The sequence below is a fragment of the Papaver somniferum genome, chromosome 11 (assembly GCF_003573695.1).
Source record: "Papaver somniferum cultivar HN1 chromosome 11, ASM357369v1, whole genome shotgun sequence".
NCBI lineage: Eukaryota > Viridiplantae > Streptophyta > Magnoliopsida > Ranunculales > Papaveraceae > Papaver > Papaver somniferum.
In genome coordinates, this window is record NC_039368.1 from 2367127 (window position 1) to 2439215 (window position 72089).

General features: G+C 37.8%; 2 protein-coding genes, 1 long non-coding RNA gene and 1 pseudogene across 3 annotated transcripts; all 4 read left to right on the forward strand.

The window, feature by feature from the left end:
• The first annotated feature begins 4058 nt into the window (after window positions 1-4058).
• Window positions 4059-4821, forward strand: LOC113321511. The gene is made up of 3 exons (XR_003346715.1): window positions 4059-4205; window positions 4319-4435; window positions 4693-4821. It is a non-coding gene; the product is annotated as an uncharacterized LOC113321511 (long non-coding RNA).
• A 12444-nt stretch (window positions 4822-17265) lies between these two features.
• Window positions 17266-27355, forward strand: LOC113320981 (annotated as a pseudogene).
• Window positions 27356-28551: 1196 nt separating this feature from the next.
• On the forward strand, window positions 28552-29205 carry LOC113323917. Its single transcript, XM_026572267.1, has one exon. It carries the CDS (start codon window positions 28552-28554, stop codon window positions 29203-29205), a length of 654 nt encoding a protein of 217 aa, XP_026428052.1.
• Window positions 29206-34446: 5241 nt separating this feature from the next.
• On the forward strand, window positions 34447-38672 carry LOC113322153. The gene is made up of 2 exons (XM_026570191.1): window positions 34447-35162; window positions 35367-38672. The coding sequence occupies exon 2, from the start codon at window positions 35371-35373 to the stop codon at window positions 36712-36714; it is 1344 nt and encodes a 447-aa protein (XP_026425976.1). The 5' UTR covers window positions 34447-35162; window positions 35367-35370; the 3' UTR covers window positions 36715-38672.
• The last annotated feature ends 33417 nt before the right edge of the window (window positions 38673-72089 follow it).

Genomic DNA, 72089 nt, shown 5'->3' on the forward strand with positions numbered 1-72089 from the left:
TTGGATTGTTTCAGTTAATATATGTTTTGTTTGTGTTATATGATCTTTTCTGGTCTCTTTTTATTTTAGCATCGAATTAAGTTCTTCTCTCTCAAAAAAATAAAATAAATTTTATTTCTCAAACATGCTTCTGTTTTGATTTGAATAAATTACTTCTGTTTTATATTTTGTGTATTGTTTTAGACTTCTCGAGTGAAGGGGCGGGGGTTCGGCTCTGTTGGATGGGTTGAAATCCAACCCATTGGAAGGGATAATTTACCGGTCCGTTACAGTTTTTCTGAAGAATGAAGTGTAAAAATTTCACATCGTGTAAGAATGATGTTTAGATCCTCACATCTCTAGGATTCTTAGTATTCGTATTATCTCAATAGTTTACTTTACTTTGGGTAGAACTATCTTGTTAAATATGTTCATACTTCTGAAATGAGAAATAATTTAGTTTCTGCTTATCTTGTTATTAACAAGATTAATTGAGATTAGAAATTTTTTGAATTTGATCATTCCATTGTTATGGATGAAATATTTGAATCTAATATTGCTATCTTACCATAACATAAACTGAATTTTGAAATTTGAAATATGAGACTTTGTCATGCTTTTAAGAAGTTAATGAGTTACATATGAATACGAGTATGTTGTGTTTTCTTCTAAACTTTCTAATATTTATTTTAGTAACATGTTTCTAAGCTTTCTTGCTAGATTGCATAAGTATGAAATGAAACAATATGTTTTGTAACCTTATAAAACATGTTTGATGCTTCAAGTAACTTATCTTGACACCAAATACGATAGTTTGAGTAGTGAGTTAGACGATATTGGATTTATAAAAAATTGTTTGAATTTTCATCCTCTATATTGTGTAAAACGTTTTTGGGTTTAAATCATTGGTTGATTAGTTTTTCACATTTTTTTGGTTCTTTGGATATTGTTTTTAAAATTCTTGATTAATTAAGTCAAAAAATATCCTATGTTTTACCAACTTTGATTTGAATTAGAGGAACTAGAAAAATGAAGGTGACAAGTTATTCATTAAAAATGAACCTAAAAATAAATAAACAGTGAGATTAAAATTTAGTTATGGATATTACGTTGCTTATAATTTGGAAGATAACTTCTCATAGAGAGTAATTTTTTTTTAAAATTGAATATTTGAAAAGAAGTTTTGTGAGCCTATTTGTTAGAGATTGCTCGGTTGAACCCATCAATCGTTGGTATGTCAAGGCTGGTTGTCATATTTTAGTTTCAAAACTCAAAGTCGCTTGATTAGATTACTGGAATCAACTTCGTTAGGTAATTAGACTAGGAAGTATATAAATGTCGAGACATACAAGTATTACTCTGATAACTTGAAAATTATGAAGACATATAGACGTCAACAAACACATCATCATTCTACTTAGGTCAGTAATGCAAGACTTCACTTGTTTTCATTTCTATCTACGTTACTTTCAATTCGTTAAGAGACTTGATCATCTTATTGTGATCAAAGTATCAAGAATATACAAGTTATATCAAAACTTTGGTATATTGAAATACGAAGTATAATTGCGACATAGGCACTATCTTTGTAACTTGTTATACTAGATTGTGTAATTAACTTAGGATTGATTTCATGCATAGCAAACTATGTTTGAGTACATCATGAGTTTAAGGAAGAAGACATACAAAACTTGTTTCGTATAGTTGAAAGAAATCAATGGATTGGTGGTCCGGTTCCTATAAGGGATCTATAGCAGAACCGATCCCTATTGGGGGTCTCTCCCCACCTATTTGGGATCTATAGTAGGACCGATCCCCATGGAAAAATCGATTTCTGATATAACGTATACTTTAGGGTTTGTATGATTTTGGAAGTACGGTTTGCAAAATAGGAAAGTTCAAGATGTCGACATTGTGAGTAATTTGAACATATGTACAAATATTACATTTTATTGTTCAAATATATTCCTTGATACTCAAGGTGAGATCCAAACTGAAGTGTTTGAGACTTTGTTAAGATTTTCGAATGTATATGTTTTATTTTTACAGCAAGTAAACATATCTCTGAAAAATATATATTAGTGAAGTATACTTGTATGATAGCTAGCTTATGTTGAGTTGTAATCCAAGAGGGATTTATGCACTACAGTTGGATATTAGTTGGAACTATACAAAACCGAAAACGGGAATATGTTACATATCTTAAGAATATTTTCGGTTATGAAAATTCCTTGGTGTCCTAACTACCTTAGTCTACAAATATTTTTCTTCTTACAAATTTATCCTCAGGCAGGCATTTCATTTTGTAGCCACTGTTGTAGTCGACTAATAGTATTACTTGTAATGTTATATTGGAGAGCAGAGTAACCTAATTTGGCGAAATTTCTTACGTCCGCTAGTTTAAAGACATATGTGGGATCATGAAGCGTCTAGATAGTAACGTCGGTGGAAACTAGAATTTGCATTGTTATTTTAGTTTTTAAATGTTGATTACATTGACTAACGGTTGTTAAACTTTGATTGTGCTTAGTTTATTTATTCTGAGAACCTTCTATTCCTATATAAGGTCACTCGAACTAGGTCAGGGATTAATGGTAGTTCAGATTTGTTTTTGGATCTAACGATAGGCTTGTGATTATTCATTGTTAACAGACTCTGTTTTGTTGTGATCAAGTTTGTTTGTGTATTTTCTTTGAAGACGTTGATAATTTGAAGACAATAATATTTTTTATTGGTTTCTTATCTTTGTGATTTTCTTCGTGCACATACTTGGTTGGCTAGTGGAAAAAAGGATTTTTAAGTCTGTTTGTGTTTTATAAAAATGACTTCCGTCGAGTTTCTTTATAATTGGAGCCTCCCGAGGTAGACGTTTTACTGAGAAATCAAAACTTAGTCCCTCTAGCAGACGTTATACTAAAAGGTAATCTAGTAAATAAAATGAGCTTCTAGAAGGAGTAAAATTAAGACTTATCTTTAACAAACCCTAAGAGAGTCCATCTTTGTTTTCATCTCTCACTATGTTGTTTCTCAGACAACAAATTTCTCAAAACGAACAATCTACAGAGAACAAAAATCGTTCAATCTTAACTCTCCATCCATGATCTCAGAAGAGAAAGACAAACCCTAAAAGGCTAGAACCCATTGAACCAAATCAATCAACTCACCTAATAGATCTATAATCGGGGCCTTCTTCTTTTTTGAAGGTTACTAATAAACGAATTTGCCGTTTCTGATATTTAGTTTATGATTGTCCCCATATAATTTTGAATTTTTTGGGTTTTATAATGAACAACATATTTCAATTTTTCGGGGGTTGAGGATAATTTTGATACTATTACTTCTGTAAGGTATTCAATCATTATTACTTTTTTTGATTTTAATTTCTCAAATTAGGGTGTCTTTAATTTATCTTTTTTTTGCCTATTTAGACTTTAGAGTTTAGATGTGTGGATCTGGATATTTTTGATTGATTTTAAGTGTTCATTCGTTTAGTAGTTATTCGATTTTTGTACGGGTGTTTTGTTTTACTCCTCTAAGTTATATGTTTTCTTGAATAGATTAAAGCTCTGCTTGTATGGGATTTCCTGTCATTTCTTTGTATGTTATTGTTATTGTGTTGGTGTTTTTGTTGGGTTTGGTTGTGGATGTATGTTTATAATCTAGTGGTGGTAAATGTTTTCATGTTCTGTTTGATGATTGTTGTTTCTTTTTCTCAAGTTTTTCTCTTTCCAAAAATATTTTAACTATCTGTATTTTGGACTTTGATTAGCCTGCAGTCTTTTTGGTTAGAACTAACGAATGACTTAGATTTTCATTGATTTTGATTCCGTATATGCTTCTAATTGTTGGGTCTCTATGTGATTCGTGTTTGCAGGGGACAATTGGTTATAAAAGGGGTTGGAAACATTTTACAAAGGACACATTTGGACCAAGACAATCCTGCACTCTACTTGCTTGATAAAAATTCAGACAGGCGATTTTTAAATTTTATCTAACCTTCCATGCACCACCGTCACCACTTCATTCGCATCATGTACACCTCTCGACCTGATAACTTCTCCTCCCCTGTTTGTGAAAATACTCAAAAACTCACAGCTGAATTCAGCTGTCACCACCATAGAGTCCACCTTCAGAGACCACCAACACCTCCACCAATCCATCACCAATTCCTTCACACCTTCACGAATAAAATTTCGTATACTTGAGGTCCTAATGTCAAATGGGTGGTATGTTATTTTCCTTAAGTTTGTTTAGAATCTTTTAGAATTGCCAGAATTTTGTTTTTTCATTTGTTTGTGGTTTGAAATTAGCTTATACAATGTTGAATGTTTATATCCAGGCCATCAAAATGTTTACCTCTACGAGGAAAATCGCTAAAGATAAGGGTGTTGATCATCTATAAAAAAGACAAATGCCTCAAGAGTTCGTCTGTCTACCACATATTTTGTTCCTCAAGGTGTTTTCTTACTACTTTTATTTACTTTACTAGCATTTCATTTATCTGTTATCATCAAATATTGCCATTAATACATACGAACCCTTCCATAAAAACAAATAGTTTATTGAGGATGTTAAATAGTTTACAAGTCATTAGCTGTGCTTCCAATCGATCAACTATCTTTGAATTTTAGTGTATTCAGGATGTCTTGTTGATCAACTGTCTTTGAATTTTTCCGAGGAATAGACACTAAAACTCATTCTGGTTTCTTGCAGGTGCATCTCAAACCAAAAAGATGACGTAATTGAGCATCCATTCGTCCAATGGATTTCAGAACCACAAGAAGGAAATTGGCTGGTGGAACTTACTCTGACTTGGAGGATTAGTTCAGCATTGCTCGAAAGGCAGAAATGATGGAAATATCGGTGAAGTCTTTCCTTCAAGTTAGTGTTGATGCTTTCTGTTTGTTGAGCTTCTAATAGGAATATAGGTTAAGCATTTTCAACTGAGTGTTGAAGTTCAGGTTTGGAACTGAAGGTAATTTAGATAGTTGAAGTTGTAAACCGAATACACTTTTTTAATATAAAATTTTGGATCCAGAGTGATTTGTATAATAATTTTGCTTCTAAGTAATTTTCTTTTTTTGAATTTCTTTTTCATTTCTATCATATTAGATTTTAATTTAAGATTTTATGATTGGTTCTAGTTTGATATTCAGCTGAATCGGCTATGGATTCAGCTGAATCTTTTTTTTTTTATGAAATATGATCCATCAATACGGCTGCTTCTATCAGCCATTTCAATGGACTGTTGATAGCAGTCCTAATCTAATAATTTTAAGGAGTCCCAGGCACAGTCTTTCAAGAAATAAGACTGCAATATTAGGGCTGCCAGAAACAGACTGGTTTAGCTGTTTTAAGTGTCTTTCTGGCAGACTTATTTTTTTGATTTTCCACTAGCATGGGATCCGTCTAAGCGTTGTTTATCTTTGATAGACAATTAATTGCTAGTCATATAGATCGACAAACTATTATTTGGTGGTATTCTTCAGTATCCGAATATGATAGTTTGTAGACCTAGATATGGTTGTCTTCATAATCTATATATAGTGGTTACCGAACAAATTAGTCGTTTGTAGACCTAGGAGTTTATAAGAATTAACGAAAAATCCCTTGTTGAACTCAACAATAATATTTTATTTACTTCTTGAGATTAATATATATATATAGTGGTTACCGAACAAATTAGTCGTTTACTGTTTCGGAAGACGATCCAAAGGAGTTTAGTGCTTGAAGTATTCACAACGATGAAGCAACTTAAGATAGTGGACTCTATCTTAAGGTTCACGTGTGTTTGACAGATTGGTTGTAGGTATATATAATGAGGAAACTAGGTAACTAGGGGTACATTACTTGGTCTCAACTATACAAAGTTGGTAGTGGTCTTTGTATAGCGGCTTAGTTCTGAGAGTATACAAAATTGGACTAGGTCCCGGGATTTTCCACATTTGTGGTTTCCTCGTTAACAAAATCTTATTGTGTGCTTTTACTTTACTTTCACATTATAATTATTATTTTTAGTTATAATATAGTAATGGTACTTGTACATTAACCAAAATACTTGGGTTCCCTATAGATAGGTCTGATTTCCATACCAATTCTATATACACCAAGTGTATACCTTGTTGTTGCCATCTTCTTGACAGTCTATGTCTATAGTATATTACACAAGGTATCAATAACATAGGTTGATAGTGAAAAGATTGTGATGTACTTGGTATCCTCGTCATTTCAATTGGTATCAGAGCAGGAAAACACGAAAAGATCTAACAATATATGTTTGGTGCGAGCCAACCTATAAGACATGAGTGAAAGTAAGATGAAGAGAAAGCGAAGAAAAGAATCAATTAATGTATCACAAGAGGTTGTTAAACCAACCTATTATCTTTAATGAGTTTAAAGGATCCAATGATGAATGAAAACTAAGTCCTATAGGCATGTCCGGTGACTCAATAGAAACCCCTTTAGAGATGATACAAGTTTTGTGGATATATATGTTAACCTCCAAGCTGAAACGGGCATGTGAGCAATTGGTTACTTGAAATAATCACCTAAGTACGTCTCTTGATAGGGAAAATAAACTTCATAGTGATTTACAATCAAATATTGTTGAATGTGAAATGCCTCGTCAAGATCTTGAAAAGTTGAAGGACAATGATTCTCAACAAATACAGAGTCTTGAAGACAAACTAACTGATACTCTTTCTCAAGAAAAATTGTTAGAGAAAGATTGTGATATTGCACATGGAAATGTCAAAAGGTTGGAAGAAGAAAATTTGGATTTCAAAAAGTTAAATAATAGATCAAACAATTTAACCTCATTGTTAGAATCAAGTTGAAATCATCGTGATACACGAGGAATTGGACTATAAGGGAATAGATGCTTCAAGTACTGGCAAAGAGGTAAAATTCGTTAAAGCTAGAAATTCTTCTCAATTAGAGGTTTCCACTGATTACAAAAATGTTGTTATTTCAATAAAGAGTAAAGTTTGTTAAGCATAATAATCATGTTCAGCCTAACTCTTCAAGTAAGGCTAACAAAGAAAGTACCTCTGCTAATGTCAAGAAAACAACGCCTTTAAAAAAAGAGGGGAAGAAAAAATCCGATAGAGCTCCAACCCATAAAAACTAACGTTAAAACTCACATTCCTTATGTTACTAATAATTGTTATTTATCATGGTTGTAAAGGACATTTGAAGAGGGGATGCAAAGTTAGAAATATGCAAGATGCACTTTATTTTGAATCAAACGAATTGGCTAAGTTTGATCCACAAAAGAACTCAAATCGCTATTGTCCAAAGTTGGGAAAAATATTTATTATAATGATAGTTAAAGTTTTATCCATCGCTTGACGATGTCATCTCATAAAATACTTAATAATAGAAAGAGAGATGACTTTGTCAATGCAAAGACAAGATCTGATGTTACAACTTAGAGAAAGGTTGTCTCATAAAGTATCCAAAAGGGAGATCAACCTGATGGTATGAGGGATAAAGAATCTAATATGAAACCCGTTTATATGGGTCCCTAAGTCTATCATACAAGCAACCAAATGGAAACCAGTAGCCTCTCATAAGAATGACAATCAAATGTTTATTGTTGATGACAATAATTTTGAATTTCTAGTTGATTGACTGAAGAAAGACCTCATATTGTCTAAAGACTCTTGTGCGGATGAACATAATGATATAATGCTCTTCTTCAAAAGTCAAGGAAGAAAAACAAGAGATGGAACAAGAAACAAAGCAAACTAAGAAAAAGGTCAAGAAAAAACAAACCAAGCAAGACAAAACAATGACAATTATTAGGTTTAGGTTTACCTTTTGGTTTTTAATTAGTTTAGGTTAGTTATTTAAGGGTAATAAGGTAATAATAATCAAACATTTTTTTTTATGAAATATGTCCCCTCATCCACATTAATTATGACATTTGAATTCATATGAGCTAGCCCTTAAAACCAGATCCTTACAGGCCTTATAATAAAATTCAAGTTTTATTGTAAGACCTTATCTGTTTAATACCAAGAGCAGAAAATTGTTGAATCCCCAAAAAAAACTAGGGGTGACATGGAGGCGAATTCGGTATGATCAGATTATTAATCGAAAATAAGGATTATAGTTGACATCAATACTCAAAAATAGACTCTACATATTAAGAAGAAAAACCTGAAAAAAGGTATGTTGAGAGTTAACAACCTCTAGGATAATAGCTGGACTTCCAGCATTAAGCATTTATACAAACATCTTGTGTGCCCATTGTTGGAGATGATGGGATGAGATTAATTTGATTCTTATGCTTTCACACAGCTCCTTCCCTGCAGAATTTCGATCAACACACGCATAAAAATTCAACCTAACATTTATAGTACCACACTTGTAGCGCATCAGTTCAATCTTCCTCATATTTTCTTTTTTGGTCTGAAAATCCCCACATGATTCTCCTACACAGACGCGAGTTAATTTGCCATGTTCCTTTTGATTCAAAATTGCTTCCACTCTCACTGATTTCTGATTTCTCGGCCTCAATTGAGTTCAAACCCTTCAATCAATCGAGCCCCTATTACTATCGAGAACACCTCCTAATTGAGCCCCTACCCAATTGATTTCTAGGAAAAGATACTCACCTATTTTTCCCTGTCTTCCTGAACTCAACTTCAACCTAAAATATGTCCTAACCCCTCAAATTAGCACCTAACAAAATCATCAATCCAACTGGCAATTCCTTCCTTGTTCATCAATACCTCTATCGGCAGCACACCAACTCCATTCTTCCTTCCCTGATTTCTCTTGTGCACAAAGTAAACTTTGTGATTTCGTTTTGATATTATTTTTTTTGTGCACAAGAAAAAAAACGATGAGAAAAAAATTGATCGCAAGAAAAACAGGAAAAAAAAGTTGCAAGATGTTTTTAATGGAAGAGAAACAAAATATATATTAGTAAGGTTTGTAGATAAATTTGATTTTTACCTTCTACTGTTAAAGCATGCATTATATCATCGAAGGGCAGGAGCTGAAGGTTTTCATGGAAGAAAAACTCTTGGTTATTCGTCTCCATTGTCACTTTTATAGCTCTTGGAGAGAAGGAAGCTCTGGTGCCGTGATAGTCAGGGTCGTCTTACAGTTTTTGGGTGCCCTAGGCGAACATGATATATGGGGCTTTTTATGGTGACTAATCAAAGCTAAAGTTGGAATTTCAGTTAAGAGGGAGACAAATTATGTATTCGAAAGGATAATTTGGATCCAATTATGTGACCGAAGGCCGGTCAATTTTTTTTCCAGCTTTTTCATCTAGATTTTGGTTTGTAAACTTATTATTTGGCATAAGATAAGCCCCTCAAAACTGGTAACTGATTTGAAAAATTAAAATATTAGTGATAATTATAGATGATACATAAAATTTAATAACAATTATATCTGTTACAATTATATTGTTGTAACAAAATATTTTCCTAACACTTATAACTGTTACAGTTATTTATTAGTTTAAAAAAAAAAGAAAATTGGGCCCCAACAATTCGGGGACCTAGGCGGACGCCTTGCTCGCATTGCCCCTAAGACAGCCCTGGCGACAGTGTATTAAACTTTAACACGTCACATTAGGTTACGGAAATTTTGGCCGGGCCGGCATAATCCACGCCGCCCAAAATTATATGCCAAGAACGGTCGAACAAATATATCCTCACCAATCATACTCCCAGCCGCGAGATCCTTCAAACCTACGAACACGAATGTCCCAAAGACAAATACAACATCTCGTGATGAGGAAGATTTTTGGTGACAAATTACGCAGAAGGTTAGGCAGGTGATATTTCATGATCGTAAGGTGCATATCGAACTAGAACAGTAGAATAAAGGAGCTTATCTCCCCCCTTTTAATAACGGAAAATGGGTCATTTGTCCAAATATTTTTAAAATCACGGTTCAAATGGACGAGTAAAAAATAGTTTGGGTGAAATGGCCAAAAAAAAAAATAGTAAGATGAAACTGGTTTCATCCTAGCTTAAATTTAAAAAATAGCAAGGTTGAAACTGGATACATCCTGCGTAAATTAAAAATAAGAAAAAATATTTGAAAATGGGCACGATGATACTGGTTACATCCTGCCTATTTTTACATTTTTGTCCATTTAAACAGTATCAAAATCTAACTGTCCATTTCACCCAGGAATTATTGATTTTGGTCTTTTTAACCAATTTTGTGTTTTAATAACAACAAGCATCTCCCAGAAACTTTAACAAGTTTTCGCCTCCCACGCGTATTTTTGGTTATATCGTAGGATTATGCCCATCTCTAACTACAGCCGTCGATCAAAAATAACTCCACAATTACAAAATTGCCTCGTTACATAAACTACAGTCTAACACCTCTCTTCTTTCTGTTCGACAATTCTTCTTCTTCTTCCTTAAATCTCTTCTTCTTCTTCACAACGAAAATTCCACTAGGATCTTCAATTGACTTTCAAACTATTAATGGCGGGGATCTACAACTGAATCCACTGTTTTTGTTTTCTTCCATTAGGTATGTACATGCATCTCCTTATATTGTCAAAACCTAGGGTTCTGTCTATTTTAGGGGTTTAATTGAATCGATTATTTTTCTTTTCTTCTGTTAGGTATGTACTCATACTATCAAATCATTCTCACGGTAATAATTCTATGATTCTGTCTATTTAGGGGTTTAATTTTATTTTTGAATTATTTAAGCTTGCAGTGTTGGTTATTCATTGGTAATGCAAATTTCAACATTTAGTGTAGCATTTTCATCTAATTTGAGGGTCAAATAAAATTAACATGGGTTATTAAGCTACATCCAAATTGTCCAATTCATTTATTGCAACAATACAGGAGAATGGCCAAAATTATTGCAGCATGGATTCATTATTTTTTGTATAATGAACGTATTATGTTAGTTGATAGGAAAAAGGCCAAAACTATCATTACCATTAGGTATACACAGGTAAATACATCAAAAGTGTAGCTGCATAAGATGAAATATATTATTCCAATATAGGTTAATAATATGAGGGGTATTATTAATACTTGGGAGATAGTTTAAAAAAGAGAAGAAGAATGTAGTGCAGTCAGTAGGAATCTAAATGCAATGGCATGGTGCAACAGAACAGAATATTTTATAAATGTGGTAAAAGGGGACATCCCGAAAGCATCATTCACAGTATTGCAAAAACTAGAAATGAGGTGGATGGATAACTTAGAAATTCTTCATGACCCAATTCGGGAATGGCAAATTTAAAATATGTTCGATGTTTCTATTGCCACAATTTAGTTGGTGTGTTTTCTATTCATGTGTAGTTAGCCTTTAGCATCTTATTAAAGCTTATTGAAAGGACTTGCATTCCATCCAGTTGAGCATCTTTTGTAACTAACACTAGTTGAAATCAGCCGTTTCGCGACCAATGAAGCAAGTCATTTAACTCGTATCTATGACTTGCTTTGTCTATCGAAGAAAGGGTCGCTGCTAAAGCGTCTTTTTCAACTATGACGTGCCTCTGGGGGTCGTTTAAAATCTTGTATCAACGACCGATTATAGCGGTCAAAACTTTATGACTGTCTGCAATCAGTCATAGATATAAATCTTAAAACAAAAAAAAAATAGATTCATATTGGTTGTCTGGCCTGACTGAATCTGAAATTAAAAAAAATGAGAATCAAATGAAACTCAAATTAGAATTCAAATGAGAATCAAATGAAACTCAAATTAGAATTCAAATGAGAATCAAATGAAGACCAATTTCAATTTAAATAAAAATGAGAAACAAATTAAACTTGCACACAAATAATTATTTAATTTAACATCCATTGATTCATTGGTTTCAAATTACACAAAGGATTAAAATCTATAGTTCTGACCAGTGTAACTTGTAGTTCTAGGATTCGATTACAAAAGGATGAACTAAAAAACTATTGATTAAACAACAAAATTATAAACTTCGATGATGATGAACTTATTCCTACTTCATAATGGCGTACCTGCACAGAAAAATCCATCAGCAAAATTGCAGAGAGGCCCCAAGATGAATAACCAAAAGAACTCAACAATTTTAAACACTGCAACCCTTTAACAGGAAGTAAGATCTGTCAATATATTGATCGAGTTTTACGAAGACAAGCAAGCGGCAGCAGCAATATAATGAGATAGACAAATTGTAATAGCAAGTCCCTTGTACTGAACTAAGAGCAAGGTAGGGGTCTCTTTAGACAACTAACAGCTCTTTTTAACATGATTAGGAGCTTCCCTCAGTAAACCCATGTTTTCATTCATTACCATTTATAAGGATAAGATCAGATTATTGGTTCCAAACAGGAGATTTGGGCAACGTTAACTATCCTACACAATTCTTGGATGATCAAGACCACTTATGAATTTTGAGAACAATTAATGGATTAAAGCACTCAGTGCAATTCTATAACTCAAAATGAGGTCACATGTTCATATCTTATCTCATAACTGCCCGATAGATATATACTAAGTCCCATCATTAAAAGAAAACGATAAAATCAGCACAGCTCAAGTTCTGCAGGCACTCCATCGTAGCCTAAATTACACTAACCATAGAGAAACATACATTAAGGTTTAACTAACACCGTCGCATATCATATTCATGGAGATTATATATTTGGAGAATCCTAACTGGATCTAATTAGTTAACAACTACACATTATGAGTATACATAAAGCATAATCATTGGATTCATTTAAGTGCTCAAACATATACACAGTAGAGGAAAATAAACCCATGGGAAAACATCTCTTCCATACGCACAACTAATATACGATTCAGACATAAAAAAATACATTGGTTGATTCCGTTAGTACACAACAAACTGAATCACATTTATGGGAATAAATAAAAAGACGTACTTGTGAAGTAATCTTCATGTATAGCAGCCTTGGTAAAGCAGGACACCAGTAACTTCAAACAAAAAAAAATCAATAAATCTTATTCCAGTTTACAAAGAATTGTTTAAACCTAGATTGCGCACCAGCATTTAAGATGAAAGGCTTCACTAACATAAGAAATAACCCATGCAAACAGAACTATAATAAAGATAATCTGTTTAAGAGTCTATCTCACTCCCACTAAGGATTTCAATTTTTTCCAAACGTCCAATCAACATAAATCTAGGAATACCACCTTTGCTTGTTCCCGTGATTGGATAATCCGAAATCCTGATGTATATCACATGAAAAATCACAAGCCATCAGTATAGAACATAGTTGGAGGATGCCGACTAGAGTGGAAAAAACATAATTTAGGCATGTAGATACAGTTTGATAAGAATAAGTTTGAGAATCCACCAACCAATTAAAGATGATTATGACAAACAAAAATCAAGCTTACTTTTCATCCCGAAAGCAAGTTCCCAGTCAAATCGAGCTCATTCAGATGTGCGATAAACAAAAACGTAGGTGCTCAGAAAGCAATTTGTATGAAGACCTCTATAAGATTTATCAAAATCGAATGATTGTCCTGTTTAAACATTGGTGGCAAACATTGGGCGCATTAGTATGTATATTTCTAACTAAAGATGCTTAGAAAAAACGAAAAAATTGTTAGAAACATAGGTTCCAAGGGGGGAATTAAAAGAACATTAGAATGACACATGCACTTACCATGTCGAACATGGACGCAAATAAAATCTGCTTTGTGTCCTTCAAATTTTTATATCGGGGCTGCAACAACATTAGCAATGAGATTTCAAGGTCTAACACGCAAACATAATTATCAGCCGACCTGATGCAATAACACAAAAAATATTATAAGATTTGTCATCAACTATTATCTATGACTACGTAAAAATGATATTTAAAGAATGTCACCAAGCTTCCTTAATACAGAACATGTGAGAAAGAACTCGTGGAGTTTTCAGGATTCCCATCCCTGCCTGCTACTTCAACAGTTACCTAACATCACCAAATGGTATTCCCATACCTCACATAGTACTTCCATTTTACACAAACATAAAAGAAAAACAATCAACATGACCTGTCAGATCCCATACCAAATTATAAACATAAGCGAGGAAGGTTGGATCTATGAATCCAGTAGATAAGTACCAAATAATCAGAGACCAACACTAAAAGACATCAAACCAAAATGGTCATAGTTAAGTAGTAAATCTAACAAATCCAAAGGTCATGACACTCTCTACTGATGTCTCTCGAGTACCAACCATCTGATTACATGGTAGTTTATAAATTTGAGACCAACTAACCCTGATGCAGTAAAAAACTCTGCACTAGACAAGATAAAAAAGAATTGAAATTACTCGAAAATTTCTCCTATTACTAACTGAAGATGACAAGATCTCATGGGATAGTTATTCATACCCCTCCAGTGCTAGTAGCCTTTGTAGGAGTAATAAGAACATTAGCTTTCATCACATCCACTGCTTCGGGAGTACAAGTCAACGTTTAGCCTGCGAACCAAATCATAATGCACAATTATAAGAGATGTGAGTATCTGTTGTATATCTAAAGCAAGCCAAACCTACCAAAAATAAAATTAACTAATTAAGATAAAATACATAAAACATCCCATGAAAAACTATGATCTTGTCTGCCTAAAACCATAAGATAGAAGTAATAATGGCCACTCATTAACTTAAGCTCACATCTTCTCTCCATATGAAGTAACAAACATAGACTCCAGTAATATAGTCTAAAATTCATCTTCTATTTGGATCCAGAAATGTCCTTAACGGCACAAATCTGCTCCTTTCCCATGGTAGACATAACCGGCAACACAAGGTTTTTTTCCTCTGCAACACTGAAACTACATTATCTGAAGGTCATTTGAAGATGCAACTTTCTGAGAACCAATTAACTGATTCTGGATATCTAATCAGATCACTGGAAGAAGCAAAAACAAAATTAAGTTAGAGAGTTGTTAGCTGGATATAGGTTACATGATAAATTAAATGTTGAAACTTAAAATCAGAAAAATGAGAGCAAGAACGAGATCATGCCTGCTGTTGGTGCTGTTGATTATCCGAGACTGCCATAGCCTCGGTAAGAATACATGTTAGGATCTTGAGCGGCCAAACACATACATAGGCTTTATAACCTCCATTGTATCTATACATATTGCAGCATGCCACTGGTTTGGATCCACATGTTGCTGAACCATACACCGGATAGGTCCTAAATTTAGGCAGATTAGTTTGTTAGCCATGCATATAACACTTAAATAGAGCAATATTTAAGAAGAGGGACATAAATCATCTTTCACTATCATCCCTAAGCTAAAATTGCATTCCCACCAATGATGCATTTCCAACAATTCCAAACCTAGGCTTAACACAACCAATTTACAAACTCAATTTGAGCATCAACCCCAGAATTTGACTACCACAACTCCATTTGAGCAACAATCCCAGAATTTAACTACAAGAATCATATGCATAGGTCATTCTTGAGTATTAAAACCCATTATCTCAGTCTAACACAACATACAATCATACTCATTTTGAAACGCCAAACTAAAACCCTCTTCAAACACTAAGAATTCTTAATCAAAATCAAATCACATCAAATCCTCTAATTCGGTCAAATCAGGATATCAAAAATCAAGAAAACAAAAACCCTAACCAGAAAAACCCTCCCAAATCAACCCTAGTTTACTAATCATACCAACATTGATAACTAAAAATCAAGAAAAAGCCGAAGAACATGAAAATAGCCCAAAATTATTAAAAACAAATGGCGTAAATAGAGATATTGGTAGAAGGAGAAGACGTATCATCACCAGGATTTCACTGCGTGAAAAATTCTTCCACATATATAACCACACAAAACACAAACAAATTAAAACCAAAACTCATAAACCCTAAAATTAAAACAAAAATCAAAATTAAATAAAAAATTGAAGATTGGTAGAAGAAACTGAATACTAACCAAAAGTAAGAGCTTTAATATCTTTAATCAGGGGATTCAAAGACATTAACCTCCATAATCTCATCATCTGCAGCATACAACAATAAATATTCTTCAATCTTCTTTTCTGAAAATCGAGAAAGACCTTTTCGAATCTGATTCAGCAAGAGCACACTTTCAAATCAAGAACAAATAACATAAAACATTCAAACTCATCCAACAATGGAGCCCTAAAAATTGCAAAATCAAAACCCTAACCCCAAAATTAAAATACAAGAAAAAAACCAAATTAAAAAACTTGCCATGTATGATATTCCTTAAAATAAGATACTGTGAATCTCTAATCAACAACAACACTGTGAGATTCACTGGTTTCAGATTCAACCCAATGTCTTCTTCTACTTCCTGATTAACCACCTTCACTTCTCTTTCTATTAGCACGGGTAGACATGATTATCAAACCCTAAGAGAAATGAGTTAGAGAAGCGTTTGAGGTGCGGCTGTGAGAGGATGAAAGAGAACTGAGCTTCGTTCTCTTTTAACAGGGAAGATATGAAACATAAAGAAGATATGGGTGAGGTAAGAAATATGTTTAGCTTATCCATTCACTTCAGTTTGGTTAATCGTGACCGTCAAAGGATGGGGCCCAAAAAATCCTAACTATAGGAAAATCTAGGATCATCGGTCGTGGTGTGGGTTAATGAATCGGGACACAAGCGTAATTAATTTTTTAATGCAATGACTGTTTTTAGCGCTCTGGGATGTGCTCCCGAAATTTATCACAGCAATGACCGTCTTGACCGGTCCACGGTCCGTTGACCGTCAATGAGGGTCGAATCTGTGGGTCCTTTTAACCCCCATTTCCACTACTGTAAAGTGGGAGGGTTTTCTTTGACGACATCATATCTTTAACTAAAAATTGTGTACTTTGAATAGAAAAATGACTGGAATTTACTGTTTAATTTTAACTAGAACGTTGGTTGGTTGTTTAGTTTGTTGTATGAAATACAAAATTACTTTAACCTTTTATTAGTTATCTTTACTAAATTCTGGATGTGTAGAATTATGATTTCTTTGCATAGTGCCAAAATTGGAAGGTAGGAGAGAAAAACTAGCATTTGCCGACGTGGAACGCGCATGCACTCTGCTTGTAAGGAACGGCTGTACAAATCCGACCCTACCCGTTGGCCCGATCTACACCCGCCTGTTTTAACCCGTACCCAACCCTATCCGCTGATGGTATGGGTTGACTATGACTCACACCTCTTAATACCCGCCTTTCAGCGGGTCGACTATGACTTTGCATCCCCAACCCGACCTACCCGCCCACCCGCCTAAATGTCTCGTGACCCTTGAATTATTTCCTAGCCGTAGAGTAGAAGTGTGTAGAAGTAGAAGTACCTTAACCTAAATTCCTAGACGGCTCAACCTTTCTCAATTTTCACTTTTCTGTTAAATCTCAGAGTCTCAGTTTCTCTTCTTAACTCTTCAATTCAGAAATCAGATTCTCTTATTCACTCTTCAAATCATCACCGGTACCATCTCCGTCAAATCACCATCACCATCACCAGCAACAGGCCAATTAGGTAAGGTCAAATTCATTATAATTAGGGTTTTGCTTTTGATTTTCATTAGGGTCTGGAATTGATACCATGAATTCGATTTTGTTTTTCTTTATTTTCTTCCCAAGATTAATCCATGAATACGATTTTGCTTTGCATGCAAGGGTTTCGTTTTTTATTTCAATTTGACTTCATGATCTCCTCCTTCACAGCAAGAAGAAAAGAAAGGGTCTGTAACAAAAACCCTTAGCTACGCTACAAGCTGCAATACCATCAACTGAGGTAGAGATTGCAAAGAGAATAAGGTAATTATCCTAATTTTGTAAGTAGGATATATCCAAGTTTAATGTAATTTCTCTTTGCTTGTGTAGCTGATTGTTGAATCTCTTGAGTGCTAACTCAGCAGAGGGTTTCTATTTAATGATTTCTCTAATGCCTTAATAAATGAAGTGAAAAACATCAGATTATGCTTACATTCACTAATTAATGTTTTTCATTTTCTGCTGAGCAATTTTATTTTGCAGTTTATGTTCTTTAATCTTTATGATTTTCAGTTTCCTTACTCAGTTAATCTGTAGTTATGAGATGTACTAGCTGTGTGTGATAGGGCTTTAGAATAATGGGGTTTTGTATAAAAAATGAACACAATCTCATAATTGGGGGTTTTGGTTGTAGAAAAGAGTCAAGGTCGCAGAAACTTGTGGGGTTGTGAATAAGCAACCCTGAACATATTTACTTGATTATTAAGGGTATATTTTCATTGATTTTATTGGGTTAAGAAATCTAAATAGCTAGTGTAAGTGTGTAACATAGAGCATATGATAATCAGTTACGAGTAGGGCAGCATACACAGGGTGTTCCTACATCCTACATCCTAGATAACACTGATGATCAGTATGAGTATTATAGATTCTTCCATATAATGCTCAATATTTAGGCGTAGTCATGATGGGATTTGAAGCTCAAGTGGCGTGTCTCTCTGAGTTAGTGAATTTCGCGTCCTTAATGTCTGTCTTCTCTCCAGTAGGCGTACAAAATTCTGCATGTATATTATTGTGTTTCTAATCGTAGTCTTATATCAGTTTGCTTAGTAGACATGAAGCTCGAGTAGGAATGTTAAATTTGATCTTTCTGTTGATAAAGTACTCATAAGTCGTATCTCATATGCATAATGAATCATTGATTGCCAGATGAATAAATTATATATTGCTTTTATTGATACATGTAAACAGTCTTTGATGAAGGCTGATTTCATTTTACTATTGCAACTTCTATTTCATTCATTCTAATTGTTCAACTCGCGGTAATGTGGGTCGGGTGAAAACTGACCCGCTGTGATGGTGCAGCCCTATAAGGAAGTAATAAAACTAATCAAAAAGCATTTTTAGTATGAATTAGGTCCCTCATCCACATTTATGACGAATTCATAAGAGCCCTCAAAACCAGATGGTCGAAGGCTTGGTTGGAGCCCCACAATAACATTCAAGTTTTACTATTAGGCCTGGTCCGTTTAATATCAACCGTGTCATCAAATTCGTAAAAACTAAAGTTCGGCCCTTTTTTTTTTATTGACATCAGGTATCTCCATAGCGGGGAATCGGGGATAGTCTCTCGAAAAACACGTCCATGGGGGCCAAAGCTAAAGCTTCACCTTTTTCATCAAAGAAGAAACTGATAAGAAGTATCAAAAAAGCAGCAGGCGATGCAGATTCATTACCATGGAAATCTTCTGTTTCTCAAGATGACGGTCCTTTAGCTCTTCCTCAAGGAGCTAATGATTTTGATGGCGGTCTCTCTCTCACCCTCTCTCTCTCTCTGTAATTAGGTTTTCATATTTTATTTTTTATTTTCTGGATTCTTAATGTTGTTTGTTTTATTTGCAGGTTTTATTTCTCTTGAAGAGATTGATGAAGTTGATTATGGTGTTTTGCATAATCCTTTTGAATCCAAGAAACGGATTCGTACTGAGGACTCTGGTGACGATGAAGAGAAACTTGACAAGAAAGTAAAGAAACCAAAGACTAAGAAGAAGAAGAAGAAAAATAAAAGTGTCAAAGTTTCTGGTCAGTAGCCATTTTCAGTTATTTAATTCTGGAACAAATTTGTAGATTTCATAATCAAATTTTATGTTAGGATTTTCTAAGCGGCTTACTATGAAAGAAAATGCGAGTGCGGTTTAGAATATTAAAAGATAATTGACATTATCAAGGGTTTTTAGGAACTTAGCACATTAGGGTTTTAGAAAATTAGATTATTGCTACAATTTTTGGCTGTAGGAGTTTGGAATAAGATGTTTTTAGTCTAGATGCTGGTTGTAATTTTTTGTGATCTACAGGAGGGGATTCTACGAGTTTGGGTGTGGTGAAAGACGATAGTGACAATGAAGTTGAGATAGGAGAGACAGTAGTGGATGAAGCTGAATTTTATGAATGGACGGCATTGAGGCTACATCCATTGTTATTGAAATCGATTTACAAGCTTGGGTTTAAAGAACCCACACCTATTCAGAAAGTTTGTATTCCTGCTGCTGCGCATCAAGGAAAGGTTGGTTACTAGCTAAAAGATTTATGATGTTAGCGTAGGTACCTTGTATTGACATCTTTTTGTGGTATTAATCTTCTAATTTGACTCTAGGATGTGATTGGTGCTGCGGAAACAGGATCTGGGAAAACACTTGCTTTTGGGCTTCCAATTTTGCACCGTCTACTTCAAGAGCGAGAAAAAGCAGGTGTATCACTTTCAGAGAGAGGAAATGATGTGGAAAAAGGAGCTCTTTGAAGTACACTTCGTGCGCTCATCATAACTCCTACAAGGGAGCTGGCACTCCAGGTACCGTGTAGTTCAACATCTGTTTTCTCTCTAAGTTTAGTAATTAATGCTCCCCAAATATACCCATATCATCTGGTTTCGGCAGCGTACAATTACTAGTTCACAAATTCAAGCTATGGTGCAAGTTAAGTGGCCCAAACGAAACTACTGTTAACTTCAACTATTAAAAATCTGAGATTGAGTACTATGGTTTTGTTTTGGTTACAGATATTGGTGCCTCAATTTGGTTTATTTTTGTTTGTTTGTTGTTAATATGCTCCTCTTTATGCATGCAGGTTACTAATCATCTCAGGTGGCTAGTTGATCAGTTTTTTTGACCCTGATATGATATAGTTATAGAAGTATCTACCAAAAGAATAAAAACACAAGTATTCTGCAGTTGAATGTTCTGATTTTATTGCTATAGCGAAGAACTTACAATGTTTACCTTTTAGGTTAATTTTCTGCCCTAGGTATTGCTTCTTCTTCTTGCTTATTTCCTGCTAGTCTTCCTCTAGTTTTCTGCCGTCCCTTTTGAAGCACTTTAGGTGCCTATTTATAGGTTTAAGACTACGCTAAAACTAGTAATAGCCATATTAGGTAATTCTCTCTATTTTTGTAACCTTCTAGGAATATAACTCTACTTTACCTTCTAGGAATAGAACTCTACTTCTAGAATTACTTGGAGAGTAATTCAGGGGTATTTTAACCTATGAATAGGGTATTCTAATGGGCCCTAAACCCTAAAAACGGATCAGACCTCCCCCATTTGGAGGCTTTTGGTCCCTCAAAAGCTTTGCGGGGAAGTTTAACTTGCAGCTGCACACTTGAGTACCACTTTGCAGGTTTTAAACTCTCCCCGTTGCGACGTTCTTGAAACAATTCTTGTTTTCCAACTCTAGTTATCTGTGTCTTCTTGCTAAGAATCGGATCTTCTTTTCTTACTTCCCTTAGAGCTAAGTCTTGCGCAACTTGTAATGACGGCGACTCATTTTGCTCTTCAAGTAGCTTGATTTCTGGTTCCACATGCTGTTTTGGTGGTACCTTCTGTGGCTGTTGCAGGGTGTCTTCAAACCCATCTAACAACTGTTGCAGATCGTTCTTTTTGGTTTTAGTGCACTTGCAAGAGATGTCTTCAAACCCATCTAACAATTGTTTGCACAAATCAATTCACCAGGTTCTTTGACAGCTTGTCGAACCGTGAGTAGACTGAACTTCTGATTAGTGTTTACCAAGTGTTGTGCAGCTAGAAGTTGTAGTTTCTTCTTTTCTTTAGAAGCTAGAATGTGAAATCTTTTTCCATCTTTTACCAGCTTCCAAATATTTTCTCTTCGTAAGTACGTTGCATCTCTGTCCCATAGGTAAGGACTACCTAAAACAATGTGACACACATCTAATGGGACAACATCGCATGTTACCTGATCCATATATTTCCCGTTAATGGAGAATTTGAAGGTACAATGAGCCGTCACTTGCATTTTTGTATCCTTCTTCAACCATCCTAACGGGTATGGCTTAGATTGTGGTGTTGTCTTCAAATTCAATTTCTTCACAAGTTGTTCAGATATCAAGTTTTGTTGTGATCCGCTATCAAGTAAAGTAAGGACCTGTGTCTTGTCGACTTGAGCATACACCCAAAATAGCTCTTCACAGATTCTGGTATCGCCAGTTCTGAACCAGTGACTTTTTCTGCTGTCGCAGTTGTGACCCTTTTTCTTGTCATCATCAGAGTTTTGTGATCAGGTTGAGGCGATCTGTCGATTACCTCATCTTCCTCTTCTTCGCTTTCTTCTTTATGGTAGATGGTTGTGGCAGTTTGCTTACGGTCTTTCCACCAAGCTGGCTTCAACTCCGGGTGCAATTTCCAACATCCTTCCTTCGAGTGTCGATCAGTTTTGCAGTTTTCACAGTATTGGTTAGTTTTGCTTGACATAACATGATATGTCGTTCCCTCTTTGTGAGCAGTGTTCACAGTCTCTCCTTCGTTTCTTGATTGTCTTGCTCCATAGGGTTGACTCTTCATCTCGATATACATAGCTTTCTTGCAGGCATCATCTATATCGGTTACTGGAAATAGTGCTAATTCTGTACGTATAGAAAAAGGTAATCCTCCTTTATACTTCTCAAGAGTTTCAGGATCTCTCATATTCACACTCAACGCGATTGCTTGCTTGCGAAAATCAGTAGTGTATTCTTGCACGTTTTGTCCTTTCACTTGTCGCAAGTACTGCCATCATTCGCGTAAACGTTCTTTGTAACCGATAGGATATAACTGATTTTGGATAGCCGTTGTAAACTGCTTCCAAGTTGTCACTGGAGCATCCAGACCTGATGTGTATGCCTCCCACCAAATCAGTGCATGACCATCAAGTCTAAGCCTTGCGAAACTGACCCTTTGCTCTTTGCTGAATCCCTTGGTGCTGAAATAAACCTCTAAGGATTTGAGCCAGCCATCCAACTCCTCCGGACTCAAATCTCCGTTGTACGCAGGAATTTCGATTCTTGCCTCCACTTTGAATGGCGAGTGATCAACAAACCCTGGTTGTCCTGTCATATTATGTGATGAATCAGAATCATCTTTTAATCTGAGTTGTTTGGGTTGTAAACCTTTTACCAACTCTGATAGAGCAGCCAGATCATCCTTCATTGATTTCATCTCTGCCAGAGCATTCTTCATGATTTTCATATCTTCCACTAATTTTTCCATGGTTTTGCCTTGTGGGTTTGAGGATGATGACTCTGATGTTCTTTTTCTTCTATCAATATCAGGATCTAATGGTAATACCTTGTTACCCTTGGATCGAAGCCCTTCCATTCATCGCCGGAAACATTGCTTAGTTACCTTCTAGCTCTAGATACAGTTTTTTTGACCCTGATATGATATAGTTATAGAAGTAGCTACCAAAAGAATAAAAACACAAGTATTCTGCAGTTGAATGTTCTGATTTTATTGCTATAGCGAAGAACATTGCAATGTTTACCTTTTAGGTTAATTTTCTGCCCTAGGTATTGCTTCTTCTTCTTGCTTGTTTCCTGCTACTCTTCCTCTAGTTTTCTGCCGTCCCTTTTTTAAGCACTTTAGGTGCCTATTTATTGGTTTAAGACTACGCTAAAACTAGTAATAGCCATATTAGGTAATTCTCTCTATTTTTATAACCTTCTAGGAATAGAACTCTACTTCTAGAATTACTTGGAGAGTAATTCAGGGGTATTTTAACCTAGGAATAGGGTATTCTAATGGGCCCTAAACCCTAAAAACGGATCAGGGTTGTCGCAATTGTTGGTGGGATGTCGTCAGAAAAGCAGGAAAGACATCTAAAAGCAAGGCCTGAGATTATTGTTGGGACTCCAGGGAGGTTATGGGAGCTTATGCAAGGAGGAGATCCACACCTTGTTGAGGTACTCTCAAATTTATCATTTGAAAATTAATTGTAAAATTACTACTTTGCTGCGGCCAGTCAGCAGTGAGAAGGTAGATGACTTTGCTGCCTATGTTTTTGTAGCGCTGTTGACTTGTTATTCCAAGATGCACCTTAGAATGTGATGCAGTTCTATTTTACAGCCTTGTAGGGATTTGGGACCCATTAGGATACTTTATAAGTTCTAACTTCTAAGTGATCTATGGTAAATGGCAATAGAACAATTTGTTTGGTTTCTTGCATTGACATGAGATACAGGGACCCTTAAGCCATAATGATATAGACGAGACACTTTATTCAGCAATTGTTCGATGAATTATAACTTGTATACATCTTAATTAGTCGACCTCCTTTTGCAGTTACATTCGCTGTCATTCTTTGTTTTAGACGAGGCTGACCGTATGATAGAGAGTGGCCATTTTCACGAGTTGCAGTCTATCATTGACATGTTACCTATGACTGCTGCACCTGATGAAGGGCAGCTTGTAAATTCACAGAGTTGTGTAACGGTTTCAAACATCCAAAGGAAGAAAAGGCAAACATTCGTCTTTTCTGCCACTATAGCATTATCTTCTGATTTTCGTAAAAAGCTAAAGGGTGGATCTCGTAAATCTACACAGTCTTTGAATGGCGAGTTGAGATCTATAGAAAAGCTTTCAGCACAAGCAGGGATGAGGGAAGATGCCGCAATTTTTGATTTGACAAATGCTGCAGTTGTGGCGGATAAATTAGAAGAGTCGTTTATTGAGTATGTGCTCCTCTTTTAGCCCTATTTTAAATATTTTGGAGCATCTTTCATATGACCTTGATGCATTTTGGATTTCTCTACCTTGTGACATCATTTGTCGTTAAGTAACTGGGCTAGTTCAATTTGTTTGTGAAGATGCAGGGAAGAAGATAAAGATGCCTATCTATATTATCTTTTGAGTGTTCACGGGCAAGGCCGAACTATTGTTTTCTGCAGGTCAATAGCAGCTGTACGTTATATTTCTTCCCTTTTGCGCCTCCTTCGCATTAATCTGTGGCCTCTTCACTCTAAAATGCAGCAGCGAGCACGCTTGAAGGTACTTTCTCCAGCGTTAAGATATTTGATCTTTTCTGTGGCCTATTCATCCTTAGATGTTACCTCATTAATTCTTCTGATGATGGTACATAGTGAAATGCAATACCAGTTTGGTTGGTAGATGCAAACAAGGGGATAACGACAAACAGATGTCGACAAATTACCTATTGAGCTGGTGGCATTTCACCAACTCAAAGACTACCAGAGAAGTAAATAACAGTGGAAACAGTATTAGTGAAGGAAGATGCGGTAGGAAAAATTTGCTATTTTTCTTTTTATGAGAGTTTGAATTAAGTGAAATTTAGTGTTTTTCAGCTAAACCAAATCTCTCCAATGATTTTTTGTTTGTTTTTCTTCCACGGTTTACGATAAATTTTACACGAGGGATTTGGCATTTAGAAAGAAGTAACTAAATATTTTGCTTCCAGGGAAAGTAATCTCAAAGACCGAAACCTACATTTCTGTTTAATTAATCACTGTGTGTCGGTCTGAGCAATGGAAATAGACAGCTTCATCCCTTTGCATTATAATATATAATATTTCTTGAGGATGCCAATATATATTTCTCTATAAATCTCCACAACATGTGATCCATGTACACCAGCGTATATTTTTTTTTTTTTTTTTTTTTTCACTTCTTTGTGTGTCAACTAGCACTAATGATCTTCTCTTTAATCTCTTGGCTTTTCAGGCAATGGATCATTTTCGTGAAAACGACAATGGTATACTTATTGCTACTGATATGGCAGCAAGAGGTCTTGATATCCCTGGTGTTCGAACCGTTGTCCACTATCAACTTCCACTATCAGCTGACATAAGTAGATTCAAGGAATTGCTGGTAATGTTAGCTGTTATTCTGCACTTTTTTTTTGACCTCCTAACTTGAAGTTATTTGCTGTAGACTTATGTTCATAGATGTGGAAGAACTGCTAGAGCATCTGCAGACGGTTGCAGCATTGCATTAACCAATCCAAATGATAAACCAAAGTTTTCATCCTTGTGCAAAACTTTTCAAAAGGTGAATTCCCTTGAAAATGAAGTAGTTATTTGCAGGACTACTTTGTAATCGAGTATTTTGCATTTATTATCATACTATATGTGATGACAACTAGTCTTATCTGTTCTCAGGAAAGTCTTCGACGGTTTCCTTTAAATAACTCATACATGCCAGAGATTATGAAAAGATTATCTATTGGCTATTGCACGCCAGATAGATAAGATCACGCATAAGGATTCCAAGGTAACCAGATTATGTCTTGGTTGAGGATAGTGCATGGTATATTGTTTGGTTTACTTTCAAATTAAAATTACCATCAGGACACAATTTTACACTGAGTTTGCACACAATATTTAATTGTTAATTGAATTTCCAGCTTCTCATACTTCTTGTGTAGTTACGCATAACCCCTAATTTCACTTCACCCCCTAAATTATTTCGCAATCTAGTTGTAGAAATGTGATGTTCTAAAATGGTGTAGCCCAATAAGAACTTCGAGTTGTGTATGACTTGTTTGTTTCATGAGCTTCTTCATTTGTTTCACTGTTTTCCAGGAAAAGGTAAACAAAGCCTGGTTAGAACGTAATGCCAAATCTGTAGAATTGGTTGTAGACGAGGATGACAGTGAGGAAGAAAGGGTGAATTGTCATAAACAAAGAAAAGCCACCTCGTCTAGATTAATCAAGCTGCAGACGGTATCTCCTAACTTCACTCTTTACCTTATTTCTACACAAGTAGTTGATCTTACTGTTGAATGTTATTAGTACATGGTACGCCTATCTGACGGGAAGTTCGTTCTGGATAACTGATGAATTTTTATTGCACAACTTCAGGAGTTGAATAGCCTGCTTTCCAGACCTTTACAGCCAAAATCATTCTCACATCGCTTTTTGGCTGGGGTAATTTCTATTATCAAACTTTTACTAGTCTGTTGCTTTAATATCGGCAGCTGTTTCAGTCGTTTCCCTTGTTGTATGGTTTCTTGTTTTTATATCATTATTTTGTATTTCTCAGTCTGGCGTTTCGCCTCTACTCCAACACCAATTCCAAGAATTATCTGCGAAAAAGCTGGGTGATAATGGCAATGTTGGAGAAAACAGAAAAAGGAAACTAGTTGTTATTGGGCAGGATTGTTATTGATTATCAAAGGATCTTCATGTTTGTGTGGTTGTAGGATTTCCTGCAATTACAGACATTCTTGCTTCTTGCTTCTTCTCTGCTCGTAGGGAAATTAGGGTATGAAGATTTCCTATGAACGTGCAATTTGATTTTATTCCGGGGTTGACATGGTTTATATATGGTGTACATCTGCAAGAAATAGAAGTAGGGGTAAGCGTGGGTGCAACGCGCCAATCCGTCCCAATCATTCCCAATTCACGGGTAGACACCCAACCCGCTCAAGGATGGATTTGGATATGGATCCATTTTTTAATATCCATCAAATATTAGATCGGATGCGGAAGCATGTACCCATTGGACACACCCACTCGGTTAATGGTGCTTTTAGAATTACACAAAGATATTTTCCAAAGTACGACTTAGGATGTTGAGTAATATTTTATTTTTTTATAGTTTTGTTTCATTTTACTTAGACGAAATATTTAATAAAAATTCCGGATCCACCTGCATCCAACCCATCTATGGATGTTAGATCAGGGGTGAATGATCGAACACAGATGGAAATCTAGCACCAAAAATTAAATGGACCAAATATGGGTGGCATCAAATCCACGAATTTTACCGGTTGCTCACCTTCAAAGAGAAGAGACATATCTATCTAGGGCAATAATAAAAAACCAAGCCTAAGTAAGTAAAGGCAAATTACAAAATCAGAAAACCTCCAAGTCCTAGAAAAACATGCCCAGGAAGAAAATTTGGATCAATTCATACGCGCCATTTTTTCCGTAGGCATGGGCATGTTTTGTCTATAAAAATCCATGCATTACTTTATTATGTTTAGCAACCAACAACAAAAGTTCCCCTGCTTTTCTAAAAATACAAGTCATTTTCAAAGTTTTTCACAAGATTTTTTTTTAAGTGGTTATTAAATTTATTTACTAAATAAATTTTGACTTTTAAACTTAATAAGTCGTAAAATTAGTTTTGATGTAATATCCAAACACCCTCCCCTGAATCTCTTCATGGACGTGGTTTTATTTGGATCCTGAATGTCATTAGTTATTTGACTTGTTGATGACAGCTATTATTTTGACCAAAGACCGGTGCACGTAGATGTAGAATTTGTTCAGGGATGTGGTTTGATTTAGGTCCCGAATGTCATTAGTTATTTGATCCCCATTTTAAATCAAGATTTTTTTCAGTTTTGATGAAAATTATTGTCAACCGAATGCTGATGCACATAAATTTGAAACAACATGCGAGTTTCATTCAGCGAGACTAGTTTTTGATAGTCACAAAACAGGATCACAAGCTTCACAACTTTTTGAACTTTCCAAGCTCCTTCCAACTCTACCTAATTCAACATTTAAAAATCATGAATCTCCAATGTTTAGTCATCTCATTAGTCATCTCAAGAAGTCAATACTCCATTAATTCACTCAATCTCTTTCCTTATTTTCCAAAAGAAACTCAATAAATAATTTGTCATATTGACAACCGGTTACAGCCAGTAATTACCCGGACATACAGTCTAGTCCACTAAAAGTCTAAAACATTCCATAACAATGCCACAATTTCCCGGTCTTCTTTATTCATCAACCGTTTCAAGAAAAATCAATGTTCTTTTAAACTTCAAAGTTATAACCACAGTTTCATTCTAGCAACATCTCTGAGAATAGTAGTAGAAGATCATGCTTAAGAAAGTTTCTCAAAAATGAGTGATGGTTTAACAAGATTTCGTATAGGAATATCTATAGTTTTTTCTATCACGCTCTTAATATTCTTCTTTCAACTATGGTACGTTTTATGGCGTCGCAGATTACACCGGAGACAACATCTGACTACCGGTGATGAGTCAGACATCAACAGTACCATCGACACCACTGGTAGCAGTACTCCTTATTATTCCAAAGAGCTTCTTTACTTCTTTTGCTGGAAAAATCAAGCAGGAATTGATCAACCAGTGTTTCCTTCTTCAACTACTGGCGATAATACTACTACTGATCATAAGGGGGCTGACTCTAATGATCATGAGTTGGATGTATCAAAACTGCAGGAACTGTATGGGCTGTTTACGATCAAAGAAGACAAAGAAGAATTTGAGTACTTCTCTGATCATGATAATCTTGGTGATGATGAATCCATTTCTTCTATAGAAAACACCGATAACATGGAAAGGGTTTCTTCGGAGAAGAGTTCTGATGACGATGATGAGTGTGATTCAATGGTGACTATAGTGATCCATGATGAAGAAGAAGATATAGAAAGTAGTACTTCTTATTCAACTCCTTGTAATTCACCTCCTTACTACACTCCATCTCCGTCCCCTTCTCGTGATGATAATCATGATGAAATTGATCAAGCTTAGATTTGGTGAATCAGAATATTAGATATGTCGATGTCATTTTGAGTCTTTGACCACCAACTGTACTATTACTTGCCCACTAAATACATATTTTATTTTTGTAGTTTATAATAGACAATATATTATATTTAGAGATGATATATTTAGAGATATTTAGTTACCATAATATTCTGGGAGAATACCAGATTTTCTGTAATACTCAAACTCTATTTATATGAGTTTATGGAATAATAATAATTAAGGATTGACCTCCGACATGGTATCACGAGGCCAACCTCGATCCATCTTCTTCTTTCTATAAATTACCAATAATCATCCATGGCAAGTGACAAAAAATCCTTACATCCGGCTTTCGCCGTTTCTAACATCAAAGTTTTGATCCCTATTACTCTAGATATCAAACAAGATGAATATTCTTCATGGGTTTTCCTTTTCCAACTTCATCTACAAGCACACAACCTCGTTTTTCTTATTGACGATTCCGCTCCACCACCAGATCTTGATGCTGCCACCATACTACAACTTGATGCCCTCTGCCGTCAATGGATGTTCTCCACCATGGCCAAAGATTTGATGCTTACAGTTCTCAAAACTGGTAAAACTGCGAAAGAGTTATGGAATCATCTTAAAAATCTTTTCCAAGACAACAAAGGAAGCCGTGCCGCTAACCTAGAAAGTAAGTTCGTGAATCTAAGATTTGTTGATTGTAACAATGTTGATGATTATTGTGATAAGCTACAGGCACTTTCGAATCGACTAAGTGATCTTGATTTTCCAATGGATGAGAAACGTTTGGTTATACAACTTGTCAATGGACTTCCGGAGGAATACAATATTGTTGCCTCCTTCATCCAACAATCGATGCCATCTTTTGACACTGCTCGCTCTCAATTACGCACTGAGGAGATTCGCCGTGAACAGCAATCAAACTACAGCTCCCATACTACTGCCCTTGCGGCTGCCAACAACCAGCGTTCACCTGCTACTTCTACTTCTTCTTCCGTCACCAGCAGTTTTCACTCAGCGTCTGCCCACCAGCGTTCCGAGCCCAGTTCCCTGATGGGCCACCAAGCTGCTCTTCTGCCAACTCCACCAGGCCCAACGTCACCCTACTGCACCACAACTGGGCTCCCCAATGGACGTCTCCCCCAAGCCCATACCCTGCTGTACCTTACTGGAGTCAGCAGCATCATCTCTCTGGTCGTGGCCGAGGTCGTCAGTTCCGTGGGCGTGGCCGTGGTCGCGGACGCACCTTCTCAGCAGCCCGTTCACCACAAGCTTACGTCACTCCTACAACGGAATACCTTCAACCATCGGATATTGCCGAAGCATACAGCTCCATGAGCATTCGAGCGCCTGATGATGACTTCTACATGGACACTGGCGCAACATCACACATCACCTCGGATCCAGGTACTTTACATAATGTTTTTCCTTCGAGCAATGTGCGGTCTATCTTAGTGGGTAATGGCAGCAGCATTCCGGTAACTGCTAGTGGCTCTAGGTTCATAGATCTTCCATCTCACACCCTTCATCTCAAAAATACTCTTGTCGTTCCTTCCATCATCAAAAACTTAATCTCTGTTCGTAAATTTACCACTGATAATCATGTGTCTGTTGAATTTGATCCTTATGGTTTTTCTGTGAAGGATTTGAATTCGAGGAAGACTATTCTCCGATGTGATAGTTCTGGGGAGCTTTATCCCATCACCACTTCTGCCGTGCATTCCTCCCTTTCGCCACTACCTCACCAATTCTCTCTTGCTGTCTGCGCACCTGACGTTTGGCATAATCGCCTCGGCCACCCTGGCGGGGCTATCTTAGATGCTTTACGCACAAAGTCTTTTATTAAATGTAATAAGAATCTTTCCCCCAATCTTTGTCATTCTTGTCAACTTAGCAAACATGTTCGTCTTCCCTTTTATGACTCTCATTCTACTAGTGCTGCTCCTTTTGATATTATTCATAGTGATTTATGGACATCTCCGTTGAATTTAGACACGGGTTTTCGTTATTATCTTCTCTTATTGGATGATTTCACTAATTATCTATGGGTTTTTCCACTAAAACTCAAATCCCAAGTCCTCACCAAATTTTTGGAATTCCGTTCTTTTGTTCAAACTCAATTTGAACGCCAAATTAAGTCATTCCAATGCGACATGGGTCGCGAATTTGACAATTCCTCTTTTCATAATTTTGCTAGTCAAAACGGCTTAGTATTTCGCTTCTCTTGTCCTCATACATCCTCTCAAAATGGTAAGGCGGAACGCATGATTCGCCGAATCAATGATATCACCCGTACCCTAATGACCCATGCCTCCGTTCCTCATAAATATTGGGTCTATTCTCTTCTTATGGCCGTCTACTTACACAACATTCTTCCCACTAAAATTCTCCGCTTCCAATCTCCGGTGTCCGTCTTATATAGACGCCAACCCACATATGATCATCTTCGCATCTTTGGTTGTCTTTGCTACCCTAATCTTTCTTCCACAACACCACACAAACTTGCTCCTCGTTCCACTAGGTGTGTCTTTCTTGGTTTTCCATCTAATCATCGTGGTTATCGTTGTCTTGACATTTCCACAAACAAATTCATCATTTCAAGACATGTCACATTTGATGAAACCATCTTCCCTTTTTCAAGTCCCTCTCATCTAGACTCTTCCCCTTCTCAAGACCCACAAATCCATCCTCTTTACTCCTTCCTAGACTCCTCCACATATCCCCCTCCTGTAGCCTCTCCTAATACTCATCCATCTCCATCCTTCTCCGTCCCTGTTGACGGCCCAGTCGTCTCAAACCAACAGCCAAAGCTGTACTCTCCCCCTCATCGACGCCAATCGCGTCCTTCCCAACCCACTCCCACTGAGCCCACTCTTTCTTCCGAGCCCACTCATCCTTCCAAGCCAACTCGTCCTTCCCAGCCCACTTTTGCTGAGCCCACTACCCATGACTCTCCACCGTCCTCCCTTACCCAGCCCATTACCGTGCAGCCCAACACGGTCTCCTCTCCACAGCCCATCAATGCCCCGTCCAACCCCTCCAGCCCACTCCCTCCGACCTCCCCTTCCAGCCCACTTCTTCCAACAGCTACTCGCCCAACTACTAGGGCTTCCCGTGGCATTTTCCGCCCCATTCAGCGACTGAACCTTCATGTCCAGTCCAACTCTCCAATTTCCCCTCTTCCACGTTCTTATCTTTATTCTCTTCGAGACCCTAACTGGAATGCTGCCATGTGGAACGAATACCTTGCTATGATTAAGACCGGCACTTGGGTACTAGTTCCTCGCCCCAGGAACGCCCATATCATTCGGTCGATGTGGCTCTTCCGTCACAAGTTTCACGCTGATGGCACCTTGCAGCGGTACAAGGCTCGTCTAGTAGCCAATGGCAAGTCTCAACAGGTTGGAGTTGATTGTTTTGAAACGTTTAGTCCGGTTGTTAAACCAGCGACTATACGTACTGTGCTCAGTATAGCAACATCACGTTCTTGGGGTATTCGTCAGCTGGACGTTAAAAATGCTTTTCTTCATGGTGACCTAGCTGAAACGGTTTATATGCATCAACCACCGGGTTTTGTTGATTCCGCTCATCCCGATTATGTTTGCCGCCTTCGTCGATCTCTTTATGGACTTAAACAAGCACCTCGGGCATGGTTTCAACGTTTTGCACAATTTATTATTGGTTGCGGTTTTCGTGGAAGTGTTTGTGATTCCTCACTATTTGTTTATCACTCTGGTTCGGAAACTGCATACTTATTACTATATGTGGATGATATTGTTTTAACCGCTTCTACTGATTCCCTTCTAGGTCGTTTCATTGAGTTAATGAAACGTGAATTTGCTATGACTGATCTTGGTGCGTTACACCAATTTCTGGGTATCACCGTGACCCGCTCAGATTCAGGATTGTTTCTGTCACAGTCTTCATATGCACAGGATATTATTGCTCGTGCATCGATGACGAACTGCAACCCAGCCGCTACTCCAGTTGATACACAACCGAAGCTCAGTACTACATTTGGCCCTGCACTCAAGGATCCAACATTATACAGAAGTCTGGCCGGAGCTCTTCAATACCTGACTTTCACCCGGCCCGACATTTCTTATGTCGTGCAGCAGGTTTGCTTATTTATGCATGACCCTAGGGAATCACATATGCAGGCTATTAAACGCATTCTCAGGTATCTTCAGGGCACTCTTGATCACGGTTTATTTCTGTCCGCTTCCACTGTTACTGGTTTGACTGCGTACTCTGATGCTGACTGGGCGGGTTGTCCGGATTCTCGTCGGTCGACCTCTGGCTACTGCATTTTTCTTGGAGACAACCTGATATCTTGGTCATCCAAACGACAAGCTACTGTATCTCGTTCTAGTGCGGAGGCCGAATACAGAGGAGTGGCCAATGCTGTTGCTGAGACTACTTGGTTACGCAATTTACTTCTCGAGCTTCACATCCCGTTACGACGTGCCACTATTGTCTACTGTGATAACATTAGTGCCATTTACATGACTGGGGATCCTGTCCAGCACCAACGCACTAAACATGTGGAGATTGATATTCATTTTGTACGTGAGCGTGTACGTATCGGTGACATTCATGTCTTGCACATCCCTTCTGACAGTCAATATGCAGATATCTTCACCAAGGGCCTTCCTCGAGTATTGTTTGTTCGTTTCTGTTCTAGTCTTAACGTGTGCTCCTCTCCCGTTACGACTAAGGGGGTGTAATAGACAATATATTATATTTAGAGATGATATATTTAGAGATATTTAGTTACCATAATATTCTGGGAGAATACCAGATTTTCTGTAATACTCAAACTCTATTTATATGAGTTTATGGAATAATAATAATTAAAGATTGATTAACCTCCGACAGTTTACTCTTGACTCTGCTGTTTGAAATATTATTGGGACAATGTTGTTTATGTGCAGATAATATTGTTAAATTGGTTGCATCTACTAACCACCTTCCTCCGTCTGTTTTTATTCAACCAACTTTTACTTGTATGCGTATATTCGGTTATGAAAAACATTGTACCCATGAATAGTTCCTAATAAACGAACAAATTTAGAGTTTGTTCGTTTTGCTCCCATTATAAAATGAACCAACATGAAAAATGGATGTTCAAATCAACAAATTTGTTGCTTCGAACATCGAGATGCACAGCCCAGCGCGCTTGAGGAAAGGACGGGCGAGGGTGGCAGCAATGGTTGAAGAAAAATATCATGTCCCTTGGCTGTATTAGTAGTGTGTCTTGTTAAGGGCTACTCAGTTGGGGCACCCTTTATTTAGTAGAGTTAGCCGGGTCACGAGTACATACTCCCTTCTTTCTCTTTGGAGTATGTCCTTGATATATTCTAGAGTCTGTACCTGAGATGCTTAGCTAATTGAGTAATAGAACTATCTTTCCCTTTAATCATTCTTTCTCTGTAATTCCTTCTACGGCTTCTTTGTCTAATTCTTCTCCATTCTTATTCTAATTCTTCAATAACCTCTATCAACCAGAGATTCGGGTTGCTTCTGAGCATCAATTGTAGTGTAGACCACTACAAATTGATATCAGAGCAGTCGATTCTGCAACTGCTTCCGTTATGATGAAGGATTTATCAAGAAAATTGAATGAAATTGTTAAGATTCAAGATGATTCCATCAATGAGATGGATGAACTCAACGAATTACTAAAATTACCGTCAGAAGGTACCTTAAAGCTATGCGAGAAATGTTCAATGGGGTGTTGGACAATCATTATGGTTTAACATCAGTTGTTTCAAATAGAGCTGTAGGTTCCTCTCCAGCAATAGATTATTCTAATAGATCTGGTGAATCGGAGTTGAAGATTATCGAAAATAAAATGGATGTCGATTTGAAATCATTTCTACCTGATTCAAGTGAAAATGGTTCGGTAGAAGATTTATCTCAAAATTCATTCACTCTTACATCAATAGATGAAGGTAAATTTCGATCTAAACTCAAAATTGATTTCTCTACTGTTGATGGAGCTACAAATTAATTGATAGAGGAAGAGAGTTCGATGACCTTGTTTCTCAGTTAGATTCTTCTCATGGGTATTGTTTTAAACTGCTGAGTGAGAATTCTGAGATTTTATTTGCTAATTTACCTATTTTTGATTATGGTTGTATATTGTTCGATCGTAGTAAAATGTGTGAGACCATATTGGGGAATTCCTATTCGAAGATGTTAGTTGCAACAAGTTCAGATTCATCTCAGAGATCACTTAAATACATTGGAAGTAATAATTATGAGCTGGTTCTTTTGAATACAAGTAGTTACGCAATTGATGAAGCTGTAGTACTTGTGAAAACATCTCAAGGAGATGGTGAAGATTGTGACACCTTGATTGCTGGAAGGGTATTTGATCGAGGAAAAATGCCTGGGACCATCTTTTGGGATTCCTTGCCGAAGGGTTTAGATGGCTATTGTCCAAATTTTTGTCAGCATCATACCTACACAGTTGAAGTGAAGAATTACGACAATCCTTATCACTTGAAGGAGTTGTTCTATCTCCCAAACAATTTACACTCCCATGATTGTTCTTATCTTCTTATGGTCGACATCTGCTCGTTATTCGATCGAGGTAAGTATGCAATTACAGCTTGGAATTCCTATGAGAAATTGAATTTTCCAGTGTTACATATCTTAGGGTGTCAATCAGAAATTAGCTCCATACCTTCAAGTATTTTTGTGTGTGTTAATGATAATCTTATTAGTGAGGCTCAAAAGATGCTTGGTTCAATTTTAATGAATGATTATATTAAGAAAATTTCTTATGAGCCATATATTAAGCTTTGGTATAACTTGGAGTTGTTGTTTTCTTATTCAAGTGTGCTTGTAATTGTTGGAGATGGTGACAATGGATATGGTTGGCAGCTGTTTTTGAAGATGTCACAAAGGAATAGTATCACCAGTTATGGTTGTGATCTTATGTTGCTTGGTAGAGGAAGAATGGGTGAAACTATACTATGGAGTTCTCATTCGAAAAGGTTTAATGCTTCATGTTTGATCTTAATTCATAATATCTATAAGTACACTAGAATGACTGATCTGGGGTTGGTTCTTAAGTGCGCAAAAGGTGAAGAATATTATTATTGTATCCTGGTTTTTGCTGGGAGAGTAATTGATAGAGGAAGGAGGTTTGGATTGAGAATGAGATCTTCTTTTTATGGAAGCATTAACTCTGCATTTTGTGTTTTTATTCTTAATTCTCGGGCAGTCGCTCTTAGTATATTGGTTCTAAGGTATACTTATGATTGTAAATTTGTGTACGAAATTGTTCTTAAACTTGGGTACTTACTCGAATTTTTTTTCTCGAGTTTAATGGTGATTTTGAGTGCGGAAGATGGTGGTAGTGGTGCTGCTAGAAAGCTTTCTTACAAAATGCAGCTACAATGTGATAGTCTCCTGACCACTAACTTGAGTTTTCAGATGTCAAGGCAAAGTGATCGTATGCTAATGCACAAGAAATTTTTGATCGATTGCTCGTAGAGAATTTTATGTGCAAGTTTCTTCCAATTGAGATGCTGGCTATCATTCTTCGTGGGTTCTTAGATTTGAAGCATTGAGTTCTATTTTATCCTTTGTTTTTGTTTGGTGAGAGTCATGGTGCTTGGTTTAGCCGATTTGTTCCAACCTATTACACATCAGGTAGAAAAATGTCTTTTCAGGTGCTTAAGGATTTTACTTCAGAAGGTACTGCAACTGGTTCTTGTAGGGTGTTTAATGAATTTTCTCTGCACGGTAAAATTCTCTGGGCAATCTCGATTCTTCTGATGACAAAGGAAACTGATTATGACACTTCACCGAGACTGAGTGCACAAATGTTGGTGGATGATTGCAGCTCTCTTGTATATATGACAGTGGCAAGGGTGGTATTCATGAAGGTAGAGAATCTCTCAAAAGGCGATGTTATACTTCTAGTGTGGAAGCTGATCACTCTTCTAAAGTATAATCTTTTGGTTTTCTCATCTGAAAGTGGTCATTGGAGTGCCAGAAGGGATGAGCATCACCCATTACAGCCTAAGAATGGAGTTTTTGTACAGATAGAAGCACAGGGAAATCGATGTATGAGCTATTGTGGTTGTGAGGGTTCCAAGCCGAGGTTCAAAAATGTCCAGCATTATCTGCTCGTGTTGCTAGTACCTAAACAGTTTAAACTGTGAATGGTATTGCATAACAGATCCATAGGAGCTAATGAAGTTGTTTGTGGTACTGTACCCGGTGTAGACAGATTGGGACTGAAGATTTTATTCCTCCCATCATCATCACTACTGGAAACTGAAATGTCAGGTCTTGCTTCAGGTTTGACAACTAATTTTTATTTCCATTCTTAATGCTTGAGGTTTGCGAGTATTTCATATTTCAGGATTAAGTGGCAAAAAGTCACTGCTGGTAGTGTTGAGAAATTCTTGTTCCGTACGAAAAGGAGGAGTAATGACATGAATTTAGGAGTTGGTGGTGAAATATTCTTTAAGGCACTACAACTGTTTATGCACATTTCCTTAGTTCGCAATCTGCTGAGCTTAGAAGTGAAATGTCAGATGTTTACTTCCCTCACATTTATTGGCATCACCAAGGGTATAAAGCAAAGGTTAAAAACGGTGAAAATACTCCTTGTCAGGTCCACATCTCTTTACTGCAGTCAATTAATTGAACTCGTTTCTCAACACCATAGGCCCAGTAGGGAAGTTAAGGTCAATCTGAGGTCTGTTTCACCTTGGTGTGGGGATTATCATGATACTTCAGTGGTTTCTTTGGGCGGACCTATGAAGAATGCAGGGTATACTTATTGGCTACAAATGTATATGCAAGTTTTATTGCAGCTGAACAAGATCCCTAAGCTTTCAGCTACGGAAGTCGTTTTGCGACCTTGGGCCAAGAAATTCTTAAGACAAAACCAGTTGGAGTATTATAAGAAAATGACAGTTGAGAAGAAGCCGAAGCAGATTCTTTCTATTCTTGGGGTTTATAAGATAAATCAGCAACATTTTGTCTTTCTGTTCCTGTAGTATAATACTTTCATATACAGTTACTGTATAACAAGTGGGAAGTACTTAGAAAGACTATACTTGTTTACTGCATCATTCTTCAGGGTGCTTGTACTATCAGTTGCAGTGCCAATTTTAAAGTGGAGAAGATGTCACATTCTTATTGTGCTCGCAAGTAGTGGCGGTATCTGGATCTCCATTGACAGAGCTTGTTGTTATCCTCCATCCTTGAGGACAAGGATGATTTGGAGGGGTGGGTATTTGTCATGTCCCTTAGCTGTATTAGTAGTGTGTCTTGTTAAGGGCTACGCAGTTGGGGCACCCTTTATTTAGTAGAGTTAGCCGGGTCACAAATACATACTCCCTTCTTTCTCTTTCTAGTATGTCCTTGATATATCTAGAGTCTGTACCTGAGATGCTTAGCTAATTTAGTAATAGAACTATCTTTCCCTTTAATCATTCTTTCTCTGTAATTCCTTCTACGGCTTCTTTGTCTAATTCCGCATCAAACTACAATCTAATTCTTCTTTATTATTGGAAACTTGAATCACGGATTTTGGGAATTTCAATCATGATATTTCTGGCTTCCCAATTTCAATAACCATTGATTTCCGTTTCTACGGCACATTTGAATTTTGGTTGGTCAAATTCCAAATTCCCATTTGAACTGATGTTCGAAAAATCCCTCTTTTATAAAAGAAATTAATTGGTGTTTTCGTTTCTCAATGCTTAGAACTTCAATTTTATTTTATTTTTGGGTATGTCGTATTTAGAATTTCTTACCCATGGAATTGGATGACATTTTGACGGTATGTTAGCAGTTGAGTTTCAGATTCTAAACTCTAGAAATTAACTGGAAACCCGTTAGCAGGTTTCTTTGGTCATATGGACAACACCCTAAGGCATAAACACTTTGGTAGAGTATGTTTTCTTTCTTTTTCTTTTGAAGCATAGTAGAGTATAAGTGAAGATTAACAAGGTACAACACGACTCTTTCATGAGAGAATTACTCACATCACTTTCCACCTGAAATTTTGTATCGTATTAATTGAAATCTGTTTGAGTTCCTTTTCTTCACCAACTTTTTTTTTTTTGGAAACTTCTCACGGCAACAACTAAGAGAAGACTTGTCCAGTGAAAGATTGTAATTGAATGCATCAACAACTTGGTTCTTGGTTTTTGGTAGTTTCTTATGTAGATTTAAGACGTGGAGACTGGGGACTAAATGAACTCACCAGTCAAACAAGGAGTATTTGTTTTTCTAAATTACGTACGGCTTCGAGTACAATTTATACTCAGTGTTGAAAATTTATTCCTTTATGTTTTGCGGTGTACCATATTCTCATATCTGTTTCAAATGCAATACTATTCTTCTTTTTAACTTTATTTTTATGCATTAGCTTTGCTGTTTCAAGCATTGTTGCCGAATCCAAAGTTAGTGAACTATTAACATAACTTTTGTACAGAGTACAGTTTCTTAGAAGTACATGATACAAGAGAACTTCAGCTATATTGCTTTTGATATCAAATATTTTAGATCCCAGAGTAGTTCTGTGTATTTTTCAAATATTTATAAGAAAGACGGGTTATCTCATATATTAGCTGCTCGTGGTGGCCATTGCGCTGCGCTTTCTGATGTATGTTCCTTGAAAGGTGTGCGAATTAATCCTTGCTGACAATGTGACTCCTTAAGGTGAGTTCGCGAAGTTGGCAGACCAACAAAATTTCCTCTCTATTCACCTAAACACTCTATGATATGACATACCGGTTTTCTTTTCTGATTTTTGATTGATTGAGGCTGTACCTCTTTGTAGCAATGGTAGGCAATAAAGTCATATCCCTAGAATCACAGAGCAAGCTTGAGTACGAGGGTTGACAGAAACATCAAGGGAGCACAGTAGAGTACCATAACTCTGTAGATGTTCTAGAATGCAGAAGCAAGCTCGAATTTGGGATAATCTAATCTTGATATGAAAAAAAAATGGAAGAAAGGATAATGTCACCATGAATTGGAACCACATCAAAAGCTAATCAGCTACAGCAGTGGCAAATTCTTGAGAGAACCAAAAAGAGCTGGATGGAGAAGTCTACCTATCCTAGAAAAGTATAGTATATCATATAATACGTTTTTATCATGTAAAAAAATGCATACAAATAATTTTTTGGTGAAAATGGATATTTTTAATAGAAAAGCTATTGAATATAAAATTTGATTTTATTTAGAATGCAACGCTTGCGTGTTATACTAGTACCGTAATTGTCTGAGTGTTATACTAGTACCGTAATTGTCTGGGTTAGTCCTCTTCCACAGTCATCAAAGGATTGCTATTTAGCCTATTTTGGATATTATTTTTGGTAGTGGTGTATCACCGAAGCTCTCCTCTCTGAATCTAAAGAGACTATAACTTTGGTAAAAAGTGGAGTTCCGGAATGAACGGTGCCTAACTTTGTGCCAACTCAGAGAAGCCTTTAGTTGAGATTTTGTGAATCAGAATACTAGATATGCCCATCGCCTTGTATTTTTTGACCACCAACCAAACTAACTCCCACTACCAGATACATATTTTTGTAGTAGTTTCCTCATCGACCTAGAGTTATTTGAAACAGTTCATCGTGACATTGTCTATTTGCACCTAATAATTGAATAATGGGCGTATATATGATATTGTTAAAACTGTCTTTTCTTCTAAAACATTGTGATCGGGTGTTATCGATTGATTCTAACGACTGTAAATAGTTGAAGACAGTTCAGAATATAATCATATTTGGTGGTGATCCAAATATATGGTTGGATACGTAGGACTTTTGGATTCTTTCTGACTCTTACCCCATTCTCTCATGAAACTCTCCTCTTCCCTTTATTGAGTTATTAGTAATTTTAAAAGTTATTAATTCATAACAATTCTTAATAGTCAGTTTAAATTTTCTTTTGTGGCTAGAGGAAATTAAACTAGAAGAACCAGAAAAAGGAAATATGGAAAGCGTCGTTTTGACTCCTGCTAGATGTCAACGATATATCTCAAGAGGTTGGAAATTTCTGATCAAAGAGTTGGGAACGACAAGAAAACGGATCAGTAGAACTAATTGGAACAGCATATGGAGAGGAAAGTTGCAGTGAACGTGGACTTTGAAGCAACGGACAACCATCTGGTGTTTGACAACGCTGATGTTTGTGCACACAAAATTTTAGAATTTTTGTAGTAGTAGAAGCATTTTTACAAAATCCAGAAAGCCAAGTCTCAGTTTCTGCAAAATTATTAAAGAGCAGGATATCAGTTCTAGCCCAGAATGATTTCCCAAATTTTAGATGCTCTTTTGATTTTGTGGTAAGAAATGGAAGTTATTGATCAGGATTTTGTTTTGATTACAATTTTTAATCTCCATTTGGTTTCGAGATGCAAAAGACAAAGCAAGTCTAAAATTATTGTGCATGTCTGTTAAAAGAGGCGTGTCCGTTCACCAAAAGGCATTAGAAGAGACGGAAGGAAGTTGTAGCCGTCTGGTCCATTGGGATGTATATCTGCGAAAGGATACATCTGTTAGGAGATTCACATTATGATGATTCGGTGGCACTGGTACATGATTAGACGGATTGATGATGGGTTTCAAGTGAATCATTCTTGAATGAGACAGTACATGTCAGCGAAGTACTGAATTCACGGAGATGATCTCTTCATTAAAGTGGCTGTGGAAGAGTCCTTGCAAACTCCATAAGAGGTACTCTTTGACAGGTGGCAAAACTCCGTCCGTGATCGGGTGTTTAGTTTTAGAACTGTTCTTGAACAAGGTTCAATGTGGGGAGGTCAGATTCTGAGAGAAGTGAGAGCTTTGCGTAGAGTGAGAGATTAGAGTTTCCTTATACTTGAGAACTTGTATTTTTCACTACTTGGAGTGGTTAATGAATAAGTAATTTCTCATCCAAAACCTTTATCATGTCGTAGATCTCTTTCTTCTCTTACTTGGGTGTGCTTCCGGATTTTCGGTAGTTACATCTTACTTGTGAAACGTCTCCCAGGATACAACGATCTTTCTTCTTCGAGTAGAAGCACTCCAAACTCAAGGAAACAACGAAACAAATTTAGTGTTTATCTCTCAATATTATGACAATAATGAATGCAAGTGAAATCAGATTTTGATATGTGTTTTTTTTTTATATAGAATGAAATATGAGTGGGATTTATATACTTGATTGGTGTCTCTTAGGAAAGGAAACATCTCTTATAAGAGTCCCTTCATAGAGAGTCACATTTCTTGGAAAGAATATCTTAACGGAGAGTCAAATCTCTTGAGATGAGTTTCCAACTCAAATTGAAAGGGTTTCCCTAATGGACACAACCCTTCACAATTTAACCATTGTAACTAACCTAATTTTTATTCAAAATTTCCAACAATCCCCACATTTGAATAGAATCTCTAATAATGCAAATGTTATGCACATGCTAAAAAGAGATAAAGTGAAAAGTCATTGCACGTGGATAGGTAGATTTTTGCTTTGAACCTTCCTTAGTGAATAACTGTCGGATTTACTCACTAACCAGTGAACGCGATGTCTTAAACTGTTCAGTTTTTAATGTAAACCAAGACAATAGTTATCACACAATGCCTTTTCTCACTAATTTAGTTTTACGGTTGTGTTCATTTCGGCCCTGAACAAATCCCGGATTCATGAGTGCTTTAGGAAATTAAAGCATTATAAAATTTCCATAGAATCGGCCACAATTCTATACTCACATAGGTGATGTCCCATTAAGAATACCCTGTAATATCCCACTTGTAAATAAAAGATATAGGCATCATTAAAAGCATAGCTAATCCTAAAATACATTTCAGGAAACACTCTTTTTCACCGTATGAATAGGATGGAGTTTAAACTCCTCGTGTTTACTCCGAGTTATACACCTAGTTATCCCTTTTGAACCTAGATCTTGGGATCTCCATTCAACTAGGTTGGGTTACCATTATCTTCACTCATAATTAGTAGGCTTTAAATTAACCTATTCCCCTCGATGAATACATTATCTCTGGTCATCAAAAATATTTTTCACGCGCGGTCCTCTAAGACTATTTACTAGAGACTTGTCACCATTTTGTAGCACCACTACAAACTTTTGTAATTTCTCTTCCAATTTTACTTGATACAAATTATATCCAAAATCATGTCCGTACAAATTTACGTCCATCTGTGCATGCACTAACTAGCGTGATTTTGTAACTCTCCAATTCTGGATAAGTCGGCCGCCCTTTCATCCAATTTGTTACAAACTAATCACATATGTTCAATCACCCTGCTTTAAAGAAGGAGCTCAGGGAGGATAAGGAATATTCCAGTAATCAAGAGAAGAAGATGGAGAAACTTCGAATTAAGTTTTCTTCCCTCTTAGGTGCATTTCTTTCCTTTGTTTTTACTTCTGTTATTTTCTTATTTTGTGTTTCGTCAAGCTCGATGCATGCAACGCCAAATGGACATTTCCGAAGTGTCCACCTCGCTGGAAGATGTCCACGATGAGAATCTGAACCTCATGACTCAGAATGATTGTTATGTGTCTGAAAACTCGATGTTTAACGAGAAGGTCGAGAGCCTTTTTTCGCAGATGGACCGTCTGTCTACCGATTATTCTCGTAACGAAGAGCTTAACCTTCATATTCACGAAGAGAACGAGCGCCTTAAGTTAGAACTTCAACGGGGTAACAATTCCCTTACTACCTCGAGGTATCTTCATGCTTCGTCGTCATCTGCCTATGAGTGACTAGAGGAAGATAATGAGCGTGTGATTAGTAGGAAAAATCAGCTTGTGATTGATCTTCGCAAATCTCGTAATAAAGTGGCTGGTCTAAACGAGGAAATTGATTGTTTGAAGAAAAAGGTGGAATTTCTTCAAGCTCAGCTGGATAACCCTTCGCTCTTGAAGTCTGTCAAATCTTCCTCCCAAGTCAAGTCTGTAGATCTTTGCAAGAACAAGGGTGCTCTCGTTATTCAACCTAGCAAGGATACTTCAAAGTCTGGTCATGGTAAAGGTTGGGATAATGCATATCACGAGCTATGCGTTCAACTCCAAAATTCAGATCTAGAAATCTCCAGGCTGGATCATTTGCACTCCGATATCCAAGAGACTTTGAATACCATCTATCTTACAGATGGAAGGTAGCTCTAGGTGTAATGCGAGATACTATCAGTTATGTCAAACTTCAGATTTCTGATAAAATTTTGTTTTGTGTTTACAGAATTCGAGGAATGTTACAAGAATCAAGTTCTTCACCTTTCCCGTGAAAGAGACGAGTCCCGCAAAGAGGTTTCTTCGCTCAAGGATGAGGTCAAAGGTTTGAATGATGATCTCGACGAGATGATAGAGGATTCTAGGAAAGTAGCGAAGTTATCTCGCAAGAATACCCAGGACCACCTAATTTCTCTCTTCAACCGCGGTGCTGTCTTAGGTGAAGAAGGGGAGCCTACTGAGGGTGACGAGAGGCAAAAGATCAATGAGACCGAGGTCGAGGAGGAAGAGTCCAAGTGTGCCTTTGCTTCATCGAGTTTTCCAGTACAAACTTCAGACCTTGGTGCAGATACTGGTGATGGTTTTCGTGGGGTTGGTGGTGAGATCCCTGAGGCAACAGTTGCTGATGACGTTCCTCTTCAGCAACGATCTTAGTTTCCCTTCTCCCATGTCTTTTAACTTTAATTTTTATAACAATATCTTTATCTGGGCGCTTCCAATCTTGGGGGGAAAAACACCTTGACTTTTTTATTTTATATATTTCTGATTGTCTTTAAGTAATACTTTACATATTAATTAATACTCTAAATATGGTGGTTTTCCATTTCGTCAAGTATATACTCGCCGAGGGAATACTCAAAAGAATAAAAAAAAAATTAAAGTATATACTTGCCTCTTATTCTTTTGTGTATTTCCGAGGCATGTGAGGAAAGGTTAGTATCCCATTATTTTGGTTTTGCATACAATCTTTGAATTTATGCCTGTGCTTCTCATGCTGTCTTTGCTCTCGCTGTTCAACTTTTCCCCATTGTCTTTTGTCAGCCTTTATCTTCGTACTCATTTCGTGATAATTTTGCTTTATACATTGTTCTTGTGTTATTCATTCATGTGTTACTTTCCAAGGTCTTATTGCGCCTCCTAATTAAGGTCTTATTGTGCCTCATCCTTTATGAAGGATCTTAATTCGACGAAGTATCATGCACTTATTTTTATTTCAAATAATAACCCATCTACCTCGTCTTAACATTTTATGAACCCCATTTCGCGACAGTGTGACGGGCCTAACCATTCCCATGAATGTTAGCCCCATGACATTGCCGTCTTTTTTGGTCCCGCAGCTCCCTAATCTGGAGAGTGCCATCCCTTTATATTCCCCCTGATTGCCCCTTCAAGGAGGTTAGCCCTAACATGCATGTTGGTCTCCTACCATCCAGTTATTACGACATTAAGTTGATTTCGTGACTTCTTATCCCCTTCGCCGATATAGCTCGAGGTTACGAAGTCACACCACACCCTAAGTGAGGTTTCTTTGGGATCAAATTATTTGTAGCAAAGACTTTCCATACGGTCATGGCCGGTAACGCTCCAGATGTGCCAGGCACCCGCATCTCAACCGAATACGTCGGCGCCTTGGTCATACTCCACACTCCTTACCGCATGCCATCATAAAAGGGACCCTCAGCGGATAGGTATTATCATTTCCCCTAGCTTCCTTTCTCAGAGTTGTTCATGACATGCGTTAAGTCTTGCCTCTTGCACGTTCGTGCGAACTAGGGTGCATGCCGTGGATTCTTAGCCTTCCTAGGCGAAGGGTTTATGTTTCCCTATAAATCATTCATTTCGTGGGTCTTATTCGCCTCCTAATCTGAGGTCTTACTTGCCTGTGTTGTGGTTCACGTTATTTTAGATGCCCTATAAAAATCTATATTCTTGAATCGGTTCACCAAACTTCAAAATATTATTGTCATTATTTTGCGAATCTGGTACATTTTCTAATGATAAGTTCATAAGTAAATTTTATCGTTTCTATGATTCTTTCTCAACATCAGCGTTCTTCTTCTAGGCGGATATGATCTGAATGATACCTTTTAAATTCCTTCATCTTCACCTTGTTTCTGATCTTGAACAATGTTGAAAATAAGGGGTGTCTGGCTCACAGTGCATAAATGAACGATCGTACTAAATATTTTTCTGACAACCTTCCTTTTAGTTCTTTGCAAATTGTATCCCACCTTGTCACGATACTTCGAAAGCTTTCTTTTTCCCTTTGTTTCAACGAAAAAAGTGTTATTATTTCTGGTTTGCATGGCTCACTTCTCGCACATTTGTTCATCATTTCTGGTCCTTCCTGCATTCCAGATTCCCTCCTCGCCACTGGGCTATTACTCGACGCACCTTTTCCCCTTTTCACCATGAATTGCTTCATACGATATTCTTTTTCCCTGAATTCCTTCCTGCTGTTTTCTATGGCTCTTTTCAAATCTTCCTTTTCATTTTGTTCCCTTCGCCCTCTCCTATCTCGCGGATACTCATGATATTCTTCAGCTGCCAATTTCTTTCCCGAAGTATTTTCTCCTCTTTTGGTGTTTCGTTCCGTTTGTTTTTCTTTTAGGTGATTGTTCTCAATCAAGAGCTTCTCGTTTTTCCTATCTGGCCTTATTCATTCTATTATCAAGCTTTCCTTCCTTCGTCTTTCTTGGTGGAGGTCCTCCTTTATTTGTTCAATTTCCTCGCCTTCATCGCATTCCTCGTCTTCCTTATCAAGATGACTGGGAAATTCAACACTTTCCTCGACCTCTTGTATCGATACCTTCTTGTGCTTGGAATTGTTTGCCTTTGTTCCGTCTTTCGGGGTTCGTTTTTCCTTGGCGATTAGGGTTTCTTCCTCACTTCTCACTACTACACTTCCTTCATTTATTTTTCCCTTCTTCGTTTTCCCACTTTGCTTTATCTCGACTTGATTTTCCTTCTATGGAGTCTTCTCACGGTCCTTCTCATTGGTAGTCGCCATCTTGTATGACTCTTCCATGCTTTTATGTGTTGCAATTTTTTCTTTGCTTATCCCAATGGTAAACACCATCAGTTTCTCCGCTCTCTTTGCTTGACATACCTTCTTATTCTGTTATATCTTTCTTCTAACCTTTTCCTCATAGTTATGGACATCCTTTTCGATACAATTTCGCGCATCCTTTAGATCTCCCTTAATATCGCCTATTCCGCTTGGCATCGGAAACAGCACGGCCTGATGATATGTAGATGCAACCCCTTTTATCCCGTGTATCCATGGCCGACCTATAAGAGAATTATAAGGTGAATCTTTATCTATCACACAAACATTAACCTTTGTTTCCAACTCGCCCGCAAAAATCTTCATGACTAATTCTCCCTTTGGTTTTGACGCAACCCCGTTGAACCCGTATATGTTATATGTCGAGGGTACAAGGTCGTAATCTTTGTACCCTGGTGGGACTAGGAATGGTCCTAAAAAATCTACTGCAAGTGCACAGTGTCGGCAAGCTACACAAGGAAAGCACAGGTCAGTTCCACAGGGACAAGGGGGAGCAAATTTGATCTTTCTTATTGTGAGATTTAGACAGAGCCAATCATTAGCAGTAAACAGCACCAATCATTAACAGTTATCAGCATTTATTTTTCACTAACACCCATTAACAGAACAGTCATTAACTTCTCAACCACAAACATTTATTACTGAGCTAGCATTAACTTCTCAATCATTAACAGAACTAACATTTATTTCAGACAATTGCTAATCATTAACAGTTAATAATCATTACTCATGCTCACATTTATTTCACACTGAATTCACGGAACAGCATTAACTTCCCACTAACATTAATTCTTCACTGCATTAATTTCAGATGAACCTCAATTTCAACACAGCTTTTATTCCTTTAAGCATTAATCACAGCTACCAATCATTAACATTAACTGAGTCATTACTCTTAATCATTAACCACTAACTAAACATTAAAACTAGCATTGATTTCTGAGAACTAATCAGAAGTCATTAAAACCAATCATTCACAATAACTGAGTAGTTGAATTTGAGGCTAATCATTACACTAATCCAATCATTGAGACTGGAGCAAAATACACAGAGAACTGAAATGAATCAAGCAAGAGAGCAGGGTGAAAATTTCTGAACTGTAAACAATAGTAGCAAGGGTGATGGGACTTAGATGAGTGGAAACTGGGGTTGAGAATTCACCTCTCAGCCTATACTAACATGTGAGCTAATGAACTGCTTCAACTTCTTTAGATGGATAAACTACCTCCAATCACTCAACCAAGGCAAGTATTAGTTGTCTGTTTAAAGCACAACTAATCAAACACAATACCAAGCAAAGCAGAGTTATTGAACAAACATAGAGAAACTCTAACTACCTAGGATGCTTGACATTCTAGGTGAAAGCAACATGTGTTCAATACAAAAATTTAATCCTACACAGTGACAATGATCATTGCAGTAGCATATCAGCACACATATTAGCAATCAGGATAAGGGTTTCATCTTAACCCCAATTAAGGTGCTTAGCTCATAGTTAGAGAACCTAACATGCTGCTAAGAGTGTTGGTGTTCATGGAAAAAGTAACAGTAGCAGGGCACAGAACAAAAACTTGAAAGAGAAATTTCTACTGAAAATAAACTTGGGTTTTCTCCTCCTCCTCTCTACAATGTTACAGTGTACACTTTTATATCAACATACATAAACCAAAATGGTTCATCCCCCAAAAACAAAGAAATTAGGTTTTCTGAAATAATAAAAATTTGGACTTACAGATTCCCAAAATCTGCTCGACCCATGCTTCTATTCCTTCCTGTCAGCCAACTGCTGCTCCAATTGCGTGCTATTTCTCAACCTAATTTACTAATCTCACACGCCTAGGGTTTCTGAGAAGAGGCGTGAAAAATTAGTGAATTAGGTTGCTGAAATGGTTGAGGAAATAGGTAATGATGGTGGTAGTGATGGGTTATAGAGGTTGATGGAGTTGGTGGTGGTTGAACGGGGCAGGGTAAGGTGGCGGACATGGCAGGAGGTGGTTCTGCAGAGACGGGGGGTGATGGTGGTGGATGGGTCGAGAGAATGGGAGAAGGACCCGTTTGGTTGGGGTATAGTGGCTAGGACACTAGAGTGTTAGGCGGAGATTATCTGAGTTGATGTTTTGCGAGCTGATCCGTAGGATGTTCAGATGGTAGGTGGATCCAACGATGAATGGAAGGCTATGGGTAGCGACCGTTGGATGGAGGAATACAACAAAATGGATGGCCCAAGATGGAGATCGCGTTGCGATGTAGAGCAGGAGCTTCGGAGATTGATGTGCTACGATGGAGCGACCGTAGGATGCTGAGAGGCTTCAATCTGACGGCTGAAATCCGAGACGGGCTTGGGTAATGGAAATGGGTTTGAGAAATGATTTTGGGCTTTGGGTATGCCAGGCCCATAACTTCTATGAGAACAATTCTTCCTTCTTGAGCCCATTTCTACCCTCTGGTCTTGTGCACAATTCTTCGCGGCTTCCTTGCGTAATTCCTCCCGGCTTTTCACTACTTTTCTGCTCTCTTTCGCTCCGCAATTCATCCAGACTTTATTATCCTAAAAATATAAAATTAAGTAAGAAAAATATTTATTCTTGAAAACAATGAAAATACAGAATATGGGATAAAATGTAGAATTAATGCACAAAAGATGAGTTAAATGCCAACAAAAATATAATATATACAATATTTGCACTCATCAAATACCCCCAAACCTGAATTTTACTTGTCCTCAAGTAAAACAAAACTAAGGAAATCCTAACTATACCACTGTCGCTGGTCTCTCGAATGCATTTAGCGTATGCACTAAGCCTTTTAAACCACTAAGTGTCCCTAGTGGACGAGTTGAAGTCTCGTGAAGGTTTGCTTAGAACGTACCTACAAAGTTCTAGGTCAAAATATAAGCTCAGATTCCATCAAATGTGACATGTGCAAAACAGTTAAGCTCACAGCAAAATGGAGATGTCAATCTAGCTATCAAGGCACAATCCTAGCACTGATAACAAATAAGGACATGTGATAAGAGTGTAAAGTGTATCTACACATGTGTAAAGAAAGATCTGAAGTTATGACTACTAATCACCAAGAGATAGTTTCTCAGGCTAAGAACTGAGGTCGAAATCTAGCTAGCTGTCCGGACTTTACGAGAATTGTGAATGAGTTGGAGGTATTTCACAATTTCTCGCGTTGTACATCAATGGCATACACCCTCCTTGCTTATTACAAAACAACAAAAGATGACTATTTACATGACTCTTATTTACATTGACAAATCTCTTTTTATTTTTGGAACAAGAGATGATGGAATTGATAAATACTTGATTTTTTTTTTTTATTTTTCTGATATTTTTTTTTTTATTTTTTTTTTTTTTTTTTTTTTTTTTTTTGAAAGAGAACTTTTACATACACTTTTGATACAAAAAGAAACAAAAATTACATGACACTTTGCAAGAGGTAGCCCTTTTTGATGCACCCAGTTAAATTCGATGGTTGTCTTTCTTAATGTAACCTCCATCTTCTATCCCAACCAACCAAAGAACAAGCTAGTCCAGTTTCGTTCAGTATTCTAAAGTGATTGGCAATCGTGACTTCCTATCCAACACCTTGAAGATCGAGGCCATACATGTATTGGTAGATCGTGCGCGTGCAAATTTCTTATCACTATGTGAATTGTGCTAGAATCAGGGTGCCTAAATATCTAGACTAAGACTCCTAATAATAATACGTATTTGCACAAGAGTCAATCATTTCAAGGTAAATGAGCTCCATTTTTTATGATTTTTTCATTTTTTAATTTTTTTGGAATTTTTTTCAATTTTTTCAAAAAGATGGAGTTCGTTTTCTATTATGGCAATTTATCATGGTATCTACTCTATACCCCCAAACCTAAACTAAACATTGTCCTCAATGTTTCAAAACATGGAAAGAATTATAAAACAATAAATGAAGAGGAACATGCTGAGTAGAGTAAAAGGAGAGAGAATACCCGATTATACGGCGGAACTCGATTAAAACTCCGTTATTCAAGGCAAAAATCCATCATATAGGAGTCACAATGGATGAGCACAAATATATACAAAAGGAAATTTAACTACATTATCTACAAGAAAATTTGGTTTTTAATGGGATTGGACTTTTTGGAAAATTTTGGTTTTGTCGGGAGACATTTGGTTTGGATGGGAAAAAGAAAAATTTTGGTTTTTAGGGGAGAAAAACATTTGGAAAACTGTTTGGTTATTTAGGGAAAGAGTGGACCAGTTTAGTCCACATAGACCGGGTCCTCCAGGTTGGTTGTTTCAATGTCGGGTGGGAATGGCTCAAGGAATGGCTTTAATCTCTGCCCGTTGACTTTGAAAACGTTTTGTTGGAGACATCCTCCAACTCTACAGCTCCATGAGGAAAAACTGTGCGTACTAGGTACGGACCCTTCCATCTGGAACGCAGTTTTCCTGGAAAAAGATGTAATCGGGAGTCATACAGCAAGACTTTCTGACCAGGAGTGAAGGATTTGCGCAGAATACGCTTGTCATGAAACATCTTCATCTTCTGCTTGTACAGCTTGGCACTGTCATAAGCCTCATTCTCAATTCTTCCAACTCGTTGAGTTGAAGTTTCCTTGAATTCCAGCTTCGTCCAGAGAAAAGTTCAGCTCCTTGATTGCCCAGTAGGCACGATGTTCTAATTCCACAGGTAGATGGCACGGCTTTCCATACACTAGACGATAGGGGGACATGCCAATTGGTGTCTTATAAGCTGTTCTATAGGCCCACAAAGCATCATTCAATCTTAATGACCAATCTTTCCTAGACGGGTTGACCGTCTTCTCCAGAATGTGCTTAATTTCCCTATTAGAAACTTCTACTTGTCCACTAGTCTGAGGGTGGTACGGAGTAGCAACCTTGTGAGTTATGCCATACTTGCGTACTAAAGACTCAAAGTACTTGTTACGAAAATGTGAACCGCCGTCACTGATGATAGCTCTAGGGGTACCAAAACGTGCAAATATGTTTTCCTTTAGAAAAGAAAGTACCACCTTGTGGTCATTTGTTCTGGTTGCTATGGCTTCTACCCACTTAGAAACGTAATCAACTGCGACTAGGATGTACACTTGTCAGAAATAGGGAATGGACCCATGAAGTCGATCCCCCAAACATCAAAAATCTCCACAATCAGAATGGGGTTCAATGGCATCATGTTTCTCCTCGAAATGCTTCCTAGCTTTTGACAGCGTTCACAAGCAACGCAATAATCATGGCAATCCTTGAACAATGATGGCCAATAGAATCCACACTGCAAGATCTTTGCAGCGGTTTCTTGGCACTGAAATGGCCTCCACATGCCTGGTCATGGCAAAAGATATCACATCTTTCTGTTCAGTGTTGGGGACACATCTCCTAATGATTTGGTCTGGCAACTTAAACAATATGGGTCATCCCAAAGAAATGTTTAACTTCAGCCAAAAACTTATAGCGGTCTTGTCTCGACCAATGTGAGGGCATCCTACCTGCAGCAAGGTAGTTAACGATATCAGCAAACCAAGGAAGGTCTGAGATAGACATCAGCTGTTCATCTGGGAATGATTCTCTAATCAGCTCAGATTCATCAATAGACTCTAAAGTTAATCTAGACAAGTGATCAGCAACCACATTCTCACAACCTTCTTATCACGGATTTCGAGATCGAATTCCTGTAATAAGAGTATCCATCGAATAAGGCGAGCTTTAGCATCCTTCTTGGAAAGAAGATACTTCAAAGCCGCATGGTCTGTGTATATGATGATCTTAGACCCTATCAGATAAGATCTAAACTTGTCTAATGCAAAACCACGGCAAGTAACTCCTTCTCGGTAGTCGAATAGTTGAGTTGAGCATCATTAAGAGTTTTACTAGCATAGTATATCACATATGGTAGTCTATCAACACGTTGCCCTAGAACAGCGCCAACGGCATAATCAGAGGCATCACACATGAGCTCGAACGGCAGTTTCCAATCTGGTGGTCGGACTATAGGAGCGGTGGTGAGGAGAGTCTTGAGTTCTTCCCATGCCTTCACACAAGATCAGCGAAGTTAAAGACAACATCTTTGGCAAGTAGGTTACACAAAGGTCTTGAGATTTGGCTAAAGTTTTTGATGAATCGCCGGTAGAACCCAGCGTGACCTAAAAATGATCGAATCCCCTTCACAGAGTGGGGTTGAGGTAATTGCTGAATGAGGTCGACTTTAGCTTTATCTACTTCAATTCCTTTTTCCGATACGATGTGTCCTAGAACTATGCCGGAGTTCACCATGAAGTGGCATTTTTCCCAGTTTAAAATCAGATTCTTTTGCTTACATCTTGATAGCACAAGGACTAGATGGTCCAAACATTCGTCAAAAGAGGAACCAAACACAGAGAAATCATCCATAAAGATCTCGAGAAAACTATCTATCATGTCTGAAAAAATGCTCATCATGCACCGCTGAAAAGTAGCGGGTGCATTACACAGCCCGAAGGGCATACGTCTAAAAGCAAATGTCCCAAATGGACACGTGAATGTAGTTTTTTCCTGATCTTCTGGTGCTATGGATTTGGTTATAACCGGAAAAGCCATCTAGAAAACAGTAGTGACTGTGTCCAGACACACGTTCTAGCATTTGGTCTATGAAAGGGAGCGGGAAGTGATCCTTCCTTGTTACTGTGTTCAATTCCTGTAGTCGACACATACTCGCCATCCTGTGGTTGTACGTGAGGGACTAACTCATTCTTTTCGTTCCGAACTACAGTAATGCCTGACTTTTTAGGCACAACTTGAATGGGACTAACCCATTTACTATCTGAAATCGGATATATGATACCCGCATCAAGTAGCTTCAAGATCTCACTCTTAACGACTCTCTCATGTTAGGGTTAAGTCTCCTTTGCATTTCCCTAGATGGTTTGGCGTTCTCTTCAAGATTAATGTGGTGCATGCAAATGGTGGGGCTTATCCCTTTGAGATCTGAGATGGTCCATCCTAAGGCTTCTTTCTGCTCCTCAAGGACTCCTAAAAGCTTGTTTTCCTGTTCTATGTTTAGTTGTGAAGAAATGATAACAGGTAAAGTATCAGAAGGACCTAGAAATGCATACTTCAAAGTCTCAGGTAATGGTTTCAATTCCTGGTTGGCCTTAGGCGACTCATCCGAAGATATAACAAACTCCTCAGAAAGTGGGGGTTGTTCCACTGTATTCTGCCACTTAGTGATGTCCATTTGAGGTACAGATTCGAGCAAAGATTGGACTTCACTAGTGTATTCATCATCATACAACTCCAAGTTAACACCTTCCAAACATGCTTGCAGGGATCTTTTGACATAATGCTAGTCAATGAATCTTGTATCAAACTCTCAATCATATTGACTTCATGTACCTCCTCATCATCAGATTCACAGGTTGTTGACTAACATTAAACGCATTCAATTCTACAGTCATGTTTCCAAAAGAGAGTTTCAACACTCCATTCCGACAGTTGATGATCGCATTGGACGTCGCCAGGAATGGACGTCCTAGAATGACAGGAATGTGACAATTTGGGTTTTGGACAGGTTGGGTGTCTAAGACAATGAAGTCTACAGGAAAATAGAATTTTTCAACCTTAATCAAAACGTCTTCTACCACTCCACGAGGAACTTTGACGATCGATCTGCTAATTGGAGAGTTATAGGTGTAGGCTTCAACTCTCCAAGACCTAACTGCACATAAACAGAATATGGCAGGAGGTTCACACTTGCACCTAGATCTAATAAAGCTCTATTGACCGTGTGTTCTCCGATAGTGCAAGAGATTGTTGGACAACCTGGGTCCTTAAACTTGGGTGGAGTTTTGTTGAGAATAATGGAACTCACTTGTTCAGCTAAGAAAGCACGCTTGTGCACATTAATCTTGCGCTTTTGAGTGCACAAATCTTTGAGGAATTTGGCATATGCAGGGATTTGCTTAATTGCCTCAAGAAAAGGAATGTTGATGTTGACTCTTTTGAACAGTTCTAACATCTCATTGTAGTGGGTGCTTATCTGTTGGCGAACTAACCTCTGAGGAAAAGGAGCAATAGGAACATTAGGAGGTAGAGGGACATTCCTAGCAGTAGGTTTGTCGGCTTCACTAATGTGCTCGGATTCTTTTTCTGGACTGGAGGTTTCCTTAGGTGGTGTAGGCAATGCTAAGTTTGGCTCAGATTCACTTGTTTGTGGTATGCCTACATTGTTCTCAACAACTTTACCACTTCGGAGAGTGGTGATGGAATGGACTTGATCGGGTGAGGTTCTTTCGCAGATGATGATGTTGTGCCTGCTTGAAATATCCTCTTTGGTTCTTGTTGGGGTTGGCTAGGAAGTTTACCCTTTTCTCTTGTATTCAATGCATCGCAAATTTGACCCATCTGTAGTTCTAGAGCGGTGACTCGCTGATCAGTTGCTTTCTCGTTTTTCATCAGATGTTGGGTCAATTGATTGATACTTTCTTCAATGTTGGACAATTTCTTGTCAGCAGTGTACTGAGGGTATGACTGCTGTTGAGGATTTCTCGGGTATTGATAGCCTTGGTTGTTCTGATAGCCTTGATTTGGTTGAGATGGTCCTCCTTGGGCAGGGCCTTTGGTCCATGAAAAGTTGGGGTGGTTTCTCCATCCTGGATTATAGGTCTGTGAATATGGGTTGTGCTCTTGTTTTTGAAACATAGCATTTGCTTGCTCAAGCTTAGATTCGTGGAATGCATGCATTTCCGGACACTCATTGACTTGGTGATCAGATCCACTACATAGAGCACAAATAGCCATTTCGACATGTTCACAAAAGGTAGTGGGAGATGGGTTTGCGTTTTTCTGTAATTCTAACGCTTCTATTCTTCTTGCTAGCGCAGCCATCTTTGCACTTCCTTCAAAATCAGACTCAATCCTATGGACTCTAGCTACAGGTGTAGTCTTCCTAGGTTCACGAATGGATTCCCACTGTTGCGTCTTCTCAGCTACTTCAATCAGGAAGTCCCAAGATGCATCAGCAGTCTTATTTACAAAAAGACCATTGCACATTGACTCAACCGTTGTTCGGGTGGACACATCTAGACCCTCATACAAAATTTGCACAAGTCTCCATTTTTCAAAACCATGATGGGGACATTGGAGCAATAATTCATTGAATCTCTCCAAGTATCTAGCTAGGGTCTCACCCTCTAATTGCACAAAGCTATTCAGACTTTGACGAATTGTCGCAGTCTTGTGATTTGGGAAAAACTTTTTGAAAAACTCCTTGATGAGATCATCCCAAGACATGATGGATTGAGGCTGTAAAGCATACAGCCAGGCCTTAGCCTTATCTTTAAGGGAGAAAGGAAAAAGCCTCAACTTTAGGATTTCGTCAGACATTTGAGTGAAACGCAGAGTTCCACAGATCTCCTCAAACTCTCTCACGTGATGGTACGGGTTTTCATTTTCTACACCTCTAAAAACTGGAAGCATTTGTATTGTGCTTGATTTCAGCTCATAATGGCCATTGGCTTCTGGTAGCACAATACAAGATGGTTGACTAGTTCTAGTTGGGTACATATAATCTTTTAGTGTACGGGGTTCTCCCATTGTTTCTGATTGATCTGGACTATCTGCCTCAGAACTAAGGATTTCGATTGGATCGTCCGGGTTAATTCTAACGAGTCTGTTGGTTTGGTCTCTGTAGGTCACAATCATGTCCTAACAGGTACCTTAACTAACATGTTGGTCAGAGCAGTCGGAAACAATTTTTGGAACCACAAAAGGCCCAATATTTTGGTTTAAAATGGGTTTTTGGATAATTTGGTTTAGACTGGGTTTTGGTTTCACAATGGGTTTTGGTATTTTATAAAGTTGGGAGCCTAATGGAGGGAATATACATCTAAAGTTCAAAATAAAAGACAAGCCCACAAAAGATAAAAATAATCACAAACAATAAATACAAGCCCATAAAAGAAAAGAAAAAAGAAAGAAAAGTAAAAATTATTACAGGCCCAAATAGAAAGAAAAGAGAAAAATTGGAAATTATTACAAGCCCAGATTGATACTTAAATACAAGCCCAAATGAATTTAATGAGGCCCAGTTGGGTTATCTCATGGTTTAGGCCTACCTGAATAGCACAGCCCAGCTGTTCGGTGTTAGTTGCAAAAGCCCAGTTGGGCTTGGATCGTCCTACGCTGCTTTGGTTTGTCTGAGGCCCAGTTGGGCTTTGGTCCACTTCTGCAGCGTTCGCAGCTTACAGCCCAGATGGGCTAGTGTTCAGTTCTGCAGCTTCTTCAGCTTTCAGCCCAGTTGGGCTTTTGGTTCAGGAAGGTTGCAAGTGCAGCAGCAATTAGCAACACAACAACAACAGGAACAGCAGCTTGGGAGAGTCTAGCAGCAGCAGCACAAAGCAGCAGCACAAAGCAACAACAGAAAGAGGAGCAGCACCACAGAACAGTTCAGCAACACAGCAGCAGGAGCAGCACAACACAACAGCAGCAGGAGCAACACAACACAAGAAAGAAAGAGCAAGTGCGCCGCAACCGAGTCCCCGGCAGCGGCGCCAAAAACTTGGTGGGACTAGGAATGGTCCTAAAAAATCTACTGCAAGTGCACAGTGTCGGCAAGCTATACAAGGCAAGCACAGGTCAGTTCCACAGGGACAAGGGGGAGCAAATTTGATCTTTCTTATTGTGAGATTTAGACAGAGCCAATCATTAGCAGTAAACAGCACCAATCATTAACAGTTATCAGCATTTATTTTTCACTAACACCCATTAACAGAACAGTCATTAACTTCTCAACCACAAACATTTATTACTGAGCTAGCATTAACTTCTCAATCATTAACAGAACTAACATTTATTTCAGACAATTGCTAATCATTAACAGTTAATAATCATTACTCATGCTCACATTTATTTCACACTGAATTCACAGAACAGCATTAACTTCCCACTAACATTAATTCTTCACTGCATTAATTTCAGATGAACCTCAATTTCAACACAGCTTTTATTCCTTTAAGCATTAATCACAGCTACCAATCATTAACATTAACTGAGTCATTACTCTTAATCATTAACCACTAACTAAACATTAAAACTAGCATTGATTTCTGAGAACTAATCAGAAGTCATTAAAACCAATCATTCACAATAACTGAGTAGTTGAATTTGAGGCTAATCATTACACTAATCCAATCATTGAGACTGGAGCAAAATACACAGAGAACTGAAATGAATCAAGCAAGAGAGCAGGGTGAAAATTTCTGAACTGTAAACAATAGTAGCAAGGGTGATGGGACTTAGATGAGTGGAAACTGGGGTTGAGAATTCACCTCTCAGCCTATACTAACATGTGAGCTAATGAACTGCTTCAACTTCTTTAGATGGATAAACTACCTCCAATCACTCAACCAAGGCAAGTATTAGTTGTCTGTTTAAAGCACAACTAATCAAACACAATACCAAGCAAAGCAGAGTTATTGAACAAACATAGAGAAACTCTAACTACCTAGGATGCTTGACATTCTAGGTGAAAGCAACATGTGTTCAATACAAAAATTTAATCCTACACAGTGACAATGATCATTGCAGTAGCATATCAGCACACATATTAGCAATCAGGCTAAGGGTTTCATCTTAACCCCAATTAAGGTGCTTAGCTCATAGTTAGAGAACCTAACATGCTGCTAAGAGTGTTGGTGTTCATGGAAAAAGTAACAGTAGCAGGGCACAGAACAAAAACTTGAAAGAGAAATTTCTACTGAAAATAAACTTGGGTTTTCTCCTCCTCCTCTCTACAATGTTACAGTGTACACTTTTATATCAACATACATAAACCAAAATGGTTCATCCCCCAAAAACAAAGGAATTAGGTTTTCTGAAATAATAAAAATTTGGACTTACAGATTCCCAAAATCTGCTCGACCCATGCTTCTATTCCTTCCTGTCAGCCAACTGCTGCTCCAATTGCGTGCTATTTCTCAACCTAATTTACTAATCTCACACGCCTAGGGTTTCTGAGAAGAGGCGTGAAAAATTAGTGAATTAGGTTGCTGAAATGGTTGAGGAAATAGGTAATGATGGTGGTAGTGATGGGTTATAGAGGTTGATGGAGTTGGTGGTGGTTGAACGGGGCAGGGTAAGGTGGCGGACATGGCAGGAGGTGGTTCTGCAGAGACGGGGGGTGATGGTGGTGGATGGGTCGAGAGAATGGGAGAAGGACCCGTTTGGTTGGGGTATAGTGGCTAGGACACTAGAGTGTTAGGCGGAGATTATCTGAGTTGATGTTTTGCGAGCTGATCCGTAGGATGTTCAGATGGTAGGTGGATCCAACGATGAAATGGAAGGCTATGGGTAGCGACCGTTGGATGGAGGAATACAACAAAATGGATGGCCCAAGATGGAGATCTGCGTTGCGATGTAGAGCAGGAGTTTCGGAGATTGATGTGCTACGATGGAGCGACCGTAGGATGCTGAGAGGCTTCAATCTGACGGCTGAAGTCCGAGACGGGCTTGGGTAATGGAAATGGGTTTGAGAAATGATTTTGGGCTTTGGGTATGCCAGGCCCATAACTTCTATGAGAACAATTCTTCCTTCTTGAGCCCATTTCTACCCTCCTGGTCTTGTGCACAACATTCTTCGCGGCTTCCTTGCGTAATTCCTCCCGGCTTTTCACCACTTTTCTGCTCTCTTCGCTCCGCAATTCATTCAGACTTTATTCATCACCTAAAAATATAAAATTAAATAAGAAAAATATTTATTCTTGAAAACAATGAAAATACAGGATATGGGATAAAATGTGGAATTAATGCACAAAAGATGAGTTAAATGCCAACAAAAAGGGATAAATATATACAATATTTGGCACTCATCATACCCCACAGTTCTAAAAGCATGATAAAAGAGTATGTCGACCGAGCTCCCCGTATCCACCAGGATTCTGTCTATTTCCCAAATTTTCTCTTTCTTGACTTCGACTTCCTCCCATCTTGAATATTTCCCAAAATTTAAGGTTACGACCAACGGATCTGTGTGCAAAGCTTCTCCCTCTGGTGCGTCCTTTAATGAAAATGTTATCTCCCTCTTTTGACATTCTTCCAATGGACTCTTCTTTACCACGCTAAATATCTCGTTCCATTCGAAGTCCTTCTTATGCACTCTTTTGAGTATATTATCATGGAAATTTTGAATGCTCTTGGCTGAATGTAGTATCGAATTACAATTCAGTTTGTGGGTTCCTCGATCTATTTCGATTAGGCACACTTGTTGATTGTCGCGAGTTGGGGGTGGGGGTGGTTGCACATATCCTTCCAGAATATGCGCAATCTTCCCCTGATCCAGTAAACGAAGTATATTCCTTCGGATGTTTCGGCAGTCATTCGTGTTGTGACCATGAAACCGATGATACCTGCAAAATTCATGACTCCTAGTACTAGAAGGTGCTTCTCTTCCCAGATTTGGTGGGGGCGGAATCTCTTCTGTCAGTACTATTGCTTCCCATATCTTCTCCATAGTTGTATTAAGTATAGGAAGCTTTGCCTCTTCAAAGGCTGGTGCATTTGGTCTTCGCTCTCCAAACCTAGGTTCTTGATTTCCTGTGTTTTGATATCTTTTTTTACCACTTCGGGGCTCATAATTCCTTCGTCTTGACTCCTCGTATCTCTGCTGGTCGATCCACTCTTGGTCTCCACTTGACACAACTACAAGTTTCGTTGGAACTGGGTTGAAGGTTCCTCTTTCTCATATTTCGGATCATTCTCCACGATATGTACTGTTCTTGGTAATAGCCTTGAATTCCCTTCCTTTGCTGGAAGTGGTGTCACTTCGCTGACTTGCCTCTGCTTCTCCTCCAACGATATGTATTCCTCTTGATACTCCCTTAACTCATTCATTGTCAAGGAATTTCGGATTATGAATATTTGGGTGTACAATAAGTCAGTCGGGAATAAGGCGTTCACGAAGGCAAGGATAAAAAATTTCTCGTCAACTCGTCCCGCAAGTTCGCTACAAACATTCCTCCATCTCGTTACTAGTCCTCGTATACTTTCCGCTGTTCTTCTCCTTAGGTTAAACAACATTTCAATTCCCGGCCTCAACAAGTTGTTACTTATGTACGTTGTTAGAAATATTCTCTGCAGGTCCTTAAATGACGAAATCGATCTTTCTGGTAGTCCGTCAAACCATGCCAATGCTTCGTCGGTCAAGCTCGACGGTAAATATTTACAGAGTACCGCTTCGTTTCGTTCCTAGTGCATTAATGACAGAGTATACTGCTTCAAGTATTTCACAACACTTTCCGATCCGCTGAATATGCTTGAAAATGTTGGCATCACACATTTCGCAGGAATGTCCGTGTACATTATCTCGTAGGTGAATGGAGATTTGTCTTTCTCTTCTATCGCCTCTGTCAGCTGCACCATTCCACCTCTTCGCGAATTTTTTATCATGTCCTCATATCTCGTAGCTCGATCATGACCTCGTGGTTTAGATTTCCTTCGTTTCTTTCATGATGGTCGCCTCTCATCACACTAAGCCTTCCCTCACCTCGTCTGATTGCTTCCTCGTGTCTCTGATTCACATCGTGTTGCCTTTCCTCTTCTCTCCTTACTTCGTTTTCATTTCTCGTTTCTTCTTCGTATATCCGTTTTTGATCTTCCAACCGCGTTGCCTCCAACGCTCTCCTCAGATTTCTTTCACCACTATCTTCCCTTTGCCGTCTTCTTCGTCGCTCTCCTCTATTGTCCTCGTGGGAAAATCTCCTCCGTCGTGGCTCTTTTTCCCCTGACGATAGAGTGTTTCCTTCCGAGTCCACGAGATCCATGGCGTCAGCCTCTGTCACCTCTTTTAGTTTGCTATTTTGCTGCTCCAACCTAGCATTTTGTCTCATCAGTCGGGTGTGTTGCTCCGCTAGATCCATGTCTCGTTCCCGTTCAAGGCGAAGTGTCTCCCTTAACTGCTCTAACGTCATGTGTTCTTCATCAATGTTTTCTTCAACTATTCGTGGGTCATTTCTTCTTATGCAACGGTTTATGTGTCATAAGTGTGTACCGAGCCTTACCTAAAGCCATCTTCATTAGTCTGATTATTCCGCTGCCGGTTCATGCCTTGTCGTTCCCCTGAAACTGATGTTTCTCCCCTTTCCATTCTTCCTCCTCTTTTCGCTTGCAAACGTTTGCTCCTCCTCGTCGCTATCAAATGCCTCGCTCGATTTGGTGTTCTGGACATCAACTAATCTTTGACTCGATATCTTCCGACTAGTTTCTTGCCCCCAATCTTCCAATGCAGCACCAAGGATTATTCTCTCTCCTAGATTTCTAGTATTAACTACAAACGATTCGTTTAAGATCTACAAAACCCTAATCTTAAAACAGCTCGCAAATATCTCTAATCTCCTAATAGTTTCAACCTTTCTTAAACTCTTAGATGAGGGTAAATCCCCGATCTAAGCCCCTGTTTCTGGACGCCAAAATGTAACTACCGAAAAATCCGGTAGCACACCCAAGTAAGATAAGAAACAGATCTAAGACATGATAAAGGTTTTGGATGAGAAATTACTTATTCATTAACCACTCCAAGTAGTGAAAAATACAAGTTCTCAAGTACAAGGAAACCCTAATCTCTCACTCTAAGCAAAGGTCTCATCTCTCTCAGAATCCGACCTCCCTTTACATTACTCAAGGACCCCTATTTATAGACCAATTGACCCTAATGGTGTACAGCTCATTCTACTTCGTGTGAATCTCGTGGAGGTGCTTTATACTTCACCCAGATCATTTTCCATAAAGTTTTCCCCTTTCTTTTGCTGACAACTTTGGATGTTTATCGGGACATTTGTCTCTTTTCTTGCTCCATAATTTACTGACTTCGCCGATTATCTTTCCAGCCAAGTAACCTTACTTCGTCCATCTTTATTTCGTGGTTGGTGTCTTGTTGGGTACTCCAACTGATTCTTCGCAGTTTAGACTCCTTATACGAGGTACTTCGTTTTTAGGATGCTTCCTCTTCGTGCTTGTGTTGTTAGTTAACGGCGAGGTAATTCTGGCACTTGATTTGACAAGTCACTGATTTAGATCTTTAAGTGAGATTCTTCGGTCATATCTCGTGCCTTCCTGTGCGGATACATGGCGAATCTATTTTATGTACCAACATAAGAACCCATTAACTCCGAAGTGGGGCGAATTTTTACTTAAAGACAAAGTATCTAATACTCGACTCCATCTATACACATATTCTTAGTCTTCTAATCTCTCTGGTTTTCTTTTCTTATTCTTTGGTTTTCACATCTCGGATCAAAGCCAGTTGCATTAAAAGGAGAAGATGTCTAACACTTCAATAGTTTAATTGCTGTAATTCTTTTTAAGTACTATGTGTTTTCACTGTTGTCTACCAATTTTCTGAACAAATCTGAGTAAATGCAGTTGACCCGTAGCTGTGAATTGGCTAGTCGAATGAGGCACCTAGTTTGATCATGGTTTGACTAATGCTACTAGTTGGATCGGTAGTTGTAAATTGGGTACATTCTTTAGACTTTAGACCATGGTGACTTTGCTGGTCAGTGATGATAATTAGCCACACCGGGACAGAGATACGACCCAATTTCCTAGAAGAGGTCGCGGTGGTTCTTTTCCGCAATGTTTGAAGTTAGATGTGGGGATCCATCCTAGGCTAGGACCAATATCAACTACAGTTTCGGTTAAGATATTTTTTCCAGTATCATTGTTAAATATTATTTCCCATCTGTTGAGGTGGGTAGGACTACTTGTGCAGATTCATAGAAGGCGTTAGTTCAGATTAGGTGAATCAGAAATATTAGATAAATATTAGATATGCCCATCCCATTTTGAGTCTTTGAACACCAACTATACTTACCACCCCACAATCCGCATATATTTGTAGTTTTCTTCATTGACCTTGTTATTTAAAACAGTTCATCTTGACATTGTTTATGTGCAGATAACATTGTTAAAACTGTTGCATCTACTTGCCACCTTCCTCCATCTGTTTACATTCAACCAACTGTTCTTGTATGTATACATATGGATGTTCGTATGTTACCATTTCGAAGGCACCACCACACAATGGCATCTCCGACTCTGGTTTATGGAGATGTAATGGAAGAAGAGGAAGAACAAAACTCAAATGAAGGATTTGATTACGAGGACGATGAAGACCTATTTGAGATTGATTTGGATGAAGTCAACAAAACTCCTCCCGCAACATACTGGGAAGGCTGCTTAAGCCTAGCCAACTGTGAGAATAATACTGTTCTTTTAGGTAATTGTCTTTTGCCGATTTCTGAAGTTTCAAAAGCTGTTCCAATGTTATCGTCGAACGGCGGTAGCGGAGATATGGAATCGTCTGTGAAAAATGCATCAAGAATTGTTATGATGATTGAGTTTGTACCTGAGAAGTTCTGGGGTAGTCCTCTTGCATTAGGTTTGTATGATACTTACCGTAAGAGTCTATCAGGATCGGTTTAGAAACAAACCAGAATGAGAATTCATTTTCGGAGAATAAAATTAGATTGGGTAAAACTAGAAAACCAAGTCAAGCTTGAAGCAAATCTTAACTAGTTTATGTAACAATATTCAGTACATTTAAGGAGGAATCAAACGTTTATGTATTGTATTTCGTAGGATATGATACTCCCTCTATTCCTAACAAAAAAAGAAAAAAACTTTTCCTTTTAATTTTTGCATCTGAAACAGAAAAAATACTTTAATTTCTATTTTCCCCCAAACTAATGATAGTTAGTGGCAATTAAAATTTTATTGAGGGTAGTATATTACAAAAACTACTCTCTCACGTATTTGTTTTAAAAGTTGTGCAAATAGGAATCTCTTTTTAAGAACGCAGATTGAGGATACTAAAACTAATTGGAGATAAAGGAAAAGGACCAGATTTAAATATCAAATCAAGGCCACCCCTTATTTAAATATTTTACCTAATACCTAATTTACCCCTCACTAATCATGCTTAGTGTTTAATTATAATTAGTCAATTCATAAGATTATTTGTTAAATGATTAGTGTGTATTTTTATTTGTATTTGGGTGAGTGAGGTGAGAGTAGAAGGAGGGAAAAAAATTGAGAGGGAACTTTTTTTGGTAAAAATGGAGGATGATTGTACAAGAACTCCCAATACTCAGGTAAAGGTGCCAATGTGTTGAAAATTTGATTTTTTTCTTTGAATCCACCATTGTTGCAGCTGAAGTAGATCGGTGCCGGCATGGAAGTAGTATGAATAGAATGCCGGCAGCAGCATTTCCGGCATTGTATTCATACTACGTCCATGCTAGCCAACAATATCCCCCATTTTGAAAGGAAATCCGACATTGTATTCAACCGAAAGACCATGCCGACATTTGTTGGAAATTTTCATAAATGTTTGCCACTATCCGGTGGGGTCTGGGGGGCGTAGCCCCTCCCGGATGTGTTCGACCTGGTTTTAATCAGTCCACTGCAGGCACAGTTAGTTAATTCTCGAGCATGCCGATACTGCTAATGGCATAGTATGTTGCTTAAATTTCTTTGCCGGCACATGATGTAAAGTATCCAGATTTTTTTTTTTCACTTGACTACCGGTACTGATAGATTTCTATCGAGCATGCCGGCATTTAGTTACGGCATTGAATGTTAGTTACCAAGCATGCCGACACCATTTTCCGGCATGGTCTTCTTCAATTCCGGCATGGTCTTCATCACTTCCGGCGATGTAAAACAAAATTATTTCTGACATCACTACCGGCATGGGCTTCATCACTTTCGGCATTGTCTTCATCACTACCGACATGGTCTTCATCACTTCTGAATGTTAAAAAAAATAATATTCAAAGTGAGGAGCCGGGAGAGAAGGAGAAGAGAATTTGAAAAAGAGTGGGGAAAATTTAGAATTTGAAAGAGAATGAGAATATTTAGGTTTCAAACCCCTAACCCTAAAAAAGATTAATAAGAAGTGAAGATGGAAATGAGAGATATGATTTTGTTTTTTGATTTTAAGTTTTTAAAATTTTATTTTAAGGGAAGGGTATTTTAGTATTTTTACCCTTATAAACACCCTTAACAAATACTATTAGTTGGAGAAAGTAATTTATATCCCCCAATTGGTTTAAGTATCCCCAATCCGCGTTCCTTTTTTAGGAACCAAGGGAGTAATTTATTGATAATCCATACATTCTAAGTTAGTGTGACCTAAAATTAGGTTCCTTTAATATCTTTCATCGGCCGAAACAGGCCTTATTGCCAAAAGATTTACCCTGTCGCCCAATTTGTACCCTGTAGATTTTGCAATTAAAATTTCAACTATGTCATAGGGGCGGCAAGTGTGATAGAAATGTTCCTTTTATTGGTTAGGGGTGGTCTATAAAGGGTGTAAATTGACTAGATTACCCGCTCCAATTTTTAACCTAATGGAATCAGAAAAATCAAAAAACTTTTTTGATTTTTTTCATCTTCTTTTCTCTTCTCTTCTCTTCTCCTCCTCCATTAAAATTGAAATTTCATCGTCCTCGATTAATCAGCGATTTAAAAAATTGATAATCATTGATTGAAAACTATATTTCGAAAAGACCCAGTTAGGGTTTATTTTATTGTGTTTGATTTAAGTTAGCTTTGTATCAAAAATCAGGGTTTTGGATCAAAATTGAAATTGAAATTTCTGTGTTGCATGTGAGTTACGGTTGGTAATAACTCCAATTGGAACCGTAACTATAGATTTGGTTGATGTTACGGTTCATTTAACTCAAATACCAACCGTAAGTTCTTGATTTTGAGATAAAATGTTCAGTTACGATTTTTTTGCAACCGTAAATTACTTACGGTTGGTCTCGTTACTTAACTTACAAACCGTAAGTTGTCCTGGATGTTTCATTTTTTTTTTACGGTTTGTAATTGCATCACTGTTATCAGCCGAATTTGAGTTACGACTTGTAACTCAAATTATCTTACCAACCGTAGGTTAGTTACGGTTGATCCCGATTCTTTAGTTACCAACCGTAATTTGTTATGGTTGCTATATGTTGTCATTCTACCAACCGTAGCTGGTACTACGATTGGGTTTTCCCCAAATTGAACCAGTTACGGTTGGTATTCAATACTTTTGGAACCGTAACTGAGAGTTACGGTTGGTAACGAGCTAAATTCCAACCGTAAGTTCTTCTGAAATTTTAAAAGTTTCTATTTTCTTTACGTACTTTAGATAATTTTGAGCGATAAAAATCTAATGGGAACCAATTTAGAGATTCACCCATCTCAAATTTGTCACTGGAATCACTCATTTTGGTTGAGTGAATCAAAATCTAGGGTTTCACAAATATCACAAAAGTTTTTCTTTTCTTCTCCTCTAAAATTTTCTTTTTAAACTCTAAAAATCTGATTTTGATTTGTTATAGAGTTAATATAAGTGAAATTTGATTATCAACACTAAACTAGTTTATCAACACTAAACTATGTAAGGATTAATTAGTCATTTTCAGTTTTTTTTATAAGAGGAAATTCGAATTACCATGTAATGACCCTTTTTGTCCTATTCACTGCCACCCCTCCAATGGAATCCGCCGCTCCTTTAACAGGATTGTAAAATTTACCTCTTGACTTGTCTCATACATAATACAAATTAATAAGATATCACTAACCAAAACTACCTTTCGAGTTAAAAGTTGTTTAGTGACAAATCCAAATTTACAACTCAAACTTAAGACCTCGTGGTACGAGGACTTTTTTTTTTTTTTTTTTGGTTTGGAATAGTGGTCTTCGACTACATCCTTAACTTCTTATAAGGAATTATTCCGGTAATTACAGATTAGGATATGGGAGGTGATGACCGGTTGGTCAAGTGGCCCAGAAATAATGCGCAACAGTGGTGCATTATTGGCAACATGGCATAGGCCAGAAATGCGGTGGCGCATTCAGAGTTGCAACTAGGCAAATGCATGGTCCAAACAGGGTTTGGACGTGGCCAAAAATGCGAGATTAACATCAAGAGGTGCCAAATGAGTTTGGCATATAACCTGTATGCATGAGGCCTGCAAGCAAGACTTGCATCAGCACACTTTCATCATTGGGAGAATGGTGCTCAACAATGATTGCGAGACTTTGGATGGTAAATGCAATCATTGTGCAACAAGGCTGGATGACATGTTCCAGGCACATGGCCTTGACGGTTTCGAGTTGGTAACAAAGAAGTTGTTTTGATTTATACGTTCTTAAAGAATATGAAGGGACTGTTTGGATTTAGGGGAGCGGTTAGGCAAGTTGACTCAGTTTGCAAACTTCCTTGTAAAGTAAATTTCTACTGCCTGACAAGTTACTTGCATATAGTTTTTATAAGGCTATATAAGCCTGATATTGTGAAGGGATTGGGAAATCCGGAAGAAGAAGAGTATGTAACCCTAAGTGTGAAATAAATAAAAGGCTACGACCTAGTTTAAAGCTAAGTTCTGTTGGAGCATTTTCCCCTTGGTTTGGCTTACTGTTTTATGCATCAAGCGGAGTGTTTATGTTGATTTGAAGGCTTGAAAGATTTGTGAGCAGAACCTTTGTTTAGTATGGGATGAATAGATTTTTAGACAAGAAAAGAATAAACTGCCTAAGTGCAAGTTGGCTGAACTGTGTTGTGGAGCATAGTGCCATTGTCAAGGTTGGTTGTTGCATTTGGGTTGTGCGGACCTTTGACAATTGGGGTATCAGAGCCCCGGTTAGGGGTCTATCTGTTCACGTTTGGATTATGGAAGGATGATTGAATATGTTGCTATTCATGAAGGTGGACGTGAATTGTATTTGAAGTGAAGGATCCACACAGAGAATATAAAGCATAAAAAGGATGGGGAAAGGATCAAGTCAAAGGTTAACATTAAAAGTATGTGAACCCTATATCCAAGAATCTACAAGCAATAATCAGACACGAAGGATGTCCCCAGAACAACTTTATGAGGGTGAAACGAGTTGTTTTATATATCAGAACTACACTAAGGGTACCGGAGACGCTGCAAGCGTTGATAAGAAATAACACGATGCTAGGAAAGCTCATCATGATGTTGGCATGTAATGGTCTTTGATTTAATGGAAGTTTTTCTGGTGGTGTTCGTCGTGGATGTAACCTGTAAAGGTGAACCACGTATATCTTGTGTTGTGGTTGTTGTTGGGAAAATTGGCACCCCAAGCGCAGCGGAAAATTAGGATCACAAGGGAAATTGGTGATATGAATCAAACATGGGAGAAATAATATGAGATACAAAAGATAAAGAAACACACAACTACAACACAAGATATACGTGGTTCACTTTTACATGCTACATCCACGTCCAACACCACTAAAAAAAATTCCATTAAATCAAAGACCATTACATGCTCTTTCCACAACCCAATACAAGACCCAAAGAGTTAACAAGATATACCCGAGAAAACCATCGAAGAAACCATAGAAACCAATTATCTAACCATTCGTCAAACCAGCCTCGTGTCTTCTCTTCTACACCGTGTTCATGGTTGCTAGTAAAAAAGGAGCAACATGGAAACACCATAAACTTGGTTCAGGGCAAAGACCCAAACCCTAAATACTAGAACACCGAAATTCTCTCTCTACAAGTTTTTCTATCACACAGATATTGACCTTCACGGTAGCACACGAGCCTCCCTACCAAAGAGACCAAAATCCTAAGTACAAGGATTTACCACTCTTCTAGGTTGGATTTCTACAAACCTACAATATTGTTTATATATATACAGAAACTAACTTGTCCCTTAAGAAGTCCTAACTTTGGGAACAAGTTTTCCTAACTTGGCTCTTAAGATTTCCTAAACTTTAGGAACAATTTTAGTCAAGATAGAGTTTGACCAAACCCAAACTCTTTCCACCGACCATACCCCATAGTTGTATATGCTTCTTTATCTTCTGTCTTTCTTATTACTAGATTTATGCCCGTGCTACGCACCGAGAATTTTTTCTCTTTTAACCCTGTGTGTGCGGGGCTGATTTGCCCCGTGACGATGCATTTTTGACTTTGTGAGTGCGGGGCTTCGCCCCGCCCTGTAGTGATGAATTTTGAATTTGGTGTGGTAGGACGAATACATTAAATAGGTAGAGAAAAAAATAGGAAATATGTATGGATTTTATTTATTTTTTTCCTTTCGTTTTCGCAGAGAACATGTATGAAATATGTGGGGTGTTTTCCTTTATGTATTAATGTGGAAAAAAAAGTCGTAGTATGATAGATACTCTTCTTCCGAATTGAATTTGGACTTTCATAAAATTCCAAATACAATAAATTAAGTTTTCCTTTTGAGTTATACGTTACCAGTTGTACTCACCAAAACTCTTGTTTCAAAAAAGCCACAAAGATCTTATTTCAGCGAATAATAAGCGAGGGTTTCTTCAACATACGTGAGGGGTTTATTTATCTAGGTCTTTAAGTATTTAGATTAGATGAACGTGGAGTTTAACTATAATTTGAGCGCCTATATCAAAGTGCACCTCCAGTTAAACTACGTTGGGGAAATACCTTATGGGAATGACTTGCATCCTTTCCCACGAGCTACACCAAAAGCAAAAAAAGGTTCACCACCCATTGCCTATCATTTTAATGAATAATTATTTATAAAAGCGATGCTGAAAATATACTTCATACATGTGTTAAAACATTCTAAACATAGGAGAAAAAAGATGATAGAGTATAACTATCATCACAAAAAACTTCGACAAAAGAATTCAACAGAGACAAACATATCAGCTCACACTCGATTTTGTGGAAAAAGTACAGCATGCAGCTTCAAGACAATCGGCAAATAAGGTTGTTAAACAGGTGGTATAGATAGAGGTGCTTGGATCTTGAGTGACCGAAGTCACCCTGGTCGCGTCACCAGTACCATCGATCTCTCTAGTTCCCTGAACACACCTAATCTATACGAAAACATGGAATCAAAATTGTATTTAACATACCTGAATGTAGGCAAGGGAAGTTGTAAACATCCAAGTGCTTTAGTTCTGGTACTATATTTGGATGAAATTCCTTCCATCTTGCTTAAGCAAAGCCCCTCGGCTTGCGTCTCCGTATAATCTGATCCATGACGCGAGCACCTGTTGCAGATTTCCCAGTTTCTCGTAGATAATTTTTCATATCCTCAATGACATTGTCTACGTCCTTGCTCGGGTTAGCAGCATATTATGGCAACCCGTGAATCTCTGACTTCAGTTATGGGTAAGGTTGTATCTTAATCTTTCCATCTGAAAACAACATGTCTAACCTGTAAAAATTGACAGGTTCATTCTACAATTCACTGAAGAGCTTTGCAAATGATGGCCATTTGTCACCCTAGCAAATTCAGGATGCGTGGTGCACACTATTTAGAAGAAGACAAAATCCAACGCTAACACATCTTAACTTGATTGAGACTCTCAAGTGACAGGTTATTTCTAATATACCTTGCCAGAGTATTAACTCTCTATTTTTATTTTTTTCGCTCTTTGTTATTTTGTAACCATCATACTGAGTTCTACCTGCCAAACTTTTACGATGGAAGTTCCTTACAGCGCTCAAAGTATAAACACTACTATATATGAATTATCTAGAGCCTCCTTTCATCACTTTTAATATCTTTTGTTCTGATAATGCTTTTAGTCAGCAGCCACGGAGGATCATCCACAACCTGAATCTCATATATATCATGGCATAGGCACCACTTTTTTTACTCAACTTTTAGGTGTTCAATTATCTCAACGTACTCAGGTAAATAGGTATGCCAGATATCATCAAAAGGTAACAAACGTGGAGGTACTATGTTAAAAAAAAACATGGACATCAAGTTATACGTAAGAAATTATGTCAAACGTGTTCCTTTATGAAAC

Bases quoted from the DNA above. Each gene is read 5' to 3' on its own strand.
- LOC113323917 (XM_026572267.1), top strand. From the start codon at position 28,552: ATGAGTGATGGTTTAACAAGATTTCGTATAGGAATATCTATAGTTTTT.
- LOC113322153 (XM_026570191.1), top strand. From the start codon at position 35,371: ATGTGTGAGACCATATTGGGGAATTCCTATTCGAAGATGTTAGTTGCA.